This window comes from Cicer arietinum, chromosome 4, assembly GCF_000331145.2.
Source record: "Cicer arietinum cultivar CDC Frontier isolate Library 1 chromosome 4, Cicar.CDCFrontier_v2.0, whole genome shotgun sequence".
Classification (NCBI taxonomy): Eukaryota; Viridiplantae; Streptophyta; class Magnoliopsida; order Fabales; family Fabaceae; genus Cicer; species Cicer arietinum.
Genome location: NC_021163.2, coordinates 55,950,710 through 56,001,814, shown reverse-complemented (window position 1 = coordinate 56,001,814; position 51,105 = coordinate 55,950,710). Strand labels below are relative to the sequence as shown.

Genomic DNA, 51,105 nt, shown 5'->3' with positions numbered 1-51,105 from the left:
TATATATATATAATATAGATTATCAATCTAATAGTGATAAATTATTAAAATATCTTCATATCTTTATGGTTTTGAGAAAGTGACATAACAATCCGCCTCTCCTCTTGAACAAACAAACTCTAACACTCTAGTTAGCAACTCAACAACAAACTATTGGTAAACTTTTACATGTTAACCATTGATATAGTACATAGTGTGATACAATTTCTTAATTATGAATTTTTTAATTAATATGTGTATTTTTTTAGAAGTGACATAATGTTTAAACATATGAAAATTGATGCATTTTTTAAGAAGAAAGTTTTCGTCAAATGTGATAATCGTAAAATAGATATATTCTATTTAATTTAATTGTGTTAAGTTATAAAAACTTGTGTGAATTGTGTGACTTGTGAAAATTGGGTGACTTGTGAAAATTGTGTTACTTGTGAAAATTGTAAAACTTATGAGAATTGAAATTCTAATTTTTGCAACTTATCTACTATGTATGAGTTGTGTGAAACTCTAAAAAAAACTATATCACTTTTAAGAATTTCAATTATAATATTTTAGTTAATATTTGTTGCTCTCAACCCCTCCGATATTTTTTGCAAGACATGCCATGTTGAGACAAACTCCATATTTAAAGTTTGGATGAAAATAAACAAATGTTAATTAAGAAAATTAATTATGATTCTAAAATGTTAGGTTAATTTAACTTGTGCTTTTGAGTAAATTTATTTTAAGAATAGAATCAAGCAAAGCAGAAAAGACAACAATAAGAATATTCTGCATAAAAACAGAGAATGGTCTCCAGTTTCAAGAATATTCATCACAGCATATTGACCAATCATTCTCCACCTCTTTAACAAAGATTCTGCCTCGAAATTGCATTCAAATAGAATCAGTACATGGCAAGGAACAAGTAGGATTCATCCGAGATCAAAAAGGTTATCTGATCACTAAAATAAAAGGACTCAAAAACAGTCAAAAATAAGAATAGTTTGTAACTTTAAAATCAAATTGTCAAGAAAGTTTGATCAACCTTGATATATGATAAGACATTGCAAAGGACATCCATAATGATCAAAACAGGAACTCCAGATTGATCATCAAAACTCCAGAAATATCAAATTGACAGATTCAGATTGATAATCAATCTCCATTTTCTGCATAACTCCAGCAGCAGTTTGTTCTCTTCTGCAATGGCTTATAATTCTTCTTCAAACTCGATTGGCTACATTCAAGACTCAAGATCGAAACTGTACCATCCAAGATCAAGGGAGAAACTTCAAAGGTTTTTTAACTAGAAGACAAAACTGATTTAAAGTTGTAACAGAAAAGTCAAAAGCAGATTTAAAATCAAAGGTTGGATTATTTTTATTCTGAAATATTGGTTCCAGTAAAAAATACAGAGCACTACCAACAGCTCTTTTTGATTCTCATTAAATGCTTCTAAAGCCTACAAATAGAAGGTCAATATCCAGGAGCAAGAAAATAAATTCAAGTGCTGTAAAATCCCACAAATCAATCACATACACATACTTGAAGTTCTCAAAATTCGCAAAGAAGATGTAGTTCTAAAGTCCCATATCAGATTGTTTGATCATTACTGATTTATTTGTAAAGAATCAAATCTCAAACAAGAGTTGAGATATCTTAGATTCTGTCAAAATCAATCTTATTGTAAAAACTCAAACTATAAGAGTTTCTTTATAGTTTGTTTAGATTGTATTGAATCCTATCAAAGTTAGATAGGTGCTGATGTTGCTTTCTGGGTGGAAAGTAATAGAGATTAAACTAGATCAAGGTTGATCTAGACTAGGTGTTGTAAAATTAAGAAGGTTCTTTGTTTTAAACATTTAGTGGAAAATCTCACAGTGTGAGGACTGGACGTAACCCAAGTTGGGTGAACCGGAATATTTATTTGTTTGGTATTCTCTATCCTATCTCTTTATTTGTTAAACTTAATTGATTAACTAAGATAAAACACAAACTGATTTTCTATTTTAAGCTAATCAAAGAACGTTCTCTGTTTTATAATAAAATCAATAATGTTTTTCGTTTCTCTGTTTTATTAACCAAGATCAATCTTGAGTTATTTTCTTAAGCTTTTAACAGGAATTTTTAAAAGGTACATTTACAATTCAAACCCCCCTGCCTTGTAAATCGACATTGTTACTTCATGCCACTGCAAATGGATCATGTCATTTGACTCACATTTTAGTATAAGTCGAACCTTAAAAAGAATGGTCCAAAAACATACAAATCTTTTTGCCCTAAATCAACATCAGCTCCTTGCATTATGGCTTGTGACATTCTAAACATTTCAATCACAATGTGGCTTCTGAATCTTTGTTTAAGACGTTTCTTGCACAAGTATAGAAATTGCTTATTCTCGAAAATACAAGCTCTCATTTGTACACAAAATTGGTTACATGGTTTTAAAATAGTTGAACCTTCTGATAAGTTGAATTAATATTATTTAATTTTACTTGAAATTTGCATATAATTTTAGTCAATGACTATTATTCTTGTATTCTCAATTGTACACATAACAGAAGTAGCAGAGATACCTATCTTAGGAACCAAATACTCAATTGGTCGAACTAAGCAAATTCAATTGATCAAGATCGAGTGGAGCAGGTCAACCCATTTGACAACTCTAACTAAACTTTAAGAAAGCTCTTGAGCAATAAATTGGACTTTGTAACTCACAATTTCACCATTTTCAATTTTTTTTTTTGCACAAAAACTCATTTTTATCCATCTAGTGTCACACTTGCAGGTGTTCAAACTATAGGTCCAAAAACATTTCTCTTCGAAAACGAGCTTAATTCAATTTCAATTGCATCTTTCGATTTTGGTCAATCATTTATTTGTCTACAATCCTAAGTGGATCTTGTTTATGATCCTCAATGTCATTTATCATATTTAGTTTTATATTATATGCAAAATGTCACCAACATTGACTTCATGTCAGTTCCATCAAATTCCACTAGTGACAACAAAAAATATATTATTTTCATGTACTTGACTATCTGTTTTGGTACGGAAATGTCAATTATATCAGAAGACTCTTTTAGAATTTTTACATTCTCACTTGGGTCATTTTTCTTAAAGGCTCATTTTCTTGTTTGAAGATTTCTATTTTTAGAACCGACTAATTTACCATGTTTAAGGAGCAGTTGGGAGTCATTTGCATTATTATATTGTCCAACAGTGACATCCATTTTGATTGTAGAACTAACAGCTAATACATCTGATTAAGTTGCACTTTTTGCATCCATTTTGATTGTAAAACTAACACCTAATACATATGATTAAGTTGCACTTTTTGGATCACTAAATGCATTTGGAAGTTGGTTTACTAGGTTTTGCAAATGAGTTATCTTTTGAACTTCCAATTTACAATGTTTAGTTCAAGGATCAAGATGAGGTATTGATTATTCATTTCAATTGATGTCCTTTCCTAGCTGCTTATTCTCTTTTCCTAATGTTCGAAAATATGATTCATCAAAATGACAATCAATTAATCGAGTTTTAAAATATTGGGAAATTTGATTCATCAAAATGACAATCAATGAATCGAGTTTTAAACAAATCTCTTGTTGTTGGTTCAATATAGTTTATAATAGATAGAGATTCATATCCAACATATATAGTCAACCTTCTTTGAGGTCTCATCTTAATGTGTGTGTGGTGAAGCAATTAGAACTTACACCCAACATCTAAAAATTATAAGATGAGAAATATTATGTTCTTGGTCAATAAACAATTGTAATAGGGAAATGTTGTGATAACTTGTTGACGTGATGCAAATCAATGTTGCAGCATACAAAATTGTCAATAAACAATTGTAATAGGGAAATGTTGTGATAACTTGTTGACCTGATGCAAATCAATGTTGCAGCATACAAAATTGTTTGTCCCCAAAAGGGATGAAAACAAAATTTGCATCCACGGATACCAACCCAAATTTTTATCGATTTAGATGAGGAAAACTTCGCTTTGATTGGGTGCATGTTTCCCCTAAATTAAAACTTTGGGATGAGGACGGATTTGGGGGTGTTGGTATTCATCCCACACCCGAACCTACCATGCTAGTAATATTATTGTCATTTTTAAATTTTATATAAATGTACATAGATAATATGTTTAATATTTTTTAGACATTAAAAGTTATAATCTTCTCTTTATAGAAAATATATTTTTAACATTTTTAATTTCATTATTGTATAATTATTATTATATTAATTATGACTTTTAAATTTATTATTTTATGTATATGAATATGCGCAAGGCGGGTGGAAAAATCCAAACCCAATCGTGAATGGGGATGATGACCTAAATTTGACATCCAATAAGAAACTGAGTCGGGTGGGTTTTCTCCAACTAGTCAGGTGCGAGGGAGGCAAAATATGCCCCTGCATCTCCCCGTTGCCATGCATAGTCTTGAAGTTGAAATTGGTAGTTTGCATCTCATGAGAAATGGTCTTGCAATTAACTTTATATGCTTAATAAATAATTTTGCAAGTCTATTTTGCATATGACATGTGTCACATGACGTTCAATATCAATTCCAGTAGACATATAATACTAATTAAATGCTTGAGATAAAAAGTCAACAACATTATCAAGACGTATTATCCCGACGTGGATATAAAATGAAATGAGCTCTTATTCGAATCAGTTTCACAAGTAATATCGCGAACGCCTGGTTGTGAGTTGACAACAAACAAACATGTTGCCATCTAGTTAATGTGTCAATTAAAATCATAAAATATCAAAATGGTTCACATAGTGGGTTAATTGGCTTGCAAATATCACCACGTATACGTTCTAAAAAAATTGATCGATTCACTTTCAATTTTTATTGGAGAGGATCAAATTACAAACATCACTTGAGAGCAAGAGGTGCATGAAAATGTATTGAAATGAAAAATTTCATGGCTCTTCAATTGTTGACCACATGAATTTCCAACTATTCTTCACATTATTATAGACATATGTCAAAACAACAAACTTATTATCATTCGTAAGCATCCTATTTCCAATTACATGTGCTTTAATAGTATTGATATAAATATACTGAAATCCAAAACAGAAAGCAAGTAGCTTTTGCATTCCATATTTTTATTCAAATTATGTTTTGTGATACAAAGGTATTCAATATCTCTTTCATTTCTTGTTTCAATATGGATAATTGCACTAACAATATGACATATATCTCTATTATTGATGTTGGTGTCAACACTAATTCTAAACTAAAGGAAAAAAATAGAATAAACCAAAAGTATAAGAATAAATTTAAAAACAATATGATAAGATAATTATTTGAACAACAAAAAAATACAAGCAATGTATTATCATTAAACATAAAATTTTATTATTATTATTATTACTATAGAGAATTCAAACTACACCTTAAAGATAAAATCAAATTCAAATTACACTCTTAAAGATTAAATTTTGTTGTTGTTAAAGTATAAGGAATTTGTTTCTTCACACTTTCATCTCTAACAAGGTTGTCAATTTTTCTTTCGGGATTAGCAAAAAAACTCAACAACATCTAAGTGAGTAACATCTATGTTACCATAATCAAAATCACCTACTTCACTAGTAAAATGAGTCTCAATTTTTCTCTCTTTATTTTTTAGTTATCATTGGTGAAGGTGAACAAGATGTTTGATGTACGACAAGTACGAGTTCAATGACATTTTCCACCACAGCGATAGTAAATATTCTCATTAAGTTTGTTATTTTTTCCACCTTTTTCTTTTTCAATATTTTTCTACTTATGAGGAAAAAATGCCATCTTGTAGATTCTACTGCCACTACAATCAATACCATGACCATGACTATGACCATGAGTTTTCCCAATATGATCGTGTGTTGCTACATTTACTTATGGGAATGAGCAATGTCATTCAAACGGGCCTCGTGCTTTTTATCAAAAGTTCATTATTTTGCTTGACCAGAAGAAGGCATGAATTTAAATCAATTTTTTTTTTTAAATCCCTTTTCTCAATATTGTTACTGCATGAGCATATTAGATGCATGAAAAGTGGAGAATGTTTTCTCTAGCAAATCTTAGTCAATTACTTTTTCTCCACACAATTTTAATTGAAAAGTAATTTTAAATACTGTAGAATTATACTGAATTACAATATCAAAATCTTATAAATGCAAATGCATCCAATCATAACGAGCTTTTGGAAGAATAATAGTTTTCTTGTGATCATATATATCTTTTAAATTGTTCCAAAGGTCAAGTGAATCTTTTACTATAGGGTACTCATTTTTAAGAGATTCATAAAGACAATGACAAAGAAATATCGCAACTTTTATCTTTTCTTGATTAGATGATTTATTTATTTATTTTATATTGTCACTATAACCATATGCATCTAAATGAATTACAACGTCTAACGTCTATGATAAGTAATTATTTCTTGGTGTAAAAGAGCCGCAAACTCAAATTTTAAAAGATTTGACATATTTAATATTATCAAAAAGTGTAAAATTGAGCAAGTTAGGCAAAAAATTTAAAGTTTGAACACATACTTATAAAATGGGTAAAAAGGAAGAAAAAATTATAGCAAGAAAATGTCATTACAAGTAACAAATAAGGTTAAATAGATTTAGACATGAATAATATAACTAGTTATCTTCTAGAAAGATTTTTATTTTTAATAAAAAAAAAAAACAAATGAAATGTGGTCAAAAGTGATAGAGAGATACATAAAGTATTTTTAATAAAAAAAAAAAGACAAATGAAATGTGGTCAAAAGTGATAGAGAGATACATAAAGGCAAGTTTATCTTATGTATAGTAAAATAAGTATTATTTGATCACAAATATTTAGGGAAGAAATTTCACATAACAGCTCATGGGGATTCTTCTAGAGAATAACTATAGAAAAAAATTTAAGTATGATTATGATAAGAATCATCAAATAATCAAAAACTACTACGATATGAAAATGATAAAGAAAAATTAAATATCGGTTATATAGAATCAATGGTATCCAACAAAAGGATAGCCAAACAAAATGGCATAGAATAGTATATTTGGGATAAAAAAAAAAAACTCAACTATAAAAGTTTATAATGCTCTCTAAATTGCTATTTAAGTTTATAAAAAGTGTAGAAATTGTAACTATCATTCTATAGAATCATTTTGTAAAACAATTATGAAAGTACGAGACACTAACAAAAGATATAAATCATACATCAAAAGGATATAAATCATGGAAAACAAGGTACATCATATTTAAATAAAATTTTACAATTATAAAACAATAACATATTGTTTTCCAAATTAACTTACAATATTTTCTTTACAATGCTTTTAAATGTTATAAATTAACAAGAAATACAAAATAAATTAAAAAAGTAATTATATAAATTTATATTTAAAAAACCATAAATACTACTAAATAGATCATTTCAACTTTAAAAAAAAATTATGAATGGTGAAATAATTCTATTTTTTGTTTGTTATATAACCTAAATATATATATATATATATATATTATGTGCGATTAGAAACACTACCAAGTAAACAAATTACATTTATTTTAAAACTTCAATTAATATTCATATTTTTTAATTTTGAATGATAATGTATTAGATTATACAAAATGGCAAAATTAACTTTATCATAAAATCATACATATTTTTTAAAATTGATTATTAATATTTTATATTTAAATTTAATATGATTTTTTTAATTTATATTTTATTAAATTTTTATATTTTAAATTATATTTTATAAATAACTGAATAAATTATTGTTCGTTTCTAATCCAGTTTAAACTCAAGATAAAAATTTTAACTGAAAAAATATAATATATTGAATAATTTATCGTTGGAAGGATGAAGCTTTAAGGAACGAAGCATAATTTTAAAAGGAGATGATCATGTAATCTATGTTCATATCTGTACTAAAAAAGTGATTTTTTATCCATCTCAATTTTAAAAAAAATATAGGATTTTAGAAAATTTGTTATGGCAACTAAAATTAGAAAATTTGCACAAATAAAATTCATATTTCAACAATTTAATATCAACCAAATTGAAAAAACATAATTTTAAAACACAGCAAATTTTATCAAAACAGTAAATTGATATGAATATTCAAGAACCTAAGAACAATAGATTATGTAGAAATTAAAAAGAGGAGGTATAAGAGAAATATACCAAAATTTATATTGGTTCCACTATTTGTAGAGTTGTCAATTTGACAAGCCTCCTAATTATTGGTCATAGCCCACATGTTGGAGGGGCTAAAAAAATTTATAATTTAAAAGGCCCAAAAAAGAAAGTCACAACCTCCTAAAATTTTGTGGGCTTAATGGGTCTATAGGCCCACGTTTTCAAAAAAATCGTGTTTTTAATTTTTTTTCGAGAAATAATTCTTACAAAATTTTTTGAGATAAAAAAAGTATTTTTTTAATATTTTTTGATATTTTTTCAAAAAAAAATAAATTTTAAAAGTTTTTCAATAAAAAATCTCAAAATTATCAAAATATTGAGGAGCCTATAAGCCTCTTGAGCCTCTTCTCTTAAGTCCATGAAATAATGGACGAGATTTTAAAAAAATTATTTTAATAGAAAACTTAATATTAAATAAATAAATAAAACTTAAAAAGATTTAGTAGTTGAGGATTTTTTTGACAGCTCTACTTATATGTAGGTCTATTTCTCATACAAAAATATGAAATTTTCTTTGTTTAACAATTGTTATGAATGTTACAAAATGTTTAACAATTGATATGAATGTTACAAAATGCTTGAGAATGAATTACAATATGAAACTCCAAAATTTAAAACTTGAAGAAAACGAGCTTCAATTTATTGAACATAACCTCTTTTGATTGAAGAATGTTATTTCACATTCTATTCATCACAAAACCCCGAAAATACTTTACTATATATCAGAAGATATCTTCTCATCACACCAAGAAAGTGAATAAAAAATCTGGAGAAATTTTTATTGAGACTTGGTATAAAAGATATGAAAAATGTATGTCAAATTGAAATTTTTGAAATTAATGATATATATAGGCAAATTGTTAAATGAGAATATACAATTTAATGCATTAAAAATTGAAATTTTACTCATGTGAATGAATTCACACTTAAATATGAATCCATTCATATAAACTATGAAATCCTAAAAAATTTCCTAAACTATCATAATTCGCCATGAATGTAAAAATGAATTAAAAATTATTTTAATATAATTTCATGAGTTTTATAAGAAATCTTAATATACATTGAAGAGGTATCATTTCAAGTTTAGTAATCACATTATTGATAATAGATAAGTTGAGAATTTCTGTAGATTTAATTTCAAGTGAAAAAGTGAGAATAAAGATTTTTCACGAAAGTTTATACATATTTTTTTAAATAAATTGTAACTGTTATTTGCCAAACATTTTTCTTAAAAAGATAATTAGAAATTAAATTTTCAACTTTATATCTCGAAGTAATTTATTTTCAAAAATAATTTTTTTGCCCGGGAAACAAACACCCTCCTATTGTTATACATGATTAAAATTGATTTTCTCATTTTTTTTCTTCCTAATTCACAAGCTTAATATATATCTGAGATCAACAATACGTGTATAACATCTATGCAAAATCCTAGTTTTAGTAAACATCAAAACATTATTTATCAAAAAACGGTGTAGTGCTAAAAGTGTATATATATTCGAGTAGTTAATCATTTCTTTTTTAATATTACTCAATTTGCTTGTCATTTGATTGGAGGGGTTTGAAGTGGAGTGGACAGAGTATATTTCAAAAACAATGAGCTAGATCAAATTTTAAGGGGAAGATCAATATATCTTAAAAATTATTTAAAATATTTTCATTTTTTTAAAATTAAATATAAAATCATTAAAAATATTTTATTTTTTATTCCGTTGCCTCCCTTGAACCAAATATCTATCTATCATCTATTTTCCTCCATTAAACCAAATGAACCCTAAGAACAATGACGCTGTAAGTTTTTCATTATTTATTTGAGACATTAATTTTCATTTCCTTGTGGTAAATAGATATGATTTTTCTCATGTTGTGATAAAAATACTATAGTTAGTCCGATAACTACTCAATTGATTGTCCTAAAGATATCAATAGGCAACCGCTAGAGTTTGGATGTGTGATTCTCCATTTATCTCTACTTAAATATGTGAGTTTAACCGCTAGATATTTTTTAGCTTAAATATCTCATGGTTCATTAACTTAATTTTAGTTAATATTTTAATTTTTTATCTATTTTTTTTCTTCCTGATTTAGTCTTTTATTTTAATTTTAAGTGATAATTTCATCTTTTATATTTTAAAATATCAACAATATTATCTTTTATTTTACAAAAATTCAAAAATTCATCAAAATTTTCAAACAAACCCATAAAATTAATTATATTATTTAATATAAAACAAATTTCATCAAATTCGTAACTCAAATCTTCAAATAAACTCATATTTATCATTCTTTATTTGATGTTGTTAGAGATGAAAATATGAGTTTATTAAAGATTTAAATTATTAATTTGATGAAAATATTGAGGATGATAATTAATTTTATGAGTTTTGTTTGAAATTTTTTATGAATCTTTTGAATTTTTGCAAAAATTAAGGACAACATTGTTGACATTTTAAAATATAAAATATCAAATATCAAATTGTCACTTAAAATTAAAATAAAGAACCAAATAAAAAAAAAAGATAAAGATAAAATGTTAACTGAAATTAAATTAATAGACAACGGATGGTATTTAACTTATTTTTTATTAATTTATTTTTTTCATAGATTGTTTTCTCTAAAAATAATTATAATTAAGATGCATCAAATATTAAATATAATATCTTTTAATTTAAATTTAAAATTAATTTAATACGTTGTTCGAGTGAAGCTCATTATATGAGACTCAACTTATTTGATGATGCATTTTTTTTTTTTATATAAATGTTAATAAATCGAAATGAGTTTTAAATTGAATGTAGCTGAAACCGCGGGATTTAATGTTAGAAGTCAAATATCCCTTATAATACAGATGTACAGAACATAATGTAGGCCATTTCATTCTATTTATATTCTATTATATTGTGTTATGTATAAATAAAACCAAAATCTAAAGAAAAGTTTTACAACAATTTGCTTTTCTTCGGGCACAAGAAAACAGCTAATAAACCGTGGCTTGCAATGGAAGATTTTGCACTGCTCAAATTACAAACCAACAACAAAGCATAATTTCATCAATCATTTTCTCATTTGTTTGAACACAAAATAATGATTGGAGACACTTGTAATATTTAAACGTTAACCCTTTTTAAGGGTAAATGAAAACAGTTAAGTTGCAGCTGTAATTTGGGTTTTATTGAGAAAAAAAAAATATAGTAGTCATTAAATTAAACTTAAAATGTTACATCATTAAAAATGTTCGACTTTAAATATATATTAATTTTCTTTTGTGACAAAACATATTGATTTTTGTAATCATATATATATATATATATATATGATTTATTAATAAAATAATTTTTGACATTAATAGTGTATTGAAATAAAGCAAATGTATCTTAATTAAAAATAAACTTTTTTTATAAGAATTTAATTTATATATATATATATATATATATATATGATAAGTGTAAAAAAATTTATATCGTCAATCAATTATAACTGTTGCATAATTAAAAATGTTTTTAAATATATCAACTTTGAATATCACACATATGATTGATTGTAAATTTGTTACTAATGATTTTTTTTTAACAATAATATATACAAATGAAACTATTTTTATAAAAAAAAAATATATTTTCTAAAATTAACGATTGAATTAAATAATAAATATAAAATTATATTTTTACTTAATATTTAAATTTTTCTAATAAAAGAATAAGACACCATAACATCAAATTAAAAGGTGTATGCAAAAACGGTATAAGCTAAAGGAAATTTTTTATAAATTAAATTTCGTTTGAATATTTTAAAATGAGTGAAATAATATTCCATATATTGAAATGAATAATTTTTTATTTATATATAATAAATTACATAATACCTCTACTTTGTTTCTATATAAGGTTTTCTTTAAGTCAAGCAAACTAATGGTTAGACACATAAGTAAGAAAAATTCAAATTTGATCCCTAGTTCTTGCAAGTTACCAACTAAGTTGTATTTCATGACTATAAACTTATTAAAAATTTGTCATACAATTAAATTAAAATCATTAATGTTTTAAACCCCTTAGTATTGTGCTATTTCCTTTTTTTTTTAGAGTATTGTACTATTTATAATATTTAATATCAATAAATGTGGCATGAAATACCAATAACCCCCAAAGTGTATGATTAGCCGGAGTTGATTTTTTTCGAATGAACTAGATTTTCATAGTGTAACGAATTATAATTTAAATTTTAATTGAGATAGATGTCTACATTTAATGTCAAACAACGTCTCAAATATTATTATGTTTAGTAGATGAAACATTTGAAAAAAAAATAAAAAAAAATCAAGTATATATACATGTTTAGTCTGCATTCCAAAAACTCAAAATAATAATTTTGATAAAGTTTAATCCAGACTTAAATGCATTTTGTGTCTATCTATTTTGTCTCACTCATAACTTTGATCACCTTTATACATAAATCCACGATTTTAGTCTTCCACTATTATTCACAAAACGATGTCACACAAAAAAATCTCAATTGTCACTAAATTGTTTGTTGTATATTTAGATGGAATGTTATAATGTACTAAATGTAATAGACTAACGAGTCAAAATAAACCCACAAAATACGTAGATTGACACGATTTGGTCCAATTTGATAAAGCTTGACACAAATTGACTCGTTAATTGTAATTTTAAAAATGTCAATGTCATCAATAATAACTATAGCGGATATGAATTTAATTTTTTGACAAACACTTATTAAAGAATAAAAAATAATAAATTTATATTCAAAATAATAAATTTTATACAATTAAGAGAAAAAAATACAACTTCCAATACATTCTATTTAAATATTTCTATTTTTGTAGAGTAAAAAAAAAAATTCTATCTATGTATCTTTAACAAATATCTTTAAGCATTGGTTAACATTTCCTTTAATATATTAAACAGAATGTTTATAATAAATAAATAAAATAAAAAAAGTGTACTAAAATTTCTTTAATTATTTATAAAAAAAACTCTTATTATATATTTATGGATGTACAAAGAACGAATTAGATGGAGTTTATGTGTCTTTTACATAGTCCCAACATTTAATTGGATCAACTTTGAGTCCCTAATTTGATGAGTTGTCGATTCAATAAGGACGAAATAAAAAAAAGACGAGATCAAATTGGTTCCAAGATCAGTCACCAAATAGTAATCCTTAAACATTTTTTTACAAAGAAAAAATTAAACATAAAGTAACTAACAACAAGATATCTATAGTTAACATTTGTCAATCAATTCAAGAGTAGTAATTCATAACATTGTTTTATCAATCCTATGTTATTACATTAGTGATCTGATTGATAATTATTTTTAGAGAGTGAATCAATAATAATATAAAATAATCATATGTCGTTAAAAGTAATTTGGGACAAATAACTTAAGGGATAATCCAAACCCTAATCATTTTTACTTTGTCTCTGTAACATCAGTCATTTTATTTTATTTTTATATTTTTATTTTAGGTGTAGAAATAATTGTTGATGATATTATTTTAATTTTTTGTAATAATAATAATAATAATAATAATAATAATAATAAAAGCATCAAATGACAACCGTTAAAAACAAGTTTCATTGCTTAGTTGAAATGTCACGTCCTCACTTAATATACGTTCCCCACTTTCCCCACTTAATATCACACATTTCCCACTTAATACCACCTTCCTCACTTTTTCCACTTAATATCACTCACACTTTTCCCATTTAATTTAATATGACGTTCCTCACTTATTACTACGTTCTCCATTTTCCTCACTTAATATCCATTTAATATCAGTTACCCATAAAAATGAATAAAACAAAACGGGAGAGGGAGACCATTTTTATAGAAAAGGCAACCACCAAAAGAGAAAAGGGAGGAGTAATTCTATTCCCGAATTTGTTAAATCAGTATCAGAAAAATATTGATTGCGCATTTTTCAACCGTTGGATCGGGCTGATTTGTGGACAGAAGGTTCGCAACATTCAGATCCACGTTTTCAACGGTTGGATCGGCGAAACGATGTTCAGGGAGGGAGAAATCGTGCTCGCACAGCAGCAGGTGTGAAATGAGTGAGACAAGAGTTTGTGAAGCATAATTCTAAATACAACTTTAGTAACGGTAAGGGCATCACTTCATTCGCTTTCCTACTTGAATTATATGTGATATAAATGTACAGTGATGTTGTGTATTGGTTCTATTTGTGTGTTATCTTCAAAATGAATATTAATAATGGTTGTGTTTGACATGTCCAAATTGTGGAAAATGAACGTTATGTGATACGTTGTTATAATGGTTGTGCTTGACATGTTGTGGTTATTCAAGGTGATTACTTTGGGTCTAAACTAGGTTGGTTTAGAACAAGGTTGAATGATTTTGGACGCTCTGGTTGAGTGATCTATATTGTTACTAATAAAAGTGTCTACATTCATGCACTCATAGTTGTGTGGTGCGTCCATAATTGGTTGGAGCCCATAGTTGGTGGTGCGTCCATAATTGGTTGGAGCCCACATATCCTTGCGGGGATTTTGAGTTAGTGGTGTTGCTTGGAAGGACCCACGAAGCCCTTGCGGGGGAGGTGATATTCCTGGATCATGCATTGACATATAGTCTAACAAATAGATTGTGCATTTTGGTTGATTTGTATCTTTGGTGCGTTGTGATTTTTAACTGTTAAATGAAATATATGATTTATTTATATTTTTGTTATAACAACTATATATGCATGCATATTTGCTCTGTATTTGTTATTTGGAGATAACTCTTACATTTGACAGGAAGTCGCATATAGTGTTACTTGAGTGAATAATGTCACGGTCAACCCAATAGGAGAAATGCGAGGAAGTACAATAACATGCGGTTAGACTTGTGTTGGGGTTAGACTTGTTGGGTGAGTTTTCCACAAGTCCAAAGTTTATGACCAACTAGGATTTATATTTGGGTAGTAAAACATCAATAGTTTTGACTCTAAGAGTTTCTTTTGTTTAACGTATTAAATTTACTTTTAGTGATTGTAAATACTTTGATTCTTTATTTGTAAAATATAACTAAAAATATTATTAATTGATTTTAAGATAAATGAGTATTTAAGATAATCATAAATAAATAAAAACGAATATGTATTTTTACGTTTAAAATTTCGTTAGTTAATGTCTCAAAAAAGCGGGATGTTACAATCTCTATCTTATTCTTGTATTTTTTAGGATCGGATCAGACCCAACTCATTGCATATGGGCCAGGATGAGTTTATAGAACGGATTGGGTCATGTAGACCCCTAATACATTTGATATGTTGTTATGATATATGATATATTGAGGTGTAAGTTCGAATTTCCACTTTCTTTACATTTAGCTCATGTTTAGACAATCATCTTATAACATAAGTGTTTATAGCATAATACTAATGTATGAGTTATTTTTACAACACAAGATAAAATAAAGTCAAATTATTTTTATACAAATTATAAATTAAAAACAGCTTATAAATATGTCATAAATTATTTTCAATAATATTACAGAGTAAACCCTATAAATTCAACCATTTGGATCAATTACATTTTTTGTTTTAATTATTTGATTTTCAATAAAAATAGACCATGATACTCTAAAACTCAACCAAGAGGCAAATAAAATCTAATCAATGATAGAATGATTTTTGATTTACTAAAGTTCAACAATTACTTGACTTGAACCAGACTAATTAACATTGCCTACTTAGATCATTAGATTGAACCCCTTAATTTTACAACCTCCCAACTAGATCATTATCTGATCAGTAATTTAGCAATTCAAATATCTGATCTGTATTCCCCTTTTGGTTGAGCTCACATCCAGCTAATTACCCCAAAATCGACACGGCTTGGTGTTTTTTTAGAGATATAATTTTTTTATTTTTTTATAAGATACATATTTTTTGTTAGTTGGACATCGTAAGTCAATAATTATTTGTGACTCATTATGAGCAATGTTTTACTATATAGTATTAAATTAAATATCAAGACATATTATCTGTGCTTGTGGGACAGCATACTAAGGTAACCATTTTTTATATATTAATTAATTAAATATTAACACAATTTGGACACACAACATTGTTGGCTATATAAAGGAAACACTTCCCTTATAAACGTACAATTTTGTACCCCAATTTTCTTGTCCTAAACAACATATAATATAAGCCATTTTCCCTATTCTCTCTCTCACATACAAAAACAGAGTTGTTCTGTTCTGTTTCTTTGTTGGAAGAAGAACCAAAATAGAAAACATGGGTGTTCTTGATAAACTTTCAGATTATTTTTCTGTGTCTCCAATAACTAGAAAGAAACGCAAACCAATGCAGGTTTTCATCAGTTTTGAGTCTTATCTATTTATTCAATTTCGTGTTTGGATTCTCTGCAACTGCAACAGTACAGTAGTACAGCTGTAAAAATGATTTTTACAGCTGCAACACTATACTGTTCCTGTTACAGTAGAGAATCCGGATTCATCCAATTTTTACATGACTTGTTATGTAACATGATTTTAATTTTTTTTATTTTTATTTATTTGTGCTTGTTGTTTCTCTTGTAGACAGTTGAAATCAAAGTGAAAATGGACTGTGATGGGTGTGAAAGAAGAGTTAGGAATTCTGTTGCTTACATGAAAGGTTCATATTTGTCTCTCTTTCTTGCTTTATAGCATTACTATCTTCCAAAAATACAAAGTTATATTAAAAAAAATAATTGCATTTCTCAAGCATGTTGGTTTTTTCTTAACAAAAATGGAATAAACTTTAGTATTTTCATCTTTTAATTGGCAAATAATAAACCATACTTCAAATGTTTTCTTCTCTCTCTCATGTTATGTTTTGTGTTATTTCAATGTTTACACTATTTTTCTTTTGTCATCATGTACTTAAAGTTGGTTGGCTCTCCAATATAGCTTAAATATTTTAGATTAGTTGTGAAACTTTTTTTATTAATTATTTTTTTTAGATAACAAATTCAAATAATAAGAATTAAATCTCAGTAGATCGCGGTAGCAATACTAATCTTTACTCTAAAATTTTGTGGAGATTGAATCTTGTTTCTCCATGTCACAATTCCAACAATATGCTTTACAAAGTGAGCTACTTTGATTGCATTTAATTTTTACATTCTTGTATTAACAAAATGGCATAATTTGGTGAGGTAGGAGTAGAAGAGTCATTTAATAAAGGTACAAAAAATTGTTTGAGAGGTGGAGAGTGGAAAACTACATTTATGTTTTTCATACTGCCAAATACACCTAACATTAGCATGGAGAGAATATATTAAACAATGAAACGTTTTTTGAAACAAAATTATAGGATTCCTGTAATTGTCCTACAAAAGTTGTGATGCTTCACGAGGATAGAGTAGAGTAGAACAATAAATTTTTCAACGCTTTTTCTTGTTTTACCAATCATTCAAAGACACACAGTACCATAATAAATGAAACATATTATTATATACCAATAAACCTAACTGTGTCCGTGAACGATCAAATCCATAAGGTATTCATGTTAATAATGTTCTTGGTCATTTTGAAAAAATTAAAAAATTTATTGTAAATGGAGTTAAATTCAAGTTTTTGGTACCAAAACTTTATTTTCCACCATTTATTAAAAAAATCTTAGAAATTTTAAAAGAAATTGAAACAAAGAGCTAAGGAAAATTTGAGACATGAAAGTTTTTTTTAACTTTTAAGAGGTTATTATTTAAAAAAGTTGGTAAGATTTGCAAAATGCTTTTAATTTTCACTTGTTTACTAGTATTTTATTAAAATTAAATTGAATATAAATGAAATTATACTTAAATACACGTAAAAATAAATTAAATAATAAATTAAAAATTTAAAGACAAAAATTTCAAATCTTGACTTTAAACTAGAGTTCACTTTTAGATGTAAAATAAATTCTATTGAAACTTATTTTGCATCTACAATAATAAATTCGATAATAATAATATATGGATATTTATTTTTTATACTTGTGTAACATCGGATCAATTATGTGTAAAAATATGATTAACTCACTATATAATTAATCACATTTTCTAACGTGATTTAAATTAAATATTTACTAAATTGAATTAAAATCATATATTTATAAGTAATTAATTTAAGTGTAGATATTTTTTTAATTAAAAATATGCAATTGTACTAGAAATGAAGTCTAAAAAATTTAAGAACCATACAGGTGTGAAGCAAGTAGAGGTGAATAGAAAGGAAAGCAAAGTAAGTGTTTCAGGATATGTTGACGGAAATAGGGTTTTGAAGAAAATACAGAGCACTGGAAAAAGAGCAGAGTTTTGGCCTTATATTCCCTACAACTTGGTAGCTTATCCTTATATAGCACAAGCATATGACAAAAAGGCACCACCTGGTTATGTCAAAAACACAATGCAAGCACTACCTAGTCCAAATGCTATGGATGAGAAACTCACTAATCTTTTTAGTGATGAAAACCCTAATGCATGTTCCATCATGTAATAATAATGCAATTATGCTAATTGGCTTCTTTGTGTTTACATGGATCTACTTTTTGAACTACTTTCAAAAACTAGACATAGACAGAGTTTTGTAGGTTTAAGGTGTTTTGTAAGAGACTATGAGTCATATTATGATGTTGGGCTAGGAGAATAAAACAGAATATATAATTCTGTTTAATCTTATATTTAATATCCATCTTATACTTTTTTTTAAAAGAAAAAAAAGAAGAAATTATTTTTAATAATAATAATAATGACACTGATAACTATTTTATAATTATTTTAAATGTAATTTAAATTTTATTCTTTGAAATTACAAATACAATTTCTTACTAATTCTTTGAGATTATAAATATAATTTTTATCATTGAGTTGACACCTCGTAAAAATATTTATCTTATATAAACTTATCATTTTATGAATTTAATGAACTTTAAAGTAATTATATAGGTTATACAATTTTCTCGCAATATAAATATATTAAAAAAATTTAGGTTGGTGAATAATAAAGTTGCAACATAATTAATTATGTTTTGTTTCAAGTTTAACAATTCGTCAAAAGATATTTAGAACATAAAAAGAACAAAGGTTGAAAAATACTATAGTTTTGTTTTATCAAAATAGATTAAATTTCGTCTCATAATAAATAAATTATTTATAAAATAAATTATCTTAAAATTAATAGTTCTTTTTAAGTTATAATGTAACATTAACATTAATTATTTTTTTTAATTGTATATTTCAATTAATATTATATGCTTCATCTTTAATTTTTTATTTTTTATTTTACATTAATAATTATATATATATATATATCAAATATCAATATTTAATAAAAATATCTAAAAAAAAATTAACTTCCTGTTTTTATTTATACACTTTTACTATTTATTTACGTGAAATAATCAATTGAGTGGTTGACTATATTCATGAGGGAATAATAGTCATTGGGTTCACGTGTACCTCCATGTCAAATGCTATCATAGGGTCTTCTATAATTGTAAAAGAGCTATGCTTCTAAATTTTTTGTGGTAAGAAAGGGCTACGTACCCCTAAAAGAGCTGATCTATTTGACAAAATTGGTCATATGCTACTTAATAATTGAAAACCTAGCTTATAGGTTATAGTTAGTAGTTTAAAATTAATGAAATAATTGACCGGATTAATTCATTTAAAATGTTTTAAAAAAGTATTATTTTTATTTTTTATCGACGATTAATCTCTTTTAGATAATTTTTTTGGGACTATTTTTAGTTTTTTTTTTCTTTCTTCTAACCACATTTTTCAACCTACATCTTTATAACTTTAGATCTTGCATGAATCATACATGTTTTAGCTATATCTAGACCAACATAAAATAAATTCAGACTAACGTGATATTAGTAATTGTTAATCTAACTATAAATATAAAATGACATATTTGTATGATTTTAATAGAAACCTATTATAAATATATATTATTAGTTTGAAATAGTCATTACTCTATATATTTAATTTACTCAAATTATTTATCAACTTAAAAATTAAAATATTTTGAACAATAGTAAATAAATAAAATGAGATAATATTTGTTATTATTTATTAATATTTTCAATAATAAATTTTATTTATGTTTTATAGATTACTATATAATTGGTATAATTAATCGATCTTATCTAAAATATACAATTATTCTATATAAGAATTGGGATAGAATGGTTTAAAGTGTCATTTTGTTTTTATTCTAAATGATCAATAGAAAATTGTTATAAAATAATAAAAGATAAAATTGAAATCGAAAATAATAAATTATAAATAAATTCAAGTACTACTTGAATGTTTCACTATTTTCTAATTAATTTGTCAATCAAGTGTATCGCAAAAAACATTTCTTTCAAGATTAATACAAGTTTTGTCTAATATATACAAACAAGATGTATAGCATATCCACTCACTTCAACAATCATTATCATCAAGAGTATAAGGCACTTTCAAAAGAACCTTTGTGAACCTTTTTTTTATCCCTAATAGTGCATCGAACTCATATATCTAATATCTAACAAAGTTTATAAAAGGGGCACCATTTAATTTCCCACTAAGGACCCTCGTGATTCTTGCTATCCAAAATAGAAGAATTAATGTACCCATAAAATTACCATTCATTGTGAACTTAGTTTTTGGAAAATTGTTTTGGGAGTTTTTGACCTTGACTCAAATATTCGATTTCAAAATTGAATCACCTTTTCTAAAGGATCATGCACACCTTTATTAGTCTGATCTTTCGACTACAAAAAGAAATTGGGATACATTTGGCACGGGATGGAACAAAATGAACAAGTATAAAGCATTTTTCTTTTTTAGAAATTCAATGAGTGTGTTTTTCTTAGCAACGAAGAAAGAAGAAAATTGGATGATTAATGGGCATAGTGCATATTTTGGGAATAGGGGAAAATAAAATCATATATATAAATTGAATGCAATCTTTCTCTACACAATGTCTTAACAAGGACGGTGATGACTCTGCATTTTGCTCAATTGTAAAGTGTTTTACCAATAATAAGAGCTTAAATTTTCTATTAAACATTTCTTCACCTTTTGTAAAACAACGACTTTCTTCATTTTTTTAGACGGCTTTTCTTACCCCATGAAGGTGTAGGATTTGCAAAAATAGGCTTCTTTAATTTAATAGGTGTTCTTTGTTTATTGTCAAAACCTAAAAGGTATTTTGGTAAAAACAAAATGGCCGCAACGGTTACACATCGTTATACTCTTTCAAATAGTGATGACAACAAAATTTGCATATGTATATACCCATTCGAACCCGTCCCAATTTGGATAGGGGAAACAATTTTGATTAGTTGCGGGTGCAAATTTTTCTTAAAATTAAAATTTGGGGTGGAGACAGATTTTAAGGTGTTGATATCTACCATACAATTGTCCCAAACTCACCTCACTAATAATACTGATGTCATTTTTACTGTTTATATACATGTAAATATTTAATATTTTTTATATAAATGTAAATATTTAATATTTTTTTAAATAATAAAAATTATAATCTCCTCTTTGTAGAAAATATGATTTTAATATTTTTTATTTTATTTTGTATGATGATTATTATTTTATTATATTAATTATAATAAATATGATTTTTTTAATTTATTATTTTATATATATAAATGAGTGTGAGTGTGGGCCAGAAAATTCGAATTGCGTCTCGGGCAAGGATATGAACTTAAATTTCACACTCGATAAGAAGTGGGTATAAATTTTCTCCGATTAATTAGGTGTAGATAGAGAAATAAAATTCACTCCGCTGCATGTCTACTCCTTTGTCTCAAAATAAGAGTCGTATTTAATCATTTTAAACATATTAATAAAATATATTAAATGAAAAAAAATAATAGTGATTTTATTAAATTATTTTTATTAACCATCGGAGTATTTTAATTATAAAATCGTAAAACTAAGTAGAAGAATAATAAATTATGAATGATATAGATGATTTTAATATGATGATACAATTAAAAAAAATTAAAATTATATTAAAAACTAAAAATCACACAAATTATTTTTCTGGAAATATAACTGTTATTGAGGGAACGATGGGATATTGATTGAAAATTTCAGGTTACACTAAATCTTGTGAATAATAAAAAAACTAAAGGTATTCTTAGGAATCACAAAAGTATAAAAAATAGAAGAAATCTAGAATGAATCATATCGTTTGCCTTATAAAATTCAAAAGGTGAAAACTCCAAAGCCAAAAGCCCATTCTGGATATATTCTTTACATACACATTACATATACTAATGTTCTCTTTTAAATAGAAGAGAATTTCTCGAAGATATATGGCAGAACGGAAAGAGGGTGGTCCTCTCTGGGTTCCTTGTGGTTAACATAAAGTGCAATTGGAACCAAATGCCATAACTTGCAGTATACTTTTTATTTTTTATTTTTTAAATAGTAACAATATCTTTAAAAAAATACGGGAATTCTGTAAATAAAATAAATTCCTTTTTCAGAAAAATTCGATACTCTTGCAAATGCAACAAACATGTAGGTATTATTTTCTAAAAGACAGACAGTAGCATCAAAAACGCCCAAATTAGAAAATTGGATTTTATATTCTTAAAACTTAATTTCTTGGAACGCCTAAAATTTAACATGAATCTGTAAGAAAATGTACACAATGAAACTGAAATTTTTAATTCATAAATATTTAAGTGTTTGCAAATAAAAGAGAAATTCTTTTGTAAATTTTGAAATAATTTGAAATGTTAAAATACTTTCAAACTTTTAAACAACTTTCGAGTATAACTTAATTAAACTATGACTTTAATTTATTTTAAGATATGGTTCGACTCCAACTCATTACATTGAAGGACTGATGAGCAAATTCGGATACAACTTTCAATGTTTACCTATCACTTGAAAAACATCACCCTCAATATAGTGAGCATAAAATTCAGTAACATGGATTTAAAATAAAACAGTTATTGATGTTTCTTAGTCATGTCAGTGTATTAACCATAGAAAATTCTCTCGGCAAACTATACATCAATTTATTTATTCGTAAGCTATATTCAAATATATCATCTACCTCTAGCCTCAAATCTTTCAAACACTTTAAGTCACTAGACATGAGTAGTCTAATGACTTAAACTCAACAAAACAAGTAAATCATAAAGACTATATTAGTTTCACTCAACATCCTCTACTTGAATAACATCTTTTGGTAAAATTAAACATAATCAAGTCCGTAAGTAGTGTCTCACTTATCCTTGCTTACTCCTCGCTCTCGTCGTATATAGATAGAGAATTCATCTAGCTAGAGTGAACCATATATAATAATAATAACAACAACAACAACAACAACAACAACAACAACAACAACAACAACAACAACAACAACAACAACAACAACAACAACAACAACAACAACAACAACAACAACAACAACAATAATAATAATAATAACAACAACAACAACAACAACAACAACAACAACAACAACAACAACAACAACAACAACAACAACAACAACAACAACAACAACAACAACAACAACAACAACAACAACAACAACAACAACAACAACAACAACAACAACAACAACAACAACAACAACAACAACAACAACAACAACAACAACAACAACAACAACAACAACAACAACAACAACAACAACAACAACAACAACAACAACAACAACAACAACAACAACAACAACAACAACAACAACAACAACAACAACAACAACAACAACAACAACAACAACAACAACAACAACAACAACAACAACAACAACAACAACAACAACAACAACAACAACAACAACAACAACAACAACAACAACAACAACAACAACAACAACAACAACAACAACAACAACAACAACAACAAATAATAATAATAATAATACAATATACATCTAATGATAACATATGAGTAATCATTTACTTCATTCACACAACTCTATATGCGCTTAACATAAAATTCATATATGAATGTATACATATATACATACAAACACAACATGTATTAACATCAAACTTTCAGGAAAATAGTGTTATATTTAAGCTTTCAAACGTAATTGATTTCACTAAAAAATGAGTTTTCTAACTCAAGATATAAATATTTCAAGATGATTAATGCATAACAACTTATAATATAGAATAATCCACTTCATAAAATCACAACAAAAAAATAATATAAATTTAATATAAACTTATAAAAATTTACAATGACAAAGTAATAGGAATAAGCTTTTCAGTTAAATTAATTTCACTAAAAACTGATTTTTATTGCTTCTGTTATACACATTTTAGCTTAGTTAGGTCATAGTTTTTTTATGCACAAAACACTATAATTTTGGTAATTTGATTAAAATATCAAACGAAGTCAAATTTCAATAAACGATAATATTTTGGAAAACATTAGATGTTTAGTTTATAAATATAATTTTTATTCTGCATAATGGACATTCAATTAATCCAGTTTTAAAAAATAAGGTATACAAATACAAAAACTGAACAATTGATTATTTGCTAACTTGTAACTCAATTTTCTCTATTACTTCGCAATGAAAAATAGTGAAATCAATGCCTATTTTGTAGGTAATTAAGTCTATTTTCTAATGAGATAGAAGTCAGCTTAAAACACCATATATGAAGAAAGTTATGAACAAAATACCAAAGGTATATCTATATGGGTTCAAAGACAACATTATACTATTTTCACTTCAAATTTTATAGGCATAATTGCTTATGCAGTCCTTTAACTTAATTTCAGATAACAATTCAGTTTTTTTTTTTATTTGGTCATTTATTTAATTTTAAGTAACTAATTTGATCTTTTATGTTTTAAAATGTTAACAATGTTATCATTTTTTTAATCAAAATTCATCAAAATTTTCAAACAAAATTCATAAAATTAATTATCATCTTCAATATAATGCAAATTTCATCAAATTTATAACTCAAGTATTCACATAAACTCATATTTTTATCCTTTACATTTTTTATTTTTTGTAATCAAATTAAATAAATGATCAAATCGAAAACAAAATTTTTAATATGTTTAATTTTGTTTTAGTTTTTTTTTTAAATTTCTAATGCGTAAATTTATAATCTGGATTTTTGAAATATAATATACTAACAAAAAAATTCATATTTGTGAGTGTATAAAATGGGTCCAAAAATTTTCAATGAGAGAAAGTAGAAATAGTAGGGATAAAATTAGGTTTTTGAACAACTCTAAGGGTACCAAATCTAATTTTTATAGGACGAAGTGATATGGACTAAAATCCGAAGTCCAGTCATAATCTAAAGATCCAATATGAGGTACGTGTTTAAGCAAGTTTATTTTAAAGGTATACCTCTAGATTGAAGTTATATTCTCTCATATTTTATTTTTTTGGTTTGTGTATACTTAAATCAACTATTGGTGGATTCAGAAATCATCAACCCTATCATATGTTCGGAAGTAATTTGCAGGGATAAAAATATGTTGAGATTGGTGGCGGCCACCAAAGACACCTTCCTCCCATGAATTACATGTTGAATTTACGTAATAAATATTTTCATTGGAGTGTTAAGATTGATCCATTTTTACTTTATTTGTCTACTCACTTTTTTTGTAAGGACCATATGATGTTAAAAACTAAAAATAAAGTTTTTGGATATTGCAAGAATGAAATCTAAATATATATTTTTTAAGGATTAAAATTGAAAATTATTATATTCATAGGGACCAAAAACATATTTAAACATATGATCAACTTTTTCCTTTGTCAATTAACGATTTTTATAACGTCCACTTGAGACCAAAAATAAATTTTTCTGATATTATATAGATGAAATCCAAACAAAAAAATTTACAATGACTAAAACTAAAAATTGTTATATTTACTGGGACCAAAAACATATTTATACATTTGTTTGATAACTCTTTTTGTTTTCTCATAAAGTTCTTCATAAGTAAAAAGTTTTTATCATCATTTACCTCTTCTTTTATGATGTTTAGTCATAAGATAAAAGTTTACGACATGATTATTATCAGAACTTTCACTTGAATTTTTATTACTTTCTTCATATACTATATAAACTATTTCACATTTTCATCATTTTTACATTTCTTCTCGTACTTTTTTATCTTCTTTATGTAGTTCGGACAATCCATTTTCACATGACCAAATTTCCTGCACTCATAACACATAATTAATGAGTTGTTAACTCACTTCTTACTTGAATTCTTCAATATGGTGTAGAACTTCTCATTTTTTGTTCATTCATTTTCTTCTAAGAAATTTATTGTACCTCCAAAAGACTCACCTTATCATCACTTGAGCAAAATTGATTTGTTTCATCATTGTCTGATTCTTCTACATTTTTAGATTTTGATGATGAGCTAGTTAGAGTAATACTCTTCTTTCCTCTTTTGTGCTCTTTTTCTTCAAGCGATATCAATATATTTAACCCTTGTTAGTGCTCTTGAAGTTTACCGAACAAAGTTGACAAAATAATGATCGATAGTAGATTCCTTGATGTTAACAATGAAAAGAGGAAGAAGAGAGGCAACCACTCGAGGGTTTCATAATATAGAATGAGCCGAACTTGAGTCAATAGAGTTATAATGAGTATATATACAAAAAAAATTGAAATGTCTAAAATACCCTTACTACTAATATATAATAATATTATCTAACATTTCCCCTCAAACTCACGATGCATTAACATGGAGCATCGAGAGTTTGTCAACTAAAAAACGGAAACGTTTAATGAAATGCATCTTGGTGAACAAATCAACAATCTGTAAAGAAGAAGAGACAAACGGTAGAGTAATGGTTCCATGTTGAAGATGATGACGAGTAAGATGACAATCAATCTCAATGTGTTTGGTGCGTTCATGAAAGACCGAGTTGTGAGCAATTTGAATAACACTCTTGTTATCGCAGTGCATCGGAGTTGGCTCAGAAAGAGAGATACCCATATCAGACAAAAGCCAACGCAACCAAATTATTTCAGCGGTAATGGATGCCATAGCACAATACGCAACTTCTGTAGAGGAGCGAGATACAATGTCTTGTTTCTTACTCTTCCAAGAAATAAGAGAGTCTCCAAGAAAAATACAAAACCACGTGGTGGATATACGATCTGTGGTGTCACTAGTCCAATCATCATCAGAATAAGGTTGTAACTCTAATGAGGATGACGATGGAAAGAGAAGGCTTTGAAATTGAGTTCCTCGAAGATAACGAAGAATTTCGAATAACTGTTGCCCATTGTACTGTAGTGGGAGAGACAACAAACTGACTAACAACATGAACAACATAAGCAATGCCAGGTCTGATAATTGTAAGATACACTAAGTTGCCAACCAAAGTACGATACAAAGTGGAATCTGGTAAAGGAACACCATCCGAGGGAGCATATTTCACATTCAACTCAAGAGAAGTATCTACTGCTCTAGTATCAGAAAGACGAGCTTGGCCAAGAATGTTGGAAATGTACTTGGATTGGGAAAGAAGGTAGCCTATAGGAATGTAGGCAACTTCAATCCCCAAGAAATAACGAAGAGTTCCCAAGTCCTTCATCTCAAACTGTTTGGCTAACTGCAATTTCAACTCATTGATTCCACAAAACCCTGTGGTGGATTTACGATCAGTGGTATCACCAGCCCAATCAGCATCAGAATAAGCTCGTAACTCTAATGAGGATGACGATGAAAAGAAAAGACTTTGAAATTGAGTTCCTCGAAGATAACGAAGAATTTCGAATAACTGTTGCCCATTGTACTGTAGTGGGAGAGACAACAAACTGACTAACAACATGAACAACATAAGCAATGCCAGGTCTGATAATTGTAAGATACACTAAGTTGCCAACCAAAGTACGATACAAAGTGGAATCTGGTAAAGGAACACCATCCGAGGGAGCATATTTCACATTCAACTCAAGAGAAGTATCTACTGCTCTAGTATCAGAAAGACGAGCTTGGCCAAGAATGTTGGAAATGTACTTGGATTGGGAAAGAAGGTAGCCTATAGGAATGTAGGCAACTTCAATCCCCAAGAAATAACGAAGAGTTCCCAAGTCCTTCATCTCAAACTGTTTGGCTAACTGCAATTTCAACTCATTGATTCCACAAACACCATCACCTGTAATAATCATATCATCAACATATAGAGAAAGTATAATGCGACCATAAGTGGTGGACCTTATAAACAATGCAGAATCATGTTCACTAGAGCGAAAACCAAGAAAAGTGATCACAATAGAGAATTTCTCAAACCAAGCCCGAGGAGCCTCTTTAAGACCATATAGAGTCTTTTTTAACTTACATACTTCCCCTTGATTATGAGAAACTCCTTGTGGAGGGATCATATAGACTTCTTCATGAATCTCACCATTTAAAAAAACATTTTTGACATCCATTTGGAAAATATGTCATTGACGAATAGATGCAACTGCAATAAGAGTACGAATAGCGGTCATCTTGGTTACAAGAGCAAAAGTTTCTTCATAATCCATACCATATTGTTGAGAGAAACTCTTAGCAACAAGACATGCTTTGTAGCGCTCAAATGACCCATCAGACTTAGTTTTGATCGTGTATACCCAACGAGACCCAATAACACGTTTTCCAGGAGGAAGATGTACTAATTCCCAAGTATTAGTTTTGTGCAATGCAAATAGTTCTTCTTCCATAGCATGCTGCCAAAGAGGATCAAGAACATCCTCTTTATAGGAAGAGGACTCAGACAAACTGTGAATAGAGGTTAAGAAACAAACAAATGAAGTTGAATAAGTGGAATAGACAAAATCAGGTAACTGAGTAGACTTACGTTGACGAGAGGGGTAACGAGGAGGATCAACAATCGCAGGAGGTGGTTGGACAACCGGGGGGACAAGAGGGATGTCATCATGTGGAGTATTAGTATTTGTCATGCAATTCTCAACATTACAATCACTAGAAGCATAATCATTAGGACCAAACGGATCAATATGAATTAGTTCAGAACTCTTAGTAATCTGAGAATCAAAGGAAATAGAGTAAAAAGGGATGTGCTCAAGAAAAACAACATTATGAATACATAAAGTTTTCTTGCATGAGGATCATAACAACGATAACCCTTTTGACCATCCCCATAACCAAGAAAAACACACATGGCTGAACAAGAAGACAACTTACTGCGCTCTACTTGAGGGCGAAGAACAAAACAAGCAGAACAAAAAACTTTCAAAGAATAGTAATCAGGGGTAGAAGCATACAATTTTTCAAAGGGATACAAACTTGATATGATAGAGGATGAAATTCTATTAATAGCATGAACAATAGTAAGAACTACTTCTCCCCAAAACTCACTAGGAACTAAAGCAGACAACAAAAGGGAACGAGCAGTTTCTATAATATGACGATGTTTTCTTTCAGCAACTCCATTTTGTTGAGGAGTATCAGTACAAGATGTTTGGTGGAGGGTGCCATCAAAAAGAAGTAATTCGGAAAATTTATTAGAGGTGTATTCACCACCTAAATTACAACGAAAGCACTTTATAACAGAATTATGTTGAGTTTTGACCATTGCACGAAACATATGATAAATGTCAAAGAACTCAAACCGATTTTTCATAAGATAAACGCAACAATAACGAGTGTAATCATCAATAAACGAAACATAATATCTAGATCCACCTTTGGCGAGAACCGGTGATGGACCCCAAACATCAGAGTGAACTAAATCAAATGGCACATATGAAACGAAAACACTTTTACTAAACGGTAAAGCTAGAAGTTTAGCAAGTTTACAACCACAACAATCTGAGATATCACAGGTTTGTAACTTTCCTAAGGCTCCGGTAGAAGCTAATATATTTTAATCTAGAAGCAGAAACATGTTGAAGGCGAGAATGCCATAAATAAAAACTAGAAGATAAGGAATTCAAGCTAAAACTAGATAATAAGTCAGCAATAGTTGTTGAGGCTGCAGTATCCAGGAGTCGCAGGTCATCCAAACACATAAAGTCTCCCTTGTCTATGACATGTCCTAATCAGCCTCCCGAAATGTGGATCCTGCACAAAACAAGAAGTGGAAGAAAACATAAACAAATAACCGAGATCACATATTTGACTAACAGAAGCAAGACTCAAAGTAAGATTAGGAATATAATAAACATCCGAAAGAGACATGTTAGGTGTGGAGATAGAACCAACGCCTGCTAGTGGCATATTAGTGCCATCAACAGTCATAATCGACATGTTAGGTGTGGAGATAGAACCAACGCCTGAATGTTGCGAACCTGCTGTCCAAAAATCAGCCCGATCCAACGGTTAACGAATGCGCAATCGATGTTTTTGTGAGACTGATTTAACAAAATCGGGAATAGAGTTACTCTTCTCTTTTCTCTTTTGGTGGTTGCCTTTCCTATCAAAATAGTTTTTCTCTTCTTTATAGTAGATCCCAAAATCAACCACTCTTTGATACCATGTTAACAATGAAAAGAGGAAGAAGAGAGACAACCACTCTAGAGTTTCATAACATAGAATGAATCGAACTTGAGTTAATAGAGTTACAATGAGTATATATATAAAAGAATAGAAATGTCTAAAATACCATTACTACTAATATATAATAATATTATCTAACACTTGACACTGTTTCTATTACTTTGTGTTGCTAATTAGTATTTAAACATCTAAACATTGTCTATTAAATATTCGTTGGCAAAAGTTTTGCCTAAAGCATTTAGATTATTCCAATGTGTATGGTTATTTTTGCAAATCTACAATCATTTCACCTTGCTTCATGCGAAGAAATTTATAATTTTTGTACCAGTGTAGTAATTCTTATTTATTCACTTCACTTGTACTTTCATGTATTAGTTCTAAAGTATCCCAAATTTATTGGACCGTTTTCAACAAAATCTTTAAAAAATTCATCTTATCCTAATACAAATCATATATGTAATTACTTTTTAAACCTCCAATCATATTTAAATTTTTTTTTTGTGAATTCTACCTCTAACTAACAATTACTAGACTAAAAGGATGAATTGCATCGAAAACAAATGCAAATTTTTGAAAATAGGAATAAAATAATAATAGAGTAATGGAGACAGCACGTGCACGGCACATATTTGTTTGAATACTAAAATTGCATTGCATTCCCCCTGTTCTGAAATGCGAAGAAAATGTCATTCTTCACTCTCAACCACCTTCCAACCCCTTCTTTGTCTACGCGCTTCACCACCCCGTGCTTCAACAACTACAAACGAACCATTTCATGTTCCTCCTTCAAGGTCACTCACTCACTCTTTTCTCCTTATAATTAGTACTTGATAAATTGAAACAGAAAATTGACATTGTTGTTTGCATTTGCAGTGTAAGAGAGAGTACACGAGTGTGATGATAGTTCCCACTGGTATTGGAGCCGCAATTGGTGGATTCGCTGGTGACGCCTTACCCGTCGCTCGCGCTCTCTCTTCCCTTGTTGATTGCCTTATCACTCACCCTAATGTAATGCTATCACTATTACTTCCTTATCCTATTTCATTATATTTATGTTATCATCATTTATTTCTATTTCTATATTAATTTTGTATATTTTTAAATTTAAATTTGGAAATAAATCTTTTGTTTAGGGCGAATTCGTACAGTGTCAACCAAAACTTGTTACTTTTGGAGTTCTCTTTAATTATGTATGGATTTAATTTTAAATTTGGAAAAAGATATTTTCAAACTTATTGTAAGATTATCTGTTCTCTTTAATTAAACTTGTTACTTTTGGAGTTCCTTTTATATTACAGTATAGTTTTCAATATGATTTCTGCAAAATGTTAACCAAATTTATCTATTTGTATGTATCTGTTATCAAATATATATTTGACTTTATTAATTTAGTTTCAAATGCATTCTCGATTTTACTAACTTGACGTCATCATAGTCATTACTAAATCTTTTGGTTTTCTTAAGTTCACCAAAATATGGTTGTATTGAATGATAAAGTGGAAAAAATATGCATTTAATTTTCTTGTTTACTTGACTTGTCAAATTTTGCAGGTGCTAAACGCAGCAATGTTATACTGGCCAATGCCTAATGCATTGTATGTTGAAGGCTATGCGCTTGACAGATTTGCAGAAGGGTCATGGGCCTTACAGCCTGTTCACCAAAATAGGGTAGGACTCAAATATAATATATTTGATTTGTGCTGCATAGAACACTTAAGAAAAGAAAAAAAAACAGAAAAACCCAACAGAACTAAACCACACTTAAAAAAATTGTCGTTTATGTGAGTTAGGAATTGATATGATGTTTCAAACACAGTTCAGTAACCTAAACCGAATCCAAACAAACCATAACGGATCATTAACCATTCGACTTTTGATTTTCCAAACCGCTTTCACAGTTCAGTTTGGTTCGGTTTAATTTTCTTCGTGAACCGAACCATGAACAGTCTGAGTGCTGCATCCTTGACTCGTGTATGGCTTACACTGTTGCTTTCTTCATCATGCCGTTTCTTTCCAATTAGAAGAGTGTATGTACTGAGCTTAATAGTGTATAAGCAGGTGGGAATAGTTCTTGATGCTGGTATAGAGGAAGAGCTTCGAATTCGCCAGTTGCAAGTAGCCGATGCTGCAAGGGCTTCCCTTGGATTGCCTGTTGTAGAATATATTGTCACAGACACTCCACTGGAGGTATATATCCAGTATCATCTTGTTTTAACAAGCATAATGAAATGTGAAACCCATGCTATATTATCAGCCAGTATTCCTTATTAGACATATCTTTGGTGATATATATTCATACAATTTGGACTGCATAACAATTAGATGTGATGTGACTGTCATTCATGTCACTTTAGGGAGCAGCTTGAAGTTGCTTTTTTTTACTGAAGCTTGAAGTTACATATCAAAGTTGTAGGATTTGTAATTACAAACACTTGACAAGATATGCTATTTGTGCACTAGAAACAACAAACAAAAAAATAATCATATAAAATGGAACATTTTCAACCAGATGAAACTGCGCAGAGCTATCTCGCTGTTGTATGTTTATTTTTCCTATTTTTCGTGTTGAGCATGGCTCATACTCACTGATAAATGAGCAGTCGCTCAAGCGTAGTGGTTGTAATCTGGATTGTAGTATTTAAACACTGCAATATACTCTGTAACCATAAGAATTGCATAATCGAAAACTACCATAGCCATTCTGCCGACAGAGACATAGGCACAATTGACTGAACTCTGTGATTAATTGTTTGTGTTCTTGTGCGTGTTAGTTTATCTGTTCTCTTTGGTACTGGATGTGCTGTTCTAACACCTCAAATTTTAAAATAGGACAACTTTTTACTCACTTCAGACATGTTTTAAAGTTGTATTTTATTTGTTCCCATCTCTTGAACTTATTTATTTTGGAAGTTTGATAAAAGCATCTAGTCTTTAGACATGTCTATAATTTGTGGTATCTAGTTCATGATCTATAGCTATTTAAAATGTTGAGCCAAAGTCAGAACAAGCCTAAAATCATGGCACAATGCAAATTGACTTGCAACAAATGTTACAGGTGGAAAAGTGGATTGATCCCAAAACTGGCAAATCAACAGGGAGGATTAAGCACCCTGATTCATTACTTAGAGCGGTGCAAACCTTAGTGAATAGGTCAAAAGTGAATGCCATTGCTGTCGTTGGACGTTTCCCTGATGATGAAAGTGATGATGTTGATGAATATCGGCAGGGATTGGTATGGCAACAGTCGCTATGCTATTGAAATTATATGAGCATGATCTAAATACAGCAGAATGTAATATGATTAATGTGCAAGTTTATATTGGACTAAGAGAAATCATGGATGGTTATGTTCTTTCTCTATCTTGGTCATCAAATTTTAAATTGATGTAAAAATATTTTCAATTTGCTTATAAACATTGTCCTCTCTTTTGAAGTTTTCTCAGTCATACCTTTTCTTGGTCAGAGCTCAGAGGTTCTAGAATTAATCGTTTTGTATCATTTGGTTACTGACATTTGGTTCCTTATTTTTTGCTTTATACAGGGAGTAGACCTACTGGCTGGAGTTGAGGCAGTCATAAGTCATTTAGTGGTCAAGGAGTTCCAAATTCCTTGTGCACATGCTCCTGCAATGGCTCCACTTCCCCTGAGCCTTTCTCTAAGTCCCAAATCAGCAGCTGAGGAGGTTAGTAAACTCTAGATAACAACGAGTTTGATTGTTAGTTCGACTATTTCAGAATAGGAATATGTAGTACAGACACTTCTGATTGAAGGTGTGTCTAGTGCTCAACACCGACATGTGTCGTTGTCCAACGTTGACACATTCACTTACATTTAATCACTTCTATTTTCGTAAATTGTTGTTGGTGTCTATGTGTCAGTGTCGTGTAAGGTGTCTATGTTAGTGCTTCATAGGAATAGGGTAGCTTCCACATGTGAACGAATTGTAACTTGCATCCATAGGTAACTAAGCCTTGTCCTACTATCAATACTATTCGAATTGTTTATGCTAAAGTTTATACAATATCTTCTGCAAAGATCAATGTCTCCATTAAGTGAATGAAATTTTGTCTTGTCAAATAGATTGGGTACACTTTCCTACCATGCGTGCTAGCTGGCCTCAGTAAAGCTCCACAATACTTGGTCAATAACTCCGAATCAACGGAAAAGGGTTGCATATTCGCAAGTGATGTGGATTCTGTAATCCTTCCCAAAGATGCTTGTGGAGGGGACGGAACTCTTGCTTTTGCAAGAAATGGAAAACATAAGGTATTAATGGAAGCATTAATATATATATATATATCTATATATATATATATATTAATTTGATCAGCAAAAGCAAGAACTATTGACTGATGATGGAATTTTAGCTTTTACCTACACAAAATAAAACTATATCTTGAAATTTCTATTATACCATTTTTTTCAATATCTGACAATATTAATTTCCTTTCAGCCACTTATCATTACTGTGGAAGAAAATGAAACTGTTCTGGATGATACTGCATATAAACTTGGTTTTGAAGCGGTAAGCAATTTTTCATTGAGTTTAAGGACTGTGCAGTGACAATGTAAAACTATTTTACACAATGTGCAGTCAGATCTCTCCATGATGCAACTATCTTATATTATTTCCTAAAATATTGCGACAAAAGTCGAAGTTGTGAGATTTGATTTGATGTCTGTGTAAAAAGTTTTATATTGTCAATGCATAGTCTTTAAACTCTTTTTCATTTTGTACATTTGTTGATTTGTTCTTTTTAGAAGATTGGGTTAGGTCTTTGTGAGTTTGAATCGAAGTTCCCATGAAACCAATTGGCAAAAAGTCTTCTAGTTACATTTGCAAATTTTCCCACCAAGGAAGAAAATGAGGAAAAGGATAGGCAAAATTAAGATAGATAAGTAAATAAGTAGAAATTAGTTTTACCATTTGATACAATTCAAGATCAAGTTCTTCATTTATGGTTGATGCAATGACCTCTTTCAAAAGTGCTTCATTTATCTTCCAATGCAATTAAAATGAAAGCATTTTTGGTTGATGCAATGACCTCTTCTGCAGCTGCATGTGTCAAATTATTGGGAGGCTATTGGAGTTATTGCAGCTCACAAAGCAGGGATAGATCCATTTTCACTTAGAAGAAATAAAATTCTTAGCATTGGGTGCAGTACTTCTATGCCTGTCAATGGTCACACCATTTCAAGAGAAAAAGTTATCTACTGATTAAATTTTTGAGAGATCAATGATAGTGTATAATTTTTTTTGGTTATATTAATCATTGGAGGAAATAGTATTATATTGTGTATTTCTCAGAAGATAGTAAGTGTTCTACTTCTAAGTTGTAACTATATCTATCTTGTAACACATTGTAGGATCAAGTTTGCAGTATATAGTGAATTGGTTTATATATAATTTGGTTTCACACCTCACTTAAGCCTTTTAATTGTTTAAGCTTAGTTATTGAGACATTAGCCAACCTGAAATAAGTGAAAGCTTGGCAGGAAGGAGGGTATTATCACTATCAATTAGCAAGTGAAAGTTATAAGATTGGTCTAAGCCGAAGAGTTAAGAAGGAGAGTGATAAGAAGATATAAAGTTTAAATTAAATCTACAATAAAATATTAATTAATTATACTAACATTTTTTCATTTAAAAAATTATCAAAGAAAAAATATGTTCTTTTTGGGTTATATAAAAAATTATAAATCTTGCGACACTCTTAACCCAAGATAAGTTTAACGTTAAAAGTGATAATTAATTTCGGTTTTTGTGGTAATAAATATGAGTTTACAAATTCAACGAAGCTATTCATTTTTGCGTTAATTAAATATGATTGAATATATAAACTGTTGCATAATTAAAGTTTAAATTAAAATTTAAATTAATGAAATGACTAAAATAATATAGGTTACAAAATTAAAGTTTATCCGAATTAATTAATTCACATATTTGGGAGTAGGCTGTTTCATTATTCCACATAATTCTAACAGCACATTCTCACAAAATCTCATTTTCCACCATATCTCCTTTTTGGTGAATCAAATTTTTGAGTTTTGTCAGTTATACTTTCATAAAAAAAATATCTCTTAAACACAATTTCTTTTCTAATATGAAATGGCTTATATTTTATTATTATTGCTGTAAATTTGTAACTTTTCTCCATTTGATTATAAAAAGCATATACGGTTCCTGAATTATTAATCTCTCTCGTTTGCTCTCTTTGAATTATAAAAATGTAATACATAAACTATTTTTGATCTATTTAATTATCTCTTAACTTCACTGCCTCTTAAATGTTGAAAATAAATGAGAGACTATCTTAATGAATTAAAAATAATTTTAAAATAATTTATTATATTTATATAGTTAAGGTGTTTAGTAGAAAGGATAGCAATACTTTAAAAATCGAGTCAAATAAGTACATTGATTTTTTAAATTGTAGTTTAATTTTATAAATTGACAGATATATGAGATTCTAAAGTGTCGATCAAAATATTCCATCAATAAATATTTTTTATTATAATGTTGAATAAATATATAAGTAATTTATGCATATAAACTATTTTATAACATTCACATCATGAGATTGAACATAATATTTAGATAAAAACAATTTTAATTAACATTTTTTAATTTTAAATATTTATTTATCAAAATATTAAATTAAAAAAAAATATTTTCATGTTTTTTAACTTAATTTCAGATAGCAAATTAGTTTTTTATTTTTATCTTTTTTTATTAGGTCATATATTTAACTTTAAGGTAACAGATTTGATCATTTTTAAAATGTCAACAATATTATTTTTTTTTTTACATAAATCTGAAAAATTATCACCGTCTTTAAACAAAACCCGTTAAATTGATTATCAATTTTAATAAAATTCATATATTCTTCAAACCTATATATCAAATCTTCAAATAAACTCATATTTTAATCTCTAACAACAACAACATCAAATCAATTAAATAAAGAACTCACACTTAGATTTAATCCCAAATCACCAAGACAATATATTTTTCGTTGTATCATTCTCCAAATTAAATTTCTAACCTAAATATTAAAATGTAAGTTATTTATTTGATGAATTTTATGTTATTTTTATTAGAGATGAAAATATAAATTTATTTGAATATTTAAACTATGAAATTGATAAAAATTTGAATTTTGTTGAAGATCATATTTAATTTTTTAAATTTTGTTTGAAGATGATAATGAAGTTTATAATTTTTACAAAATAGATGATATTATTAACATTTTAGATATAAATGATCAAATTATTATTTAAAATTAAATAAATTATGAATCATGAAAAAATAATAAAAATTAAATTATTATATAAAATTAAATTAAAAGAATTATTTTACTGAAATTAAATGATTATTTGACGAATTTGACATTTGCATTTCAAAAATCAATTTGATGTAAATCATTTTAAAGATTTACCATAAAAGGAACCATTCAAGTAACTATTCATTTTAAAAAAATCATTTAACTAACTATTTCACTCTTTAAAATTCAAATTAAAGATTTATTTTAATTGTATTTGTATAAAAGTTTTAAAAAGTTTTTCCTCCAAAGCCCGAATTTTCTAGGGCTCTCAGATTTCTCTAGTTGAAGCCGAAGACACAAAACACACCACTATCATTTTGTGGGTTTAGGCAAACACATTACGCAACACAACCGCAGGGTTTATAACTTCGCATCACACACAGCCACTGCTAATCGAAGAAAGAAACAATGGTAGGTTTCAACATTCAACCATATGGTATGCAATCCATGCTCAAAGAAGGTCACAAACACCTCTCCGGTCTCGACGAAGCCGTTATCAAAAACATCGACGCCTGTAACCAACTCTCCACCATCACTCGCACTTCCCTCGGTCCCAATGGTATACACCATTTCATTTTCATTTTCTTTACATTTCGTCAAATTTCATTTCTATGATCTACTTTCTGTTCAATATTCAATTATTCGGAATTCATTCGACTTTATTCTAATTAAACTTACGAATCTCAACGAATTTGTTACTAATACTAACTAACTTAACAAACTCCAACTACCTATAACCAACTCCTAACAATATCTAACTGTTTTGATGTTGTTATTAGGGATGAATAAAATGGTTATAAATCATTTGGATAAACTTTTTGTGACCAATGATGCCGCCACTATTGTAAATGAACTTGAGGTTCAACATCCTGCTGCTAAGATTTTGGTTTTGGCTGGGAAGGCTCAACAAGAGGAAGTTGGCGATGGTGCTAATTTGACTATTTCTTTCGCCGGCGAGTTGCTTCATGGTGCTGAGGAGCTTATTAGGATGGGTTTGCATCCTAGTGAGATCATTAGTGGATATACTAAAGCAATTACTAAGGTTTGTTAGGTTCATGTTATTTGGATTGTTTATAATGGATGGATTGAAAAGATATTATTAGCAGTGTTGTTAGTAGCATATCACAAAAAAATAGCGGTTTGTTTAAATTCTGCTATGCTATAGTGTTGTTAACACTTTGTATTAAATTATGCATCGTGTAACAATAGTGGTTTGTTAAAACTCCTATATGTTATAGGACTATAGAGTATCTATATCTGCTATTAGAGCATATTGATTATTAGTTTCACGAAATTTGGATTGTCTAAAATAAGATAGGATGGAATGAAATATCATGATACATACAATCCCATCCAATACTTTATTGCATCCCCTTAATTTTCTTCAGTGATATGACATTCAACTTGTTTTTCTACTGTTCTATCATAAAGTTATTCAAACAGTGAAATAATTACTTTATTCAATTTTATTACACTTTCCTTTAGATGCATAGATATCAAATTATTTTTTATGGATGGATTTGGAGAGAAAGAAAAGGGAATGTTCAACTTTCTGTTTTTAAATTGAGAAAGTTATAAAATGTTGATAGAAATAAATAAGGAGTTTTTGAAAAATAACATGATAATATTTGTTAAATCCTTTTAATTTTGAAATTTGAACAAAAAGATCTCAAACTAAGGGGAACTTTTATGCAGAGCGAAAAGTTGAGCATCCTTTCTCTGTCCCTCGCAAACTCCTCTATCCAAACATTGTTTAGTGATTTATCTTAAAAGCCATACTTTTTCTTTCTTTAAGTCGTTATCTTTCTTCAGACTGTTGAAATTTTGGACGAACTTGTTGAGGAAGGTTCGGATAATATGGATGTCCGTGATAAGGAGCAAGTTATTCTACGAATGAAAGCGGCTGTTGCTAGCAAGCAATTCGGTCTAGAAGATACTATATGCTCCCTTGTTGCTGATGTGAGTATATATTAATTACCTAGTTTTACTAAGACTTCAACATACTTTGTTAGTGTAACACTTGACGTTCTGATCTTTGTTTGGAAATTGTAGGCATGCATCCAAGTGTGTCCAAAAAACCCTGTAAACTTTAATGTCGACAATGTTCGTGTTGCGAAGCTCTCAGGAGGAGGCTTGCGTAACAGTACAGTTGTTCGGGGAATGGTTCTGAAAAATGATGCTGTTGGTAGCATAAAGAGAATGGAGAAGGCAAAGGTTGGCTTTCTGTATATTTTGAACTTTTTGGGCTTCACCCAAGAGTCTACTATATTGTTCATTAATTAGACTCTTCACAACTTTGTCATTTTTCTTAGACGATTACAGTTTACACAAGAAGCCGTAACGGGCTTTTCAGTGGTTCATTATTTTGAAATTTTGATTTGTATCAAGGCTGTACTCTTGGCTTTTATCTGGTTTATTTTGTTTGCCCAATAAATTCTCCCAGCTGACGATGAATTTTTTAAACGAATGATATTATTATAATTAAAGGGCATGGCAATTAAAGGAACAAAGTCTAGAAGATGGAACACCAGGATAAATAGGAGTTGGAGTGTCATTTTTTAGTTGTTGCTTCAATTTGAAAAGTAAAATCCGGATTGTTGACAAGCTGTCATTTTATAAAATTGATGTGTGGATGTTATTACTATTATTGCTTTCTATACTATGGCTATCTAACCTGAATATCTGCCAGCACTTGTCATTTTCTAACTTCCTTTGAATATCAAGGAGCATGATCTGTTGCTATTTTTATTTCATTTTTGACAAGAATTTTTCCTCATTATGATATGCTTTTTCATATCTTCATACTGTGTCTAGTACTGAGTTCTTTTGTCAATTCTCTTTTAGGTTGCTGTGTTTGTTGGTGGTGTTGATACATCTGCAACTGAAACTAAAGGAACTGTTCTCATACATTCAGCTGAGCAGGTATATAAAACGACTTTAATTTGGATTACTATTTTTTGGGTTCAGTTTTATTAGATTGTAATATTTATTCAATGCCTTAGTGTTGCCAGTTCATTTGTGTCTAAACAAGCTAGTGGTTTATTCCCCTCTTTCCATAAAAGGATAGTTGAAAAGGGGTTTCGTGGTAGGGTGCAATGATTGACTTGACTGTTATTACTATCCAGGAAAAAGAACAAGAAATTGATGATGAAACCTAGGGCAGTAGTTCTCTGGAATGTTATTTAGTCGCCAAAGATACAACCAATTTTTGTGCATTTAAAAGCCAGTCAGAGACATTGCTCTTTCTACTTTCTACCGTATCAAATCAAATGCATCTTTCATTTCTGTTATCACCAAGAAATAGAGAAAAATTCTAATTCCCCGAATTCAGTTCTTTTATGAATTCTGATGCTGTTGTAATCTGAATCTGATGGACCAAGTTTTTCCTTTTGTAGTTTATGGATTATTTAATTATGTTTTTTCTAACTAGTATGACAACTTATGTGCTTAATGATCTTGTTTTCTTATTCTCTATAGCTAGAAAATTATTCAAAAACTGAAGAGGCTAAAGTAGAGGAGCTCATCAAGGCAGTAGTTGATTCTGGTGCCAAAGTGATTGTAAGCGGAGGGGCAGTAGGAGAGATGGCTTTGCATTTTTGTGAGCGATATAAGTGAGCTAATTCTTACCTCATTGGTGCTTTTAATTGCCTCATGCTACTGTACATCAAAGAATTAATTATAAAATTGTCACTATCAATTTTAAGTCATGCTATATTTTTTTTAGAAAAGAACATTTTAAGTTATGCTATGAGTCTGTGTATGTGGTTTTCATACTCAAAATTCATGTTTGTAGGCTTATGGTTCTGAAGATCAGTTCTAAGTTTGAATTGCGTCGATTTTGCCGTACAACCGGTGCTGTTGCTATGGTGTGTTTTTTATCTTTCACTTCGTAGCGAATCTTTTTGTACTGTACCTTCTTTCTAATTTATTTTGTTTCCCTGCATCAGTTGAAGCTTAGTCGACCAAACCCAGATGATCTTGGATATGTCGATTCTGTTTCAGTTGAGGAAGTTGGTGGTGTAACGGTATGTTAAAGAATTGTTTGGTTTTTGTTATATTCATGGTTCAGGTTGGCATATGACACTCCTTCTTTTTTTGCATAATGTTTCAGGTGACCATTGTAAAAAATGAAGAAGGTGGCAATTCTGTATCAACTGTTGTCTTAAGAGGAAGTACTGATAGTGTACTAGATGATCTTGAAAGAGCAGTTGATGATGGGGTGAACACTTACAAGGTAATTGCTGATGCTGCTTTTTTTTCCTTCTTTTCCAAGTCGATTGCACTTATCCCCCGGAAAATAATTCTGTTAAAAGTTTGGCATCTGCAAACATGCAGGTTTTTACTGCATCTTTATGGATCACTCTTTTGGAAGGATTTTATTTTTAGAAACAATAATGATTTGCCTTATTTTATGCAACAATCTTTCAGGCCATGTGCAAGGATAGCCGTATTGTACCTGGAGCTGCGGCAACTGAAATTGAGTTAGCTAAGCGGGTCAAAGACTTTTCTTTCAAAGAGACAGGGTATGATGTATTTCCCTTTAATCTTTTTTGTTAAGAGTCCCACCTTGGATAGTGGTCATTGTTGTCAATAGCAAATGGAGGTCCATGGAGGAGAGGGCCCAAAATTCACAATTTTTTGCTGTCATGGCTGCCAAATAAACCGCCATAGTCCCCATATAAACCACCATAGCCGCTATCATGTGTAAAAATGGCCATGGCTGATTGTTGAAATCCTGCCACCACTTTCTGCATGGCCGCCATTCGATAACACTGACAGTGGTATGGTTTGAATAGTGGTTATAAGTGGGAGACAGCCCTACCTTATAAGTCGATTTTGTAGTGTTGAGTTAGACCCAAAGCCTATGATAATATCGAAGTCTATCTTAGACATGTTGGGCCACCCATTATTAGGCGACATGATTCACACTTAAAATTGAATAGTGATATGATATGAATAGTGGTTATAAGTGGGGGAAACCCTCACCAAACCCTTACCTTTATCATACCATTATTAAGTCACTTTGGTCACACTCCAAATGCCCAGTTCTGAGTGTGAGGGATGTATGTTGAGAGTCTCATATTTGATAGTAATATTGTCTGAATAGTGTTAATAAGTGGGGGACAACTCTCACCTTACAAACCAGTTTTGTGGGGTTGAGTTTGCCCACAATCTAAGATGGTATTAGATCCTCAACCTATACTAGGTGTTTAGAGTCTCACATTTGATATTTGTTAGTAATATCATCTGGATAGGGTTTATAAGTTGGGGACAACTCTCCCTTTACAAACTCGTTTTGTGGGGTTGAGTTGGCCCAAAATCTAAGATGGTATTAGTACCTCAACCTATATTAGATTTCTCAGGCCCCCCACCATATTATACACACACCAAGTCCAATAGTATTGAGAGTGGGATTGAGGGGCGTATTAGGTAAAACTCAAGTCCCACATTGATTGCATGTTAGAGGATTCTGTTATTTGCATAGGTTTGGATTATTTTGCTATTCCTTTGTAAATAGGTACTGTTTTAAAGTTTAGTGTTTTATTTTATTTGTTTAATGCTTCTTTGATAATTCAGAAATGAAAGGGAAGTACTAAAGATTTGCAATGGCTCTGCAGATTGGATCAGTATGCTATAGCAAAATTTGCTGAAAGTTTTGAGATGATTCCTAGAACATTGGCTGAGAATGCCGGGCTAAATGCAATGGAGATTATATCTTCTCTCTATGCAGCACATGCATCAGGAAACACTAAAGTTGGCATTGATTTGGAAGAGGGTGTTTGTAAGGATGTCACAACTACACATGTTTGGGATCTCCACGTGGCTAAGTAAACTATTTTCTTTTTAATGCATGCATCTCTTTTTTTTAATGGTGGAAACCCCTTAAGGAAATGATGCAGTTGTTTCCATTGTTGGAAGTGTAGCTTTTTCTAACTGTCATAGATAAGTAGGAATACAATTACTGACAACACTTTTGACAAATGTAGAGCCTTCTTGAATTCTTTCAACTGCTTATATTTGAAATAATTGTTTTACCTCATTCCATTTGCTGACAAGTTTGATTATTGTTTTTATCTGCTCAGGCTCTTTGCTCTTAAATATGCCGCAGATGCTGCATGCACTGTTCTACGGGTGGATCAGGTAATCAACTGGAAGTTATTAGTATTGGGTTGTTCCCTTTGAATTCCAAAATTGTCAACTTAATAAGTGGATATGGTATTTTGATGTTTTCAGATTATTATGGCAAAACCAGCTGGGGGCCCTGGTAGGAGAGAGCAACCTGCTGGCATGGACGAAGACTAATAATATTGTGAGAACTCACTCACTCTTCATTTGGTCATTTTTGTATCTCAACATGATGTCCTACACTTGTTAACTTGGGTTGGTTATCTAGTTTTCGATAAGTAATGGGATCGATCTTAAACAGATTTCAAATTTTGATATTCCATGGAGTCTTAAGGGATGTAATATGTAAATTAAATGTTAGTATTCTTTTTAGAATGCTTGTGTTCTTTTTCTGTGAGCTTTGTTGCTGCTCCTTTCAGGGGAGTTTTTGTTTTAAATCTATTTGGGTTTATCACTACTAAATGTTATGACTAATTTTTCTTGTATGCCATGCACTCTAGTGTCATAATAACTGTAACTTGCATTCTCCATTTCATTGTAAGTAGGACTATCATTTATCAAGCACAGCAGTATTGTAATTTTTATCAGCTTCTGTTGCAAAACATCATTGTCGCAATTTTGCTGTTTAATTAAATGAAATTGCCTATTTGAGTTTAATTAAATTAACTTAAGCAAAAATTCGTTAAAGAAATATGATGTATTTGATATTAAATTTAGACCAAATAATTAATTTTTATTGACCCATTTTTGTTTTATATTTGAGATGGAACAGTTAATGATTTAAAGCATAGTTAGTTTTATTGTTATGATCTACGTATGTGTAGATTGTATGCTATTAACATTTTCTAATATTTATTTTGATTATTTTTCATTACTTTAATTTATATTTTGATTTATTTTAATCATTTATCTTTTATAAATGGTGTATTTTAGTCTTTACAACAATCATAACAAAAATTATAACATTTACTCATTGAAATTTCTTCAATAAGTGTCAATATGTATTATAATACATTCATTTAATTCAACAATAGATTTGTATTTGAAAAAAAAACTGTTTTGCATGCTATGAAACATATTTAAACTATTTGAAATAAATTTTTTTATTAGAGTTTACAATGTGTTTTCACTCCATTTTTATTAGGATTATACACTTAACTTTATAAAAATTTGATTTTAATAGTTCATGACAATAATTATATAGTTTAAAAGAGTTATGATAAAAACGACTAAAATTTTATAAAAGATAATTTATGAAAATAAATAAAAAAAGATAAATAACCAAAATAAATATTGTGAAAGATAAATGACCAAAATTATTAGTCTTTAAATCTTGATTCAACCGATAAATGTCGATATTGTTAGGTTGAATATTTGTTCCGACTTCGAATCCAAAATTTTATACACTGATATTATTAGGCTGAACATTTTATTGTAACTTATGCATTCAAAATCTCACATTTGTTATGTTAGTTAATTATAATAGAATTTACATTTCTTTTTAAGATAATTTTTTTTTTTAAACTTTTAAATTAATATTATAAAATGCAGATGCTTTTTCTTGTTCTTATGAATCATTACTTGTAGAATAAATATGTAAAAGTAATATATTTTGGATAAATTTATTATTAGAACTATCTTTTTTAATGGATGTGAAATATGACTTTTTGGCTTTAAGTTGATTAGTCGTCTACAAAAGATTCCATCAATTCAATATGTTTTTTATTGTTAATAATTAGTGTGCTTTGGCATTCACGGACTTCTAAATTCTAATGTCACAAGCAAAATCGTTTCCTTTGGAAAGTACACCCTCACCTAATGTCCATATATACTCGATCTGTTTTTATGTACATGTTTTTGTTGTTGTAGATGTTGACATTGTTATACATAAATCAAAATATAAATTTGATTAATAAGAATTTTTTAAATATATCCTTACCTTTTATTTGATTGCTCATCTCATTCATTTGCTCTCTATCTTCATTAATCTAAGTGTAATATAATTGATAAGATAATAATATAATCGAAAAAATAGTTGTTAATGTATTCATTCATGAAATTTGAAATGACATATGAATAGCAACATTTTTTTCTTTCAAAAAAAAAAAAAGAAAATGTTGATTAAATTTATTGATTTGATTAGTACGATGTTTTTGGTCAGAATTACCTTTGGAGTTATTGAGATTAGTCATTTTATTTTTTCTACTTAATTATCTATTATTTGATCTGTCTCGATTTATCTCACACTTAGGCCGATCCTGATATTTTAAATGCATTAGATAAACTAATAAAATAATGTCTCTGTAACTATTTAAATATCACGATCTTGTATTTTTTTATTGCAAAACTATCAATGATATTTCATAATCAAAGTTTAAAAAAAAAAATTAATTTCAATACAAATTAAAGTAAAAATATTTAATCTATTTTATGACAAAATAAATTTCAAATAAAATTATAATAATTTCAATTTGAAGAAATTCTTAATCCGGATGCAACAATAATATGCATATGAATATGTAATATAATTCTTGCATATATTAAGAAAACAATTATGTGAGGTTTGATCTATATTGCATGTGCCTCATTTTGTTGTGTTGCCGGCGGGACACAAGCCAAAAGAGTCATTTTCATTCATTTATTTATTTTTTGACAAACATTTTCATTCATTCATTTATTAAACAATCAATAATGTCTATCCTATATATATATATATATATATATATACATGGTATACAAAAGAAAGGTTTTGATGTGGTTTTCTCCGTCTTTATTTCAAAGTTGAAGCCTTTGGGGTTTTCACTTCGGATCCACAAATCTCAGGAAATTATAAGAGGTAAAACTTTTATGTCATCTGTTTATTTATTAATCATGGCTGTTTTATATGGATTTGGTTCTTTGATAGCACTTTGTAAAGTAAAAAAAAAATTAAATAGTTAATATTATGATCACACATAATTTTCTATACACGTGAAATTATAAATTATACTAATAATTTATTTATTTATCAACAATTTTTTTATAATCAAAATATATTAAATGGAGTACAAGAGAGGTACTCCAAAGAGGTAATATTTTCAACAATTAATATACTAATAATTAAAATATAATAAGAAAGATGTAATATTTTCAACAATTGATATACTATTATTAATAATCAAAATATACTAATAATTTATTTATTTATTTATTCACAATTGATATCATCCACTTTCCTTTCAAAAATGAGTTCAAAAAATTGCTGAACAAATTGATCAATTTATTTATTTTTATGCAAAATTTAGGACAATCGTAAATAATCTCTACATAATTATCTTAGTACTACTTCAGACAGCTTCCACTAAATTGTCATGTATTAATTTGTGGGATGAAAATGGATTTTGAAAAGTTAGTTGTAGGTAAAATAATTTACAAGTGAATTTTGAGATGTAAATCAACAATAAATGAGACTAAAAATCAATTTAAAAAGTACAAATTTAAAATTTCACCTTTAAGTTAAAATTAGTTCTAAAATCAAAAATAGTTTTACTCAAACAAATATAAACATGTCAAAATTTATTTATTTATTTTTTCTGATAAATATGTTAAAACCAATTATGTTCTACTAGAACCAACTTTGCATCTTTTAAAAATGTAACCAAATATATTGAAATATTCCACTAGCAATCCTTCCTCTATATTATGCACAAAGGTTATACATTATTGTACTTATGATCCGTTGGATAAACAATTTAATTGAAGGTTTTTTTTATTCCATAATGTTTGTGGACAATGCAAAGACTAACAAGTTTTTTTTTTGTCAACAAAAACTAACAAGTTAAAAGAAACAAAACTAAAATGGTAAAAACTTTCTCCTAAGCCCAAGAGACTATAAAGGAACAAATGTTTGCTCATTTTTTCATTATTGAACCTTAGCTTTTAATAATATAAAATTAAGTAAAATATACTAACAAATTATAGATGAACAAATAGGTGAACAAATACGGAACTAAATTGCAATACTTTTCTTTTACAGCCACAAATAATAATTAGAATACTGTTTGTTATTAAAAAAATCAATTTTTGAAAAAACAATTATATTTAAGAATTGTGATTGTGTTTGTTTAAGGTTTTAATTATTATTTAAATTAAAATAAGAAGCTACTTTTTGTAATTTGATATCAATGAGTATAGTTGATGAGATAGAAGATGATTTATTATTATTATTATTACTACTATTACTATTATTATTATTATTATTATTATTATTATCATTATTATTATTATTATCATTATTATTATTAACTCAAATTAGTGTCTCTTTGATCACATAAATATTTTGTGAAAAATAATCTCTTGGATCTCTTTTAGTTGTTAGACCAACATGTGGTATATGGTAGTGTCAATAATTATGAATGAAAACATTTTACTTCTATCTAATTTTTAATGAGATGTCTCTATCATAACTATTGAAGTTTTAAAGAGTTAGATATTCTAAGTATTCGGTGTTTGAAAGAGATTTTTCATTTTCTTTTCTTCTATTAAAAATAATTATTTTCAAAAGCTAATCAACAAATCATTAAATAATTTATTTATGTTTTTATTTATAAATAATAGTAAATTAATAAAAATCGATGTCTTTAATTCAAATTGTAAATCAAATACATTAACTCTTGATAATTTACTTTTACTTATATATAAGAATTGATGAAATACTATTGATTTACAATATTAATACATTACTTTTAAACTTAAAATATATCAATATTTCATCTAAAAAATATATACCAATATTTTTTTTGAACAAATTTAATTTCAAATCCACCATATTAGTCTTTATATATCAATCCTTATTTTTCTAAATAAAAAAATATTTATTTATTTAAACATATAGAATAAATCGATCGAAAATAATACAAATTTCAAGTTGCTAAAACAAAAAAAAGATGAATTTGTGAACAAATTCACAACACTTAGATTAATAGCATAAAACGATAAAATATCTACAATTAAGATAAAACATACAGTATAACAACATTAAAATGTTCAGAATACTTATACCAATGTCATTTATTGAATTTGAATTGAATTTATCAATGTAAACCAAACGAAAGTCACACGAAAAATGAAAAATCACAACAACGTTGAATCAAGACGACGATAAAAACAACAATTTATAAGACGACAAAATCATGATTACAAAAACTAAATATACATATAAATGAGAGTTATAAGGTGGTACTCTCATAAGGTGGTTTGATGATTTTGAGGAGTTAGAATAATAAAGAAATCATGAATTCAACTTCTTTGGTATAACAAAAACTAATAACTAATTAATAATTACCAACATTGACTATTAAAATAATTTATTTATTATGATATAAGAAAAAGAAATTTTAGATGAATAAATTTTTTAGAAATTGGGGGCAGCTTATTTTGGGCCAGGAAATATCAATCAATCCCGATTTCGTTGATAAAACAAAATATGTCGATTCATCTCATTAAGAACGTTTGAAACTAATCAAAAGAACTTTTTCTCTTCCAAAAGGCATTGCGATTGTTATAATCCTTCCACATATAAATGCATGCATGAATTGGTTTAGGGACGACTAGATTTTTAGAAAATTGGGGACAACTTATTTTGGACCATAGAATATCATTGATTCCCGTTTCTTAGATAAAACAATATATGTCCATTCATCTCATTAAAATTTATATATTAATTGTAATATATAATAACAATAGTAGTATACGTATAATATATCATATATGTGTGTGTCAAAGAACATACTAATATTGATCATGTATATATCTTAAATCTATCTATGTAACTATGTTATTAGATTGAATTTTTTTCTTCATTTTCTCAATAGTTATATCAATGGAAGAAGCAGATGAGAATTCAAGAATAGGAGAAGAAAATGATGTATCTCAACCGATAAAGTTAGAGTCATTTGCGAGTTTGTCAAACTATGGTAGAGCACTATTGTACACACCATGTCGACTATTGAATCGGGTTACGGCCCGATCCAACGATGAAGTAGAATTGGTGGATGTGAGGAAACAAAGTAAGCATGAGATGAAGAAAACACTTTCATGGTGGGACTTGATTTGGTTTGGCATGGGTAGTGTCGTTGGTTCGGGCATTTTTGTACTAACGGGACTTGAGGTTAGGAACATTGTGGGACCTGCTGTGGTGTTATCCTATGTTGTCTCTGGTATTTCTGCTATGTTGTCTGTTTTTTGCTACACTGAATTTGCAGTGGAAATCCCTGTGGCTGGTACGTAATGTACATTTTATTTTGTTTTGTTTTGTATTATATCTAAGTATATTGAAAACTAGAACATACTATATTTAGAATAAAATATAAATCAACTAATTTATATATTTTGTAACGAAATAGAAACAAATTTGAATATCTTTTTTATATTTCACGATAATATCTCTAAACTACCTCTTATTTATATTTAGATATGCTGATAGTGTAAAAAAATTTACATTATCAATCAATTACAATCGTTATATCATTAATAGTATTTGACTTTTGCAATAACTAATGTTAAAGTCATATATATGATTGATCATAATGTGTAAACTTTTTACATTGTCAATCCATGAAAATCAATCTTTTTTAAAAATAGGTTAGATACTAATACATTAACAAAACCGTATTTTTATAAAATTAGTTGTTAAATGTTATTAAAAGTAATTAAAAATTGCAATTTATTATTGTTTCCTCTATGGATACACTATCTATTCTTTGTTTTTTTAACAACAGTTTAAAAACTGTTGGTAAAACCTTTGTCTAATTATAAGATGAATTGGTGTTTTTCTAGGTGGTTCCTTTGCTTACATAAGAGTTGAACTTGGTGAATTTGCTGCATTCATAGCATCAGGAAACATTCTTCTTGAATATGTAATTGGTGGTGCTGCAGTTTCACGTTCATGGACATCCTATTTCGCGACGCTTTGCAACCAACCGTCAGACAAATT

General features: G+C 28.5%; 4 protein-coding genes across 4 annotated transcripts in view; all 4 read left to right on the top strand.

Moving 5' to 3' along the window:
• Positions 1-16,345: 16,345 nt before the first annotated feature.
• Positions 16,346-18,883, top strand: LOC101509944 (heavy metal-associated isoprenylated plant protein 22). The gene is made up of 3 exons (XM_004498270.4): positions 16,346-16,544; positions 16,775-16,850; positions 18,402-18,883. Exons 1-3 carry the CDS (start codon positions 16,470-16,472, stop codon positions 18,692-18,694), a joined length of 444 nt encoding a protein of 147 aa, XP_004498327.1. The 5' UTR covers positions 16,346-16,469; the 3' UTR covers positions 18,695-18,883.
• A 12,423-nt stretch (positions 18,884-31,306) lies between these two features.
• LOC101509614 (uncharacterized) lies at positions 31,307-36,088 on the top strand. Its single transcript, XM_004498269.4, has 9 exons — positions 31,307-31,472; positions 31,555-31,689; positions 32,233-32,349; positions 32,740-32,868; positions 33,737-33,913; positions 34,223-34,363; positions 34,762-34,947; positions 35,135-35,206; positions 35,738-36,088. The coding sequence occupies exons 1-9, from the start codon at positions 31,365-31,367 to the stop codon at positions 35,897-35,899; spliced, it is 1,227 nt and encodes a 408-aa protein (XP_004498326.1). The 5' UTR covers positions 31,307-31,364; the 3' UTR covers positions 35,900-36,088.
• A 2,165-nt stretch (positions 36,089-38,253) lies between these two features.
• On the top strand, positions 38,254-44,617 carry LOC101509300 (T-complex protein 1 subunit theta-like). The gene is made up of 13 exons (XM_004498268.4): positions 38,254-38,565; positions 38,786-39,048; positions 39,819-39,965; positions 40,059-40,220; positions 40,851-40,928; positions 41,484-41,617; positions 41,800-41,872; positions 41,954-42,031; positions 42,118-42,240; positions 42,435-42,529; positions 43,625-43,834; positions 44,090-44,147; positions 44,241-44,617. Exons 1-13 carry the CDS (start codon positions 38,415-38,417, stop codon positions 44,307-44,309), a joined length of 1,641 nt encoding a protein of 546 aa, XP_004498325.1. The 5' UTR covers positions 38,254-38,414; the 3' UTR covers positions 44,310-44,617.
• A 2,262-nt stretch (positions 44,618-46,879) lies between these two features.
• LOC101512309 (cationic amino acid transporter 1-like) overlaps positions 46,880-51,105 on the top strand; it is a 5,867-nt gene continuing 1,641 nt past the window's right edge. The window contains exons 1-3 of the mRNA XM_073367235.1: positions 46,880-46,968; positions 49,985-50,392; positions 50,949-51,100. Of these exons, the coding sequence (XP_073223336.1) occupies positions 49,993-50,392; positions 50,949-51,100 (552 nt within the window). The 5' untranslated portion in view covers positions 46,880-46,968; positions 49,985-49,992. The remainder of the gene's footprint in view (positions 46,969-49,984; positions 50,393-50,948; positions 51,101-51,105) is intronic.

Excerpts from the sequence above, each read along its gene's own strand:
- LOC101509944 (XM_004498270.4), top strand. The coding sequence starts at position 16,470 with ATGGGTGTTCTTGATAAACTTTCAGATTATTTTTCTGTGTCTCCAATA. Across the intron at positions 16,545-16,774 it reads AGAAACGCAAACCAATGCAG|ACAGTTGAAATCAAAGTGAA; the intron begins GTTTTCATCAGT and ends TTTCTCTTGTAG. Across the intron at positions 16,851-18,401 it reads TTCTGTTGCTTACATGAAAG|GTGTGAAGCAAGTAGAGGTG; the intron begins GTTCATATTTGT and ends AGAACCATACAG.
- LOC101509614 (XM_004498269.4), top strand. The coding sequence starts at position 31,365 with ATGTCATTCTTCACTCTCAACCACCTTCCAACCCCTTCTTTGTCTACG. Across the intron at positions 31,690-32,232 it reads GCCTTATCACTCACCCTAAT|GTGCTAAACGCAGCAATGTT; the intron begins GTAATGCTATCA and ends CAAATTTTGCAG. Across the intron at positions 34,948-35,134 it reads CAAGAAATGGAAAACATAAG|CCACTTATCATTACTGTGGA; the intron begins GTATTAATGGAA and ends ATTTCCTTTCAG.
- LOC101509300 (XM_004498268.4), top strand. The coding sequence starts at position 38,415 with ATGGTAGGTTTCAACATTCAACCATATGGTATGCAATCCATGCTCAAA. Across the intron at positions 40,221-40,850 it reads AGAGAATGGAGAAGGCAAAG|GTTGCTGTGTTTGTTGGTGG; the intron begins GTTGGCTTTCTG and ends ATTCTCTTTTAG. Across the intron at positions 43,835-44,089 it reads TGGGATCTCCACGTGGCTAA|GCTCTTTGCTCTTAAATATG; the intron begins GTAAACTATTTT and ends TTATCTGCTCAG.